At 39.2% G+C, this 72,089-nt stretch overlaps 2 protein-coding genes across 2 annotated transcripts; both read right to left on the bottom strand.

Annotated features, from left to right (window-relative positions):
- Positions 1–41,363: 41,363 nt before the first annotated feature.
- Positions 41,364–48,512, bottom strand: bsdc1 (BSD domain containing 1). Its single transcript, XM_037695423.1, has 11 exons — positions 48,475–48,512; positions 47,919–47,973; positions 45,725–45,841; positions 45,459–45,626; positions 44,263–44,317; positions 43,982–44,097; positions 43,843–43,911; positions 43,324–43,408; positions 42,748–43,233; positions 42,482–42,585; positions 41,364–42,388 (listed from the first exon to the last, which is right to left on the bottom strand). The coding sequence occupies exons 1-11, from the start codon at positions 48,483–48,485 to the stop codon at positions 42,359–42,361; spliced, it is 1,296 nt and encodes a 431-aa protein (XP_037551351.1). The 5' UTR covers positions 48,486–48,512; the 3' UTR covers positions 41,364–42,358.
- Positions 48,513–53,638: 5,126 nt separating this feature from the next.
- olig4 (oligodendrocyte transcription factor 4) lies at positions 53,639–54,409 on the bottom strand. Its single transcript, XM_037694881.1, has one exon. It carries the CDS (start codon positions 54,407–54,409, stop codon positions 53,639–53,641), a length of 771 nt encoding a protein of 256 aa, XP_037550809.1.
- Positions 54,410–72,089: the final 17,680 nt, after the last annotated feature.

Below are 72,089 nucleotides of genomic sequence, written 5' to 3'. Positions count from 1 at the left end.
TTACATAATGTGAACATTTCATAAGAACCACATATAAATGTGTGGAAACAGGCTCTGTATGTTCATATTTTTAGCATGAAAGTGGGTATGTGTAATCTCACCTTAAATATGCTTCAGTGGTATGCAAATAAATTTATTTTCCTAAATCTTTTTTTTTTGTTTGCACTAACTGGTATTATGCAGCCTAACATTTGTGGAACACATCTCTATAAGCATGCTGTTTATTTATGCATGTGCTCTGATCTTGGTGGCAGGCAGTGACACCTCTGCCTCCGAGCTGCTTCCATGCTATAAACATTGCAGAGACTGCTCAGTGTCACGTAGAAAAGGGAAGGATACATGCAAACCAGTTTCCCATCAGCATGCTGCGTAAAACACAGCTTCCCTCAAACTAGTTTTAAAATAGTCTCAAAATAGCTGAATGCAAACAGAAAAAGAAACTTGCAGTAAGTCATTATCTTGTCATATTTATTTTTACTTATTTTCTGATAGAAAACAATTTACTTAATATAGATTAGATGTTCCACAGTTAAGTTAATCCAAATAATTTTAGTCCTTAATTAAAACTCTAACAAAATGTTAACCTTTGCTCAAGTTTAACATCAGACCAAGTGTAAATAAATTGCAGGAAATGGATGAAACATTATTAGCCAATGTTGACATACCAGTGTCTAATCCTCCATTTCCCATGGATATTACATTTTAATGGCCATAGCAGCAAAAATAAACATCACAAAACTTTGTGAGAAAACATCTTGTTTAGAGGATGACAAGACAAAAGTAATTTTTGTAAGAAAAAGGTGTTTGCTTCTGTTTTATTTTAAATTAGACAAGATTTAGTTCTGCTCTAATATGAATGGGTGTTAAGTTGCTACAAGCGTGGAAACGTGTCTGTGTGGACAGTAAAACATTTGAAATAGTTGTTTTTTGATTTCATAACATATGTGCATTATTAAAATATCAATAGAGGTGCAAATGTCACCACATCATACACAAGAGACAGTCCAAACAGGAGGATCAGAGTCATAATTATTGATAATGAAGATGGCTTAGCCACATTATAATAACATCAATGTGTGCAATAATTAAGAAGGAGAATAAAATTTCAGTCTTAAATGTATCAGAAGCTGAAAACCAATTGATGAGATCTTACTGCACTCAGTGGCTTAAACATTCAAAACTGTGTATGCAGACACGACTTGGAGAAAAGTTTTTGTTGCGGTTTTAGGTTTGGACGCAGAACGCAGAAAAGACACGAGGAACTCAAAAATAAACATATTTTTTACAAAACAGAAAGTTGTCATGGCAGCAAAACTTACAAAAACTCCAGGAGGGCACAAGGAACATGGAAAGGCATGAGGAAGACTGGGTGGCATTGGAAAAAAAAGCATTGCTTGACTGGTTTGAGAGGAAACACTGACAGGATATACGGGCTAGGGCTAATTAGAAGAGAGGGTGCAACTGTGCTAAATGTAACAGGGTGCAGGTGTGACAGAAACAAACTGAAGAGAGGCAGCAGATGATAGCACAAAGGGACACAAAAAGACTGATAAAATGAAGCTAAAGTGGAAATTAACCTAATCATAAAACACAAAAGACTGCTAACAAACTAACACGGATCCAAAAACTATTGGTTTTAAGACATGAGCCTGTACATTTGTTATATTGAAGTTAAAAATTAGGGTTGGGATGGTTGGAACATGCATTTGATCAATAATGGGTCCTCGTAAGAAAATAGTAGCTACTCTGTAACAGCCTGACCACACACTGTGAGCACAGCAAACTGAATCCTGCACTCACGAGAACATTTAGACTCTTTTGTGCATGAAGATGTCAAGGTTTGGTGTAAAAATTCAGATTATAACAGCTGTTTAAGCTCAAAACTATCGTTGTTTAAAGCTGACCGAGTAACTCGTACACACTTCAAGTCCCTCAGGTCAAAGTTCAGGGAGTTTATTAAGGCAACATATGAACATGTCACGTACAAAACTGAATGAAGCTGCAGCACAAAGAAAAGCAAACATTCCGCTCATCAGTTTCCATAAATGTTCTGTACACTCAAAGGGTTGCTTTATCTATTTACAAAAAAATGTACAAATGACATGTTTATTAATCAAATGTATTTTGACATGGTCACGTCCTGGAAGCACTGTATTAATTTTAGCAGTCAATAAAAATGGATAAAACAACTTCAAGTTAAGTATCTATCAATAGTTTGAAAAAGGAAGTGAATGGCTTTCTGCAGCTTTCAGCAACACACTGCAGGGGACCAGGTCAACTGCGGACAACCAAAATGTTCAACGTAAGTGGAAATCCAATCAAATGATGACGGAACAAAGAAAGTTTACTCTGGAGCAAGTTCTCTACCACTTCCCTTTTGTCGTGCAAAGCTGTTTCTTTCTTCAGAAATGTAGGAAAGTATTAAGAGCAGTAAAACCTAAATGTGGCCTTCTCATTTCCTGTAAAATTGGCAGCAGCGTTGGAACAGGAGTTCAGAATTTGAGCTCAATAGTTCAAAAGTATTACAGTTCTGAAAGATTACTTTGTGAACAAACTGAACAACAGAAAAAAATAAAAACCTGGTTTTGATTCCGAGCCTTTTAAAAGTAATAGACATTTCAATTTTTCACCATGTGAAGTTATTTGTTCGGCTTTAGGTTTATCCCAAACACACTTGGTGTACATTAATCCCCCTGTGCTATGGACGCCTGTTAAAGAGAAGCCAACCCTGTGAGATGTGGAGATTGAAAAACGAGAGCATTTTTGAAGCCAGATGTAATCACACTGCCTCACTGCATGACCATACAACACAGAGACCATCTGAGCACTGTGATCTCGCGGAGCTCTACGTTGGGATATTTTGGATGGCAGTGAAGCAGTGTAACAAAACAAGATAGAGATTTTATTTAAGGGAGCTTCGTGATCCCCAGCTTCACTATTCTGCTCTGCTGTGGAATGTTAGATGGCAGAGGCTGGAGCGGAGGCCACCATGGGGCTGTCTCTGTGGTCTGCCGCAGTGGGAATGTCAGACAAATATTTTGAAACACAAGCGGACTGAACCGACACATCTTACAGGGTGGCAGCTCCGTTTTCAGCTTCTGATCCAAATAGACAAACAAGACTGATAGGATTTCAACATGACCGGCACTCTGCGTTATGAAAAGGCATGTTTCACTATAGCTCTGGCTCTGTGGGGTTAATTTGATTTGATTGAAATCCATATTTGGGAGACCACTCATATGAGGGCATATCGGGACTTTTTTTCCCCAAAACTTTAGTTTCAATTAGTCATACTGCTTTATCGTTTTTCTTTTCATCCCTTCATCCCACACAAAAACCATCCCAGACAAGACTCTGTCTTTAGGACCCTTTGTAGACTAATTGAATTAAATTGGTTGCTTTTGTCTCTAAGCTCTGAGTGGCTATTTTCTAGCTGTGGGATATATGGTATGTGGCTGTCTGTTCGCTGATCCACTCCCTGTGCTGTCAGTCAAACTGGCAGGAGTCGGGGGGCTTCAGATAGAGCCTTGCAGCATCATCCATTACGCCTGCTGTCGTCTGCTGGGATTAGAACGCAATCAATAGTTAAACACACAGTGGAGGAGCTAAAACACTTCTCAGATCACCTAATTATTGTCTCAACACAACCTAATAAAACACTTACGTGGCAAGCATCTCACATATGAATTAGGCAACGATACATCTAATTTTCTTATGAATTAAAGGAATTTTTATTGTTCTTTATCCCTGCTTATAGATGCTGACCAGGCTTTTTTTTTATGTGTATCATAGAATAGGTTTTAATAAATAGTGTTGTGTCCTTACAACTGAGGGAGAGCTTTTGAAAATGCAATTTAAAGAAGGCCAGCTTCTTTACAAGAAAAGCAAGAAAACCATCAATCAGAGCTGTGGCAGGTAAACAGTGTAGTTCACATGTGTCAACATAACCAGCACTAGTTGTTAATGATGAGGCGCAACGTGCACTTTTTTCCCCCTTTCACGTTTAGTGTTGTCTGTTTTAGTTCAAAACTTCTGCAATCATTCTCCAAAATAAAATATGTGGCTGTCACAGCTTCACTGAAATATTTTTCCACTTTGCAGCAGAGAAGAGACAGCTGCAGAACATGTACCGCAGTGGAGTCCAAACTGTCTGGGGGCAAAAGAGAGAGTGCATATTTCGTCCAGGGGGCGGTTAGTGGCCTCAGATTGGACTGAGATTAATGACATCTCAAGAGAAGGAAAAAAAGATTCCACGGATCGGCATTAATTTTAGGGGGAGTTATTGAAACAGTCTGAACCGAAAGAAAAACAAAACCGCACGTAAATCCAGACATGTTCTTAATTTTTTTAAATGATAGATGTGTGTGTTTCAAAACACTTGACAGAAAACTGTAAAGAGTACAAATGAGTGTGTGTATCTATACACATATATACTGTGATTTCATGTAGGTTCTGTCCGTAGTCACGACTGCAGCTGCTGTTTTAGCTGCTAACCCTGATGTGCTCTATGAAGACAGAAATCAACTTTAAAAGGAGCAGTTCTGTGTTTGATGTAAGTCTTTGTAGTAAGAAATGAAACACGTCAGCTCAAGTAATTCAAAAGCATCAGAACTTTAATGGAAACAGCTGCTTTAGTGTCTATTAATTTCCAAGTTGTAATAACAATCTTCAGAGACCTTTTATATATGTGCAACAAGCAGGCTGTTAGTTAAGTGCAGCACAAAGACTGAAACCACCACTCAGCTACTTTATCATAGAGCTAATTCCACCGTCCGCCATTTCTATATAAAATATAACAGAGCAGTAAAGTGATCCAGTAATTCTTTGCTCTGTGTGGGATCATGACTGTGTCAAACTAAGATTTATTATCGTGTCTTTTGGAAAACAAATTGTCCCGTTTTCTTGAAACGTCTAACAATTCCTAGAACTCCCCTAAAAGTGTGAAATGTAATAAAAACAGCATACACATGGGTTCTAAAACTCATACGCACATAAACTGTCAGTTATATAAAGGTCACAGCCAGTTTACTTGCAATAGCTTGATGGTCCCCAAAGGAATAAGAAATTATTGGTTGAATTGATTTAATCAAAACTTTGCCTGCAGTTTCACATTAGATGGGATCACAAAGCCTGCATGGAAACACGTGATGGTATCTTTTTATTGCCTTTTTATTTATAGCATCTTATTAATTTCCATTCATTCATCACATCTCATTTCACCACTTACCATAAGCATTGGTCTGCCTTCACGTTGGGGCTCAAGCTTAATTAAAAACTGCTGTAAGGGAGATCTGAGACTAAGAAATACAGCAATGAAAAGGGACAGACAGAAAAAAAAGAAGAGCCACACATACAAAGAGAGATGCCAGCACAATATTTTTGAAGTGAGAATCCACCATAAAAACCAGACAAGCGTCAAATCACACATACCCCAGTTCTGTCTGTTCTCAATTGTCCTATTTTTTTCCTTTAAATCCTGAGCGCAGCTGCTTCCTGGACTATATTCTTTGTTTGTAGGCACGATGGAGTACGAGTGTGAATGCAGATATGGAAGAACAAGGTCAAAAGTCAACCAGAGACTCAAGGGTCAGGGAGGAAGCCCTCTTTCATGACATGTTGGGGGTGCTGGAATCTGGGCAAACTGGGACAGACAGCAACATAAACAGAGATTAGACAGACAAGAAGAGACCCCCAACATATCAGCAGCGGGTGAAAAAGAAGCAACAACAAAGAGTATGATAGGTTCGACCCCTGGAATGTCTGTATTTACTTTGATTTGGGCTGCTACTGGTCTTTTATCTGTATCTGGAGTTTGACTCGATGTCAACCTCAATAATCCTCATGAACCTTGGAGATATTTTGTTGATAACCTTCTTTTTGAGATATGCGACTGAAACTAATACATTATTTTAACTAATTAAACTTTGTCACAACGCTGATAAAGGCTCATCGTAGAAGTATTCACTCTCCACGATTAACTATTATTCATGGGTTTGTGTTGCGTCTTGTCTTGTTTCCATCAACGTTTTTCTAGTAACGTAAAAAGGAAAATAATGTAAAAATTAATTAACTGATTTTAAAGGTAAAATGAATCTTTCAAGGTCAAGATCAAGGTTTCTTTATTGTCATCCTCATCATATGTGGTACATGTGGTGGAACGAAATTGTGTACACAGGGTTCCGGTTACATCCAACAAAAGTATAAATTGTAAAGAAAAACAGAATAAGATCTAAGATATTAACTAAGAAATTCACTAAACTAAGAATACGTTAAGCACTAATAGTACAACAACAATACATTGAACAACAGCAGCATGAAATAAATCAGCAGCATGAGATCAGCATGGCTAGGCAGCAGCTCATATCAACAATTGAAGTGGCATTACAATGATTTTTTTTTTCACAGTGATTATCCTGATTAGAGATTCATTAGTCTAACAGCCTCAGGGTAGAAGCTGTTCCTCAGTCTAGTGGTTCTACACTTAATGCTCCTCAACCTCCTTCCTGAGGGGAGCAGGGCAAAAAACTGTGTGCTGGATGAGTGGGGTCCTTCATGATGCAGGTGGCCCTCTTCCTGCATCTGGAGGTGTAGATGTCCGTTATGGTGGGGAGGCTGACTCCAATAGACTTCTGTGCAGCCTTCACCACTCTCTGCAAAGCTTTTCTTTCTGCAGCTGTGCACCTCCATGCCACACGTTGATGCTGGAGCACAGGATGCTCTCCACTGCACACCTGGAGAAGGAGGTGAGGACTGAGCTACCAGTCCAGCTCGCCTCAGCCGTCTGAGCAAGTAGAGTCTCTGATGATCTTTCTTGATCAGACTGGTAGTGTTGTTTTCTCAGCTGAGGTTGTCATTCATGTGTACACCTAAGTACTTGTAGCTGGAGACCACTTCCACTGCAGATCCTCTTATGTTCGGAGGGGGGGGGGGGGGTGTCTTTGTTTCCCAGCCTTTTGCTAAACCAAACTCAGTAGTAAAATTTTATGAATGTGATGTCATTGTTAACAATTTGCACAATGGTTATCACCACGGGCGCAAAACAACTTCTTAAAAAAAAATAAAAAAAATTTCAACCTTTATTTATACAGGTTAGTCTCATTTATTTCTCGAGAACTCATTTACAAAAGAGAGCTGTTTGAAAGTGATCACAGATTTTGTTTTACAAATTTTCATAAAGTGTACTAGTAATAACCAAACAGATGAATTGTTCATGGTAACTCGAAATAAGGACCAGGAATGTGGATTTGCAGTGAACACGTTGTGTGTTGCATTTAGGGTTTTAGCAAACTAAAAATGTATTGGATTTTTTTGTTACTCTCCTAAATAGTTTGTGCAACTTTATTGTTTTTCTGACATTTGATAGGGGGATATTGCCTATACAATTTTTTTTGTTTACTTTGTAGGCAAAGGTAATTTGTCTCATCAACTTTAAGATAACACTAACAAGTGAATTTTGTAAATTAAACCCACATATACAGTAGTGTAACTTTTAAATGGTTTTGTTTGTCTAATAAATGTTATCACTAAATATAATATTCTTATGCACAACTTATGTACAAAACAGCAATGAGAAAATAATTAGTTTGAACAAATTTGTCTATTTACAACCAAAATATCTACACAAGTCCTTGTTAGCTTAAATTTTGGGGGTAAAAACATAAATTAAAGTACAGCAAGGTCTTAAATACTTTGTACCTTCAGGCTTTGCGAATTTTTCCAAAGAAGAAAGAGATACATATAAACATTAGAAAGCCAAATTTCTGGTTAGATCTTTAGGTTCATAGTTTACTTGTTCTTTGATAGGTCACAAAGATCTATGCCTAGACTAACAGCCTATAGTTTATGGTGATATTTATTTGTTATATTCCACATAATGGGAGCCATATTGAACACTTTGGCTCAACACTGTCATTGTCCATTCTTAAACAAACATTCCAGAGCTTTTTTTTACAGTGAAATTAAGCATACATTTATTGTTTGATAATAATAGGTGTGTCAGTGATAAAGCCTTTAAAACCAACAAACATCTGGAAAGTTTTTATGTCTTACATGATGTGATCCATATCTATGGGAGTGGTCTCTCAAGCCTTCTGTTTTGTATTATTCTCAAACCTCTTTTGAGCGCACACCTCATCCACACTGAAGACCTAATCATGACTGACAGTTATTCTTGCACGAAAAGAAAAGCAACATTTCAGATCCATGTTTTCACATGAAATTATTATTCCAGTATATGAGCTTCAGCTCAGATTAACAGCCGCTGACATTCAATCACACTCCCTTTATTGGAACAGAATCTGCGAGCCGGCTAACACCACCCAGTCTTGTCCAGGCATATGCACGCTCACACACATACTCCGTAGTAGCTTCAGCAGACAACTTTGGCCTGTGTTAGTCACCATCTGCTTTGAATTGTGATAAGTTGAGACTGGGCTGTGGTCAGGAGAAGGAGGAGGCGGCAGCCTGGGTCTCATCTGGTTCTAATAGGTGATAAGAGGAAACTGAGCCATCCGGAGAAGTGCCTGCAGGGCAGCAAGCCAGAAATCTCCAATGAAGGGTGGAAGGGGAGAAATAGGTGCACACTTTTATAAAACTGACCCAAATGGGACTTGATAAAAAGAAGGAAATTAATTTGTACTTTTGTAATCGTAGCAACTGTAGGTAATCAAGTGCAGTAATGACTGAAAGGAAGAGACTTCTGTTGGCATTACTGTTTTTTTTTTTCTCTCATCTCATTAACAACAAGCTGACTGCAGGAAAACGTTAACGTTCAAACACTTTAATAGATTCACTGTTTAATTTGCCAACAGAGTAAATTTTCTCATCTTCTACTCAACAGCAAGGTTTACAGCTCTACTAATTTTTAGTTTTAATGGGTTGGAAGTGAACAAAAAAGCATCTGAAAACAAGGACTGTGCATACTGTGAGCCTTATCAGCGAGGTATACTATTCATCAGCCAAAAAGTTCATCTCCATTAGTCAGCATTACTATGCTGCCTCAGCTGAGTCTATAGAGTAATGGGCCATAGATACAGCCCATTCACAGTCATTACCAGAGGCAGCTCACCCCAGAGTGTGAAGTAATACCTCAGTCTGTGGCTGGCAGGGTGTCACGAGGACAGAGAAGCTCCCCTCTGAGTCTGCCAGGCTACCTGTCAAATCACGTTAGAGACATCATCCGTCTGACATTTATTCACACGCTGTGAAAGGACAGACTAAGTTATTTGATGGCTACATACATTTATAGCAGTGAGGATAAAATGATTTTGTCTGTTCGTGTTTGCACGTTTACCCCATGTATGGATATGCAGTGGACCTGGATGGATGGACAGTGCAGGAGGTCAGGGCGTTATTTCTACAGGGTCCCCTCTATCAGCTGGTGACGGGACAAGGGCAGAGATGTGCTGCTGGTGCTGCTGAGCCAGAGGAGGAAAACATTCCTAACAGGTCAAAGGGCAACTGCCGTGCTTCCTGCCATTCAGGATGACTGGATTGGAGTTTGAAGGGGAAAAGGAAAAGGGAGCAAGAAAGGAAGGGATACTGCTATGATAAGTGACAGTTTCAGACCTTTTCAACTTTATTCTCTTAGAAAATTCTGGTCTGTGATAGGGATTCAGGATATTGTAAGTATCCTCTTGATCTCCTCTTGATTTCTGACAGCCAGCACTGTGGGGGCCCACCTCCGTCGCCTTATTGGTCCCGTCAGTTCTCCTTTTTCTGGCTGTTGTTTCTCACAGGGCCTCCCAGTACCATTTAGTCTCTGCTGCGGATGGAGGTGATTTACTGGTGGCCCCTGTGTTTGTTTTCCCTTCCCCTGCTGTTGGTTCTGCTAAGCGCCCTGCTTAGCTACTTAGCTACAAAGCATCGTCCTTGTGTGTAGATGTGTGTATTTGTATGTGTATATATTTGTTACCCATAGTTCAGCCTGCTGGTTTATGTTACTTATGTGCACTAGATTTAAGCGTTGGCGTATCCAAAGTGGTCAAAGTGGCAGGAATGTGAGTTTTATAGACACCATCCTGTTCCAACAGAGGATCCATGAAGCGTGACAAATTTGATTTAGTTGACAAAGCTGGCACACACTCCACAGAGGACTTTAGGCATCTGCCACTGAGTGTCAGTCATCTATAAGGACAATAAATGCAATGTTTTAACACATCTGGTTCTACAAATGTTCCCTGCGCAGGTAAGAGCCAGCAGACCACGCTCCCTCTTCATACTCCTCGCATGCTCGACTAAGAAGAGCTCTGTTACGGAGTAAAGAACAAAGGCACCGCTGTCATTTCCCAGTGTTCAGCTAACTGGCTGAATAGCTTGCGGGGATGGGCTGTGAGGTCACGCTTCTCTCTCTGGGTGCCCATTATCCGCTCAGTTAAACCTGATGCTACGTTGCGCGGTCCAAAAAAGATTGTAGATACACTTGTCATTTAGACAGCCTAATTAGAAGTAGCTGCCCAGTGCTTGATCCCCCCCTCCTTTCTCGCTGCTTGACACCATCTGAGAGGCAGAGCAAAGATGCACCTGTTCCCTGCAGACCCATCTTCAAGAAATAACAGTTTCTAGTATGATCTTCTGTCTCTCTCTTTGCTTCAAATTTATTCACTTTGTCTGGCGTGCTTTTAATGATTCTTAATTGCAAGTTGCATTAAAGTGATTCACTTTGCGAATAAAAATGTTTCACATTATATGACTTGCCTAATTTGACTAATCCTAAGAAAAAGCAAATATAAACTGAATCATTTGTATAGTAAATTGTAGTTTAACTGTTTTACTAAAAAGTTGGAGGTGTTGAACAGAGAAACAAACAAAAAAAAAAAAACAGTGAATCCATAAACGCACTTGCTCAGACAAAAATCATACCCTAAAGTAAAGTTATTAATCACTGATTTCATTCATTCAACCTTTATTTATAAAAGGTTAATCCCAATGATTTTAAGGCGAAAGCAGAAAGCAGGTTAAAGTTTGTAGAGTCAACTCCATCCAGTGCAGATCTTTGCGTTCCCTGATGTTCATCAGTTTAAAAACGTGTAGCTATTTTTTGGCGGCTGTGCATTTGTGAATGAGGTAAAAGACAGCTTTATAGGAACTACTAATGAGCATGGTGTGTTCACTTAAAATACAAATAACCTAATTAAAACTATCTTTTTTTTTTAGATATTTCTTAAAGTGCTTTAAATTCATTATTTTTATTGAATGTTCGAGCAGATGTCACCTCGCTCTGAACATGAACTTTTACAGATGAACTTGATTTGAAGGCAGTAGATTCTCAAAGCAATGTTTTGTGAAAAACTATATTGCGCAGCCCTTTAATCCCCTGGCTGCAGATGGTGCATTATATGAAGCATAAACATTTAAACTAACTTCTGCCACGGAGCCGTGCTTTAAAGACTGATTACTGATCCATGAGTCATTTCTAAAGGAGAATTTTGAATTGATGATAAACATGAAATACTTTCGTCTGTTCAGTGGAGCGTATGCAACGCAAAGCCAGTGATGCATGTGGGGGTAAACTCAGTGCTGGTTTGGGTTGACTGCATGAGACAAAAGGACGTATATGTAAAGCCTGCTGACTATGGCATGGAATCAGCCTTGTGTAAACTTTGCAACATGTGTTTACATTTGCTGTGAGTCAAAGACACATTCCAGTTTTGAGAAGAATGCAAATATCAAAACACTGATGAGGTTTTGAAATGATGCATAAATGTTTGCTCCTCAACATTCACATATTATCTTGTCCTTGTTTATCTCTCATCCTCCATTCGTTAAGTTTCAACATCACTCTGCAACTTCAATCTTGGGGACGTTCAAGGTATCACCTTTACATTTGTACGCATCATTGCACATTTCTTTGCACAATATCAAGCGCAACAAGGAGAAACAAAAAGCATAGAAGTCTATGATTTGGGTACGCTGAGGTTAAAGAATCCCCTCTGACACAAGAGGTTATTGTAAACAGAATGAGGTAAGCATGAGAGAAGCCAAGGAGGAGGAAGGGAGCTTAATCACAATGTCATCCTGCCCTCTTCTGCATCATAAAACCTTCGAATGTTGCTTTATATTAAAGTTTATAGGCTGAAAGATAAGACTAAGAGAGACAGAGAATGCTGCATCTTCTCTTTTTTTTTTTTTTTTGCTTTACTTTTCCATCTGTCCACCCACAGTTGAGGCTGTGCTTGATGAGACGTGACATTTTATTAAAGTTAGCCCATCAGGACTTCAACTGAGAGGAGGAAGAAAGAAAAACTGAAGGAAGGTTAGGGAAAAGAAAGAAATGATGACTAGGGGAAAACCAGGAGCAGAACCTGGGCTGAATTCAAATCTTTGCAGAGAAAGATAAAAAAAAAAGAAAGATTGCTTCAAGTAAAAATGATTGGAGGAAAAGGAAACAAAAAAAAAAAACGGTCATTTTCTTTACTGGATTCTGATTTCCGGGTTGTGGGAAGCTTTCTCTTTTCATCAGTCAATGTGCAAAAGCGGGGGACGCCCTGGACACATCACAAGTCCATCACAGGGACACAACCATTCACACTCCCACTCACACCTAGAGACAATTCAGAGTTACCAATTAACCTAACATGCATGTTTTTGGTCTGTGGGAGGAAGCCAGATTAACTGGAGAAAACTCACACGTGCACAGGGAGACCACGCAAACGCCACACATTAAGGCACCGGGTCAGGAGACAACTCTTGACCTTCTTGTTGAGAGGTGACAGGTCTAACTCCTGTGCTGCTGTGCCACCCTGCAATTCTCTAATTCTTGACTATAAAAAGCTCCCAGTTGGGGTTGGAGGTGTGTTTAAGCCTGCTTGAGTTATTGATGAGACTGTCAGGACTGCTCTTCATCAGGTTGTGGAAAGCAGAAGTGTGTGTGCATGTGTTGGAACAGGGATGGTCAAATGAATAAAAAGATGGAAAGAGTGAATATTGCAGGAAATGAATGGGTTCAGCTGGAGGGCTGCCGAGCCCAAAAAAGTGTCTCTAAAACTGAAATGACAAAAAAATATATATATATATAAAAAAGATGGTTAGTAGAAAGTCAGAGAGGTTGTTTTCCTTAATGAGATTCAGCTAATCTTGATGGCTGAATTTCTTAATATTTTAAAGACTTTAAATGTTCAGGCTGTGCTGGTTTTTATGTGAGATTTTATGTTTGCACAACCATCAAAATCACTTTTTCTTCATTTGCAACAGTTTGGAGTTCCTTTCAAGCTGCTCTCCACAAAAACATTTCTTCAGCCAGTTAGCTCATCCAAAATGACTTGGGTGAGAAGCAGCCGTTCACTAGTAGTCCAGTAATCTGCCTCTCAGATTCAAGTATGACCATAATTATTCCTCTTCGCTGCAATCCTTTTGCAGCATACAAATGGAAAAATATATGACCTATTTTTTGTTTTGTTTTACACCCATCCCAAACCTCATCTTTAGCTTGATATTTAGGTCACGGGGGAACTTGGTTTTCCAGGCAAAGGCCGAGAGATTACTGTCCACTTGCTCCCTTGCCCCCGATATGTAATTGAAAAAATACAAATGGATTAGCTGGAGAGAGTTCAATGTGTGTTGGCCTGCTGGGCTTGCTGTGGCCAGTGGATTGGGACTCTTTAATACCATGGGTGGGGTGGGGGTCGGATTTAGGATGCTGATCAGCTGGAAAATGACAAGGATGGCATTAAAACCATGATGTGTTCATAGAGAAACATGCAAACAGAGAGGCAGATATAATTACTGCACATGTTAGAATGTTGGCAGAAGGAGTTTAATGAATTAGCCTCTCTCTCCTACATTTAAGTGATGGGATACATGTAATATTTACAATTTAAACTGCTTCTCTTATCATATGTACAATAATAATAAGTCTGTGCTTCAGTTACTTTTTGAGATCTAACATGGAAAATAAAATAGTTTAAGAAAGGGTTCTGATTAGACGACATGGAAAACAGTTAAAGTCTCATTTAAAACTGTCTACCATCTGTCACAGATTACAGGCCAAACGTCCTGAGGCATCTTCATTCACTTCCAATCAAGCTTTCAAAGGTAAGTATTGTTTTCTGTAATTGGCAAATTGTTTTAGTTTTAAAACTAATATAACCGTAACCCTATTCTAAACTATAACAAACTTTGCAGTGAAAATCAAGTATGGTGCCATCAGAGGCCAAATGAGAGGAATGGTTTTGGTTCAATGGATAGACTGACTTAAATGATAAAGAGCATCACATAAAGTTTGTAGTACCAAAATTTCCAGACATTAGAGAGCACCTGAATATAAGCCACACCCACTAACTTAAAAAAAGACAAAAAAAAAACAACCCAAAAACAGAGTGAAGTATAAGTGATTTCAAACAGGTGTGTGACAAAGTTTAGAAAAGCAAGTCAGACTTTTTACCCAGGCATGATAGAAAGTCGAGCTTTAGTATTTTGATTATTGAAGCTAATAAAAATGAAAATTGAGTAAAAAAAAATAAAATGTCAAAAGCAAAATAGGAAAAAAAGAAAAGAAAAAGAAAACAATTCACCAATTTTCAGCTTCTACCTGTAATCCAAAAATGGAGGTGGTGTTTTTGTTTGTTAATTTGATCCTTTTTAAGTCTTGCCCTTGTAATTTAACAAATTTAGTAGGAAATGAATTGATAAACATTCAGTCTGCACAGCTTAGCCAGGTTTGAGAGTAAAACTACAAAGAATAATTTGCTTTTCTCCTCACTATGAATAGTTTGAGCTTGCAGCTTGACTCATCTATTGAGTCACACTTTGCAAGATAAATAAATGTATATTTGTTACCGTAAAAGATCTCACATGCTCAGCTCCTCCAAGCAGTCTGTTTTCAGTATGGCATTTAATTAGTAACATTTTTTGAGGAATCTTATTTACCTTAACATAATTAACCTACAATACTTGTAGGTTTATCTATGTCACCGATGACACTATTTGCTATTGAAGAAAATGTGCTCAAAAGCTCATTTATATGTGGATTTGTATGTGCAATATTATTAATTTGACATGTTTGGATTGATAGTTTTCTTTAAGTTTTATATCAAATGCCCCTGGAAGGACATACCACAAATTTGTATTTAAGAAATTTTTGCTGAGAAACTGTCTGTTTCCTTTTTGAATTTCTCTCTTCTTGATGTTTCTCTTGCAGCCTCTGTGTCGTCCTCGCTGGCTCTGTGGACACACAAGGTCAGCCTCTGCTAATGTGTTGCTCGGTTCGCTACAGTTGGCTTGGAGATGGTTGTAAAAGCACTGACAAGATGACCTTCTCCTTGATGAATGATGGTCAAGGGGGCCATTACTTTGAGCTACTGGCTAAGCTGTGTGCAGACACTATGGTGTGGTTTTGCATGGTTGCAGGTGTGCTTTTTAGATCTTGGAAAATTTTACGGTAAAATCTTTGAGATTCACATTGCAATTATATGACAAGAGGGGAAAAAATCATACTAAGATGGGGAAAAAAGGCATGGAAGATGGATGAAAACAGCTGAAGATGGGAGATGGAGTGAAGGAATACAAATGAGAGGGATGGGGGGCAGGAGTGGTGAGGAGAGTGATGAGAGGAAGAGATGGAGTGAGGAGAAATGAACAGGAGAGCAAGCTTAGAGGACAAAGAGGAGGAAAAAAAAGAGGTTAAGAAAGAAAGAGTCAGTGGAGCAGCCAAATCAAAGACTTGCACAGTGCATCGGTGACCTAGTTTCCCTGCCGTTCCCTGGATTCCTCTCCCTCATAAATGTTTGAGCACGCCTCCAACAATAGCAATATTTACACCAAACGCTTTTTAAATTACAATTCGGCTACAGCAGGGAGAGGTGGGACGGAGAGGGAGGAAAAAAAAATCCAATTCATTTAACGTGGAGCGAGAACGGCAGATAAATTGATTTGAGAATTCTCACCTTAGTAGCGAGGCAAGATTTGAGTCTCTTAAGACCAGACAGTGCCTATTAGTGCACATAAGCTGTCTCACACACAAACACGCACACACATTTAGAGAAACAGGGAGCCTGTCTGACACAGAACGAGACAAAAATAAAATCATCTCCACTCATGCATACTCCCCACCAGGCACAGGCTTCTGCATGAACATGGGATAAACAAAACACATAAATAAGTAAATAAATAAATAGCACAACATGCACCACAAAGCGCTCACAACATTCCTATCTTGCACACACAGGTGCGTCTGCCATTCTTCCTTACTCACTCTAATGCCACCACATCCCAAAACCCACCGCCACCACATCTCAGTACATCAGCTGTCACCATGGCCACTGATAAACGTCCGCCAGTGTTGCCATAGTAACCACTCTGGGAAAATTAAGCCTGCCGCTACATGTATGACGGCCATGAGGGACACAGAGTGGAGCCACAGACACCAGCAGACAACAAAATGGTGGCAAGATTAAACAGGATTCTGGGCTAAGCCACATTCATTAGACCAGACAACAAAGGATGCTGGGAGAGCACAAACGCACACACACACACATGACTCGTCTCTTTCTGCGTCATGTCCACTTGCTTTTTAACACTCGTCCACGCATGTAGTTCGTGTGCGTATGTGTGCATAAAAAAAAAAAAAAAGAAAGACGTGCAAACACAGCAGAAGCAGCAGTTAATTCCATTCCGGTAACCAGCGAGAACTGGTTCAGCGTCAGTAATCTCCAAAAAGCCTGGTTTTTGGAAACTGCATGAACAACCAGCGCAAAATGGACCAAGCTAGACAGCCGGCTCACCACAGTCCTGTTTTATAATACGCCTAAAATAAGCGAAACGACAAAGGGGTTTTGCGAAAGAGTAAAAGGTTTCTAGAAAGGTCAATGAAATCCTGCCAAAATTAAACTGTTGTATGATTAAATTAAATTATATAATTTTACCAAAACACACTTGGGCGAAACTGACGTCCCCGTTTTGTACTTTATGAACCTTAAGCTTCATTCACTTACTGTTGTATCATTTAAATAGTTTTGTTCACTAACCATGTCCATTTTAATCCTCCTTTCTCTGTGTCTGCTTTCTCTGCACCACAGACCCCCACATGTCCCCCCACCCCCATCCCTTCCCTTCCCTGAGCCTGGGCAGAGGCCTCATCCCCTTATCACCACAGTCTGGCTCGCTCCATAGACCGGATCATTCTGTCTACCCCCAGCACTACAGTTGCCACGGAAACGTGACTGTGTATGAGTGTGTGTGGTACTGCTGGGGGATTGGTTGCTGGGGGCTAGATGCTTTCCAATCAAACCCGTTACTGGGTTATGTGTCTCACCCCCCCATTTGGGAAAAGCAGGGAAAGTGGAAGACAGAGGGTGCCGCCTGTTGGGGCAGACGATGTTTTCACGTTAAAGTGATGTTTGGAAAGTCTGCTGCACCGTGGGACGACAAACGGAGCGTCACTTTACCAGTTCACCCATAAGATTGACACATCTCTGGTGAAAGTGGGCCTTAATGCTTCTAATATTAGAAATGTGTTTGTCAGTATTTGAATAGTGATGGGCCCCTTATAACGCAATTATTTAAAAAAAATAATTCTATTGGCTGTGTTTTTATTTAAGGTTTCTGTATTTTATGTTTTTTGTGCTGCATTTAGTTTAAGATTGTTGATTTATCGTTGTGATTTTTAAAGAAAGCAATATAGTTCATATTAGGTATTTTAAATGTAGCAAAAAAGCATATCTTTGAAGAATATGCTATTTCTATATTTCATTAATATTGATTTAATAGATTTTTGCAGTGATTTCTTTGAACTTTATGTTTAATGTAATGTATATGTATGACATATTTCTTGTGAAACCACCAGCCCACTGCACATAAAATGGTTTTACTGTGCTGAGTTAAAGGCGCAGACATAAATATCATTGCATCATAATAAATAATATTTTCTTTATTTTCATCCCACCAATCTCCACAGCATGTTCTGTGTTTGATGTGATAATAAGCACAACCTGCTGGTGTTAATGGTGTGCCAAGGTTCAGCAACCTAACAGCTTCTTGTTTTTGCCTCAGGATGGATGATGAGTAGTGCTGCATTGTGTTGAGACAGGGCCAAAAGATCAGTTTTCAAATGTGTCCCAGCTGTCAAACACACGTGGAGCCACGACAAAAAGACAGGAGTCCTCGGCAGGACGAGTCTGAAGTGGAACCAGAACAAACTGCCTTTGAGGTGTTCAGGGTTAACTATTCTGCTCACATTGTGGGTTGTTGAATGAGTGGGGTCCTGCCAGCAAAACCAATCAATCTAAACAAACCCAATTAAGGTTTTATACTGAATTAACTGTAATGTCATTTTTCTCTGTGGCATGACAGTTTAACTCAGTTTACGTTTTCTTTCACTTCCTTATTGACTTGCACATGACCATAACCAATCAGCTGCTGGTTGCAAAAACAAAACAGAGTCAAGTTGTGTTCTTATTTCCTTAGCCTGACAATTAAATTTTGAAATGTTTACAGAAAAGTGGAAAAGAGGCTAAATGGTTTGTAACATCTACATTTGTACTAAGAACACCTATTCTAACCAGCATCACAAATAATTCAGCTTTCAGTTAACTTTAAGGCAACATTTGGCCTGAACTAAACATCCACACAGTGGCAACAGTACGGTGTGTCATAAGTCTTTAGTTTTTTTTTTGTGCCCATACTTAGACGAGATTAGATTTGGTCAGAAGTAATTTGTAAAAGTTGTATATATCTATTTAAATTGGGCAATACTTTTCAAAACAGACGAGATTTTCTTGCAAATCCTCCATCCATCCAAGCAAGTCCAGCATGTCAAGCATGTTTTACTAGTTGACTGAAAGGTGTTCACTACGTCAGATTCTTTTCAAGATTTTAAACTTATACCAATGAAAACTTTTTTCCAGTATTCTGCCTGTTTTATTTAATTATAGCACATCTAAAAGAGAGCTCATTTGAATAACCAATGAGCGTGATCTTTCTTACTAATTGTCAATTACCAGGATTATTAGGCTAAACAATAACAAGTTGGATGGGTTCATGAGAACACTGAGTATCAGGGTGCATTCACACCAGCCCTGTTTAGTCCGCTTTAATCGAACTCTAGTCCGTTTGCCTAGAAAGTTTGGTTCGTTTGGGGAGGTGTGAATGCGCAATCGAACTCTGATACGGACCAAAAAGAGCGAACTCTGGTCCGCCTATAAACCTGGGTCTCGGTTCGGTTGAAGTGAAGCTTGGTTCTAATGCCTTGTGAATGCAAGCAGACCAGAGAGCGCTCCAAAAGCAGGAAGTGGATTACAGCGCAGGGCAAACAAACATGCATTTCTCTTACCTCATACGGAGCCGTCAGCCATCTTGTGTGAAAAACAACATTCTCCGTGGTCTTCTGCCTCATCTTCCGCTCATGCTGAGTCCATTGTTGAAAAAGAACAAAACAGAAATCCTAAAACCACTAAAATTTGACGCCACTCTGTTTTTGTTTTTATTTCAAGATGAAGAAGTGTCTTCTTCCGAGGATTTTGTGTCGTTTCCTTCAGTAGTTCTTGGTGCAGCTCCACCACAGGTGAGGGGGGGAACAGCTTGGCTCGATTGACTCAGTGCAGTGTGAATGCAAACCGCACCAGTTGAAAATTTAAACTAATTTAATGAATATTGGTCCCCAATCAAACCGAGTCTACTGAACTATTAGGTGTGAAAACACCCTCCAACTTAAAAGATGAGTTTTACTCGTCTTTTCTTCAGCTACTTACTGATGCCCTTGAAATCCAGGCAGGTCTGAGACCATAATGGGTCTTTTTGAATCAGTGAAATATGAAAACTCAAAGCCTTAAAAAATTATTACAGTATGTTAAAACGAGGGCAACTGGATTTTTTTGTTTTCTTGAAGGCTTTATAAGTTTTCTTGAGGGCATTTCCAAGTTTGCTTTAACTTGCTGTTTGGTGTGTTTTAGAGGCTTCAAGTAAATTTCTGCTTATGTATCATAGGGAAACTATAATGTTGACTGCTTGAAAGAGTATTTGAAACCAAGAACTGAGTGAGTGTGGTCAAACGTTGCCCCAGTGGACCAATAAGAACCACTATCTAAATTCACTGCTGTTAGTCTCTGCTTTCTGTGCAACTCTGTCTTCTTTATCAGATTCTGTCTTACTAAACAAGGAGGTCTGCAGCCATCAGTCTTTGCCACTCTTGGTTTCTGTTTCTGTCTTTGTCTTTTCTTCTCGTTTCATCCTCTTCTGCTTTCCATTTCTAAAGCCATGTCTCTCTCAGACCAGCTGCCTTATCTTGTCTTAATCTACTCCTGAATTAAAGCAAAGCCTGCATCCCAGAGGAGTGATTTAAGGGTGGAGAATGGGATAAAGAGACAGAAATTGAGAGAATGAGTAACAGATTGAGGGAGGAGATGTCATTTGCAGTAAACGATATCTTAATGAGATAATTTATGTCTTACAGATGATGGAAAGACTTGATCTTAAAGCCAGAGTGATAAAAAGTTTAACAATCACAAAAAAAAGCACATAAGGAAACAAATAGTGTGATAAATGGATGACACGTTACATCATATTTCAGCTTTGCTTTTATGTGCAAACCTGCAAACCTCTTGAGAAAAGCATCTATCACCAAGCTGAGAAATGCACAAGACTTGACATACGACTAACCACTCTCCATATTCCACCTTCCACGGTTCCTGTGCTCCTGGTGAGATGACGCAGGAGATAATTGCATTGCTTCTCGACGCGTAGTCTGTTCGCTCGGTCATAATCAGCCACCTGGCACCATCTCGCACTCCCCTGACATTCAGGAAGATCCTGTTGCTAGGAGCAACCACAGGAGGCTGGTGGGATGGTTGTGTTGTGGCTATGCACTGACGTATCACACTTTCCCAGAATGAAACGGGTCTATATTTGTTTTACTCACTCTGGCAGGACAACTCCTTTGTGCAATAACAAGTTATGCTAAAATCAAGAACCAATTCATCAGTCATCATTGTAACTACAGGTAATAGCCCTTTTGCACTCCTTACTGCTGCCCAGTACTGTCAAAATGCTTTGACAGCTAAGTTTTCTGCAGTGCCACTTTAAGGACTACAGAATAATAGCCACAGTGATGCAGTAATGACTCCACCATGTCACTATTATTTCCTTCAGCTATGGATAGTACCAAATCTCTGTAGGAATCAGAGTAATGACAAGTACAAAAGTACTAGTGGAAAAGGCAGCACTGCCATGTGTCAATCATGGGTGTCACAATGTGACATTAGTGGAGGCTTGGGTGATTCTCAGAGACATGCAAAGTGTCACTCCTGCTTTTCAAGCTACTGTTTGTGAGTTATTCAGTGCTACAGAGCTGCTAAACTGATCTGAGCCAGAGTCTTTATGTTCTGTCTAACTTCTGGCTCGAAGCCGTGTCTTCCAGTGCATGGCAAACAGTGAGCCTGCAGTGCCATATGGCTCTAAATTCTGGGAGTCAAGGAACAGCAAATTAATTCTATGTACTGGAGGATTAAATTGCCCATCCTCTATCACGCTAAAGTCAACAAAAACTGTTGAGATAGTTTACGACTCCAACTGTTGTTTCTGCAACTTAATATGCTGCCCAAACATACATTTGCACATCTGCAGACAAATTAACAAAAAAAAAAACAACATTAACCACACAGCATACTTCTAATAATTCAGTGTGTATAAGAAATCGTAATATGCTTTTGTTCCTTCAATGTAATTTACCTTGTACTGTATTTTCCACTGTATAAGTCATGTTTTTTTTGCATAATTTGCAAGCCCTGCGACTTATAGGCCAAAGTATTTATGGATTTTCCCCATATTTATAAACCAATTTTTGGCTGAGATAGGACCGTTGTCATTCATTCTGACTGAAAAAATTGAACACTACCATTTTTCAGCTGCTACATGGTACCAGAGTAGTAAGACTATATCATGTAATAGGTAAAAGTGGCTATAATGACAAATTCAAAAAATTTTAAGACAAAAACAACTGTACTTTATTTATTATACTTTACTTTACACTTTATTGTTTTTGTCTTAAACTTTTTTGAATTTACCAAGTCCTGGATGACTGAAAATCTTCACCAGCTATTATTGACACAATCGGCTTGCCATAGCTACCACCTTCGTTCTGCTCGCTGCTTGGAGCAACCGTCAAATCAGCTTCATTTCGCTGCACTGCCCCGGCAAAATGCAGCTAATTTGACCATTAAGGTGCATTTATTAAGTAAAAGTTCAACTGAGACACACCTTTGCAATAAGTTTGAGCAAACAAATAATTGTTTTAGGTGCTTTTCTTGTTAAGTTTCGAAGAAACGCACAGCGTTCCTCCATTTTTTTCCCTTTCCTGTCTGCGTACTCCCGGAGCACCGAAGCAGCGAATACTTTTGAAATGCAGCTGATTTGACTGTCAAAGTGCTTTTATTAAGCAAAAGTTAGACTGAGACACACCTTTACTATAATTCTGAGCAAACAAATAATAGTTTTTAAAGTGTTAATCTTGTTAAAATCTTGTTAAAGTCCTCCCGTGAACGCCCCAGCGGCCGCCATTTGGCAGCCAATCGATTTTTGGTACGACCCTGGCCCACATTTCCGGGTTGTCAGCGGTGACGCATAATAGATGCGACGTATACGGCAAAGCGACATTTTTATGGATTTTTCTACTTTATTAGACATATTTGGACTGATGTGACTTATAGGGCGGAGCAACGTTTACAGCGGAAAATACGGTAAAGTTTTTTTTTTTTTTTTTTTATGTAAACCCAAAATGTGAGATAGCACAGTTACAGTTGTCACCAAAAGCTTGTATGCATAAAACCAAAAGAGCCCACATGCTTGAATGAGAAGACGAGAAAAAAAACCTGTTGGAGCAATCTGGAGGTGATGTGACCTATGTCTTCAGAGTAGCTTTGTCTTCAGGCTGTGTACACATGAGGGTGAAACTGAAGGTGTCTGTAAACAAAAATTAAGGCTGTACGGACAAGAGAGACCGATAAGCTCCCTGACTCCCTGAATACAGACTCATCAATCACTCCTCTAAAAGCCCCAGAGGAACATATTGAAATGACTGGCTCCTCTCTGTATGCTTTTTTTGGCTGTTCTTCTTTAAACATAAAAACTGGTGATTTGCAGTCAGCGGATTAGTGTTTTCGGTAATATTCACAAGCGACACATAAACTCATTGTATGTTTTAGACATATTCCTGCTCCAACACACCAGATTACAAGGACTGAATTACCTGAATTACCTCTTCGGTAGGTCATAGAGGTCAACAGAAGCCTGGTAAAGATGTGTCAGTTAAAATCAGGTGTGTTGAAACTGGGAAACATCTAAAATATGCAGGCCAGAGTGGCCCTAAGATCAGGTTTAAGAAACGCATCATGCATTCCTGAGTTTAGTTTAGACGTACTCTGGGTTATGTTTTGGACCCAAGTTTAAGACTTCCTGACTTTTGCGACACATATACCATCCAATTTGTCAAGTCAAACTTTATTCCAACTCAGTGGGCTGAGGTGATGCAATGGTATACTGTAGACGCAGCATGATTTTGCAGAGATGTTTTTCTGTTACAAAGACTAAAACCCAAACAGGATAGATGGAAACTAAATGTAAATAAATCTCAAGTGAAAAGCTTTCTCAGTGTTCAAGCCAAGGAGAAGTTTTATATGTCAACAAGGCTTTCAAGGAAACAGACGAAATAGGTTTAGAAACTCTGTAAAGACCTTAGACAAAAAAATAAATAAATAAATAAATAAATATCTAGATTTGAAATCATTGGAGGATCTCTGGAAGCTAATAATGGAAGCTTAGGGGCGGCTGTGGCTGAGTGGTTAGAGCAGTCGTCCTCCAGTGCAAAAGTTGGTGGTTCAATTCCACCAGCAGTCACATACTGAATTCTCCCTGGGCAGGACACTGAACCTCTCATTGCCTCCGATATGTGTCCCATCAGTGTATGAGTGTGATAAAGCACTGATTATTCTCTATAGAGATGTAGTAGAGTGCTGTATGAATGGGTAAATGAGTACAGTTTGTAGCGTCCATTTACCATTTAATAATACTAGCACACTGACACTCTAAATACAGGCTGGATGAGCTATTTGTTGCTGCTAAAATGAATAGATGGTGGGCTGAGATGCTGGTGTAGATTCTCAGTCAATCCAGGTTAGGCAGGTCATGATGGTAGGATCGTTCTCAAGAAGGTCTGTGGTTGTGATAGCCACCAAAAGTATTTAAACAGTAAATTAAAGGTCTGAATAATTCTGTACATCTGAAAACACTGCAATATTCAATTTGTTTAGTACGGTGTGTGGATGGTTAGGGTGGAAAATCATAAAAAATAAATAAATACAACTTTTGCATAACTTGAACAATTGGTCCTTTTCCATATGTACTCCAGATGGGTGTGACAGCTGATCTTGACAGCAGATCTTCTCTCAGTGTTTAGAGACTTGAGAGCTGAGGGGGCTGTGGAGAAGGCCGAACATTTGAAGGTGGTGTTGATATTCTTGCGAGAGTTTTCCTGTGCAAACAGATGAGGACTTATTACTCACAGTTTAAAAAGCCATCCACAACGGACCGTCCCACCCACTCATCTCAGCCGCTAGCCAAGGAAGGTCTGGGGTGTGAAGTGCCTTTTAGGAATATATGAACGATACGAAACATTTTGTCTCAGGTCTGTGACACTTTATTTCTCTTTCTGTCTCATTTTAAACAGTCTTGAGTAAAGTTGTCTTAAACAAATGCACTTTGTTCAATAACAGTGGATGGGCGGCACTGTTTTGTGTGGCGAATTGTAAATGCTTCAAGGCCTCGGCTTTGAGGATTTCACAAACACTGTCCAGTGATGCTTGCCAAAATTGATAAACAGGTTAAAGGTCAAAAAAGCTCAGCAGCTGCAGTATATGAGCCAGTTCGGGCCAGTAATGAGAAAATGTAGATTCCCAGGAAAGGAGGCCATGCTCAGAAATAGTTAAAACAAGTGCTGGCTGCAGGCAACGAAGTACAGATCCAACAAGAAACATGTGGACAGCTGGCTAATGTAATTGCAGCTGATGTTAAATGGAAGCCTGGACTCTTCCCTTCAACCAGCTTGAGGATTTCATTCATGCTTGAGGGAATCCAGATAGCATGAAATAAGCCCAGCAATGCTCCACACACCACAGTGAAGAAACAATTTGATATAAGACAAAGAGCAGAACGATAGATGAGCATCCACTTTTCATCACTCATATCTGTGGAAAGATGTGGGAGGAGGAGCGTAGATTAAACAAAAATTAATACTGCAATAGATAAAATAAAAGTTATAATCCTATTTTTTTATCATTACATTGATCATGCAGGCAGGAATGCATACCAGGTGGCAAGTAATGTAAATGAAAACAGGACAGGAATTAGGTGAGGGGGTTGTAATCGAGAACACATGTGAGTTTGAGATGCAGTCAGAGGGGAAATTTGCCTTTACCATCATTCCATCATTTTTGTGTGAGTGTAAAAAAAAAAAAAGCAGCTTTTTTCCTCCCACCGTCCCATATTCAATCCTGTGGCCCCGAGTGGCTCCTACCCCACAACAGTTTTTGTTTCGCCATCACAGCCTCTGATGTAAACACTTCCATATGTGACTAGAGCGTGTTAAAGAGTGGACTTTGTGCTCCACCACAAATCTCTACAGCACCAACGTCCAAGAAAACATCTGTGATGATTCACAGTCCAAGTTTTCAATATGCATGCAGTTCCGTACACATGGGGATGGATAGTTTGTGAGTGAGGGGAAAGAAAAAGGAGAGGGGTGCAGTGAAAGGGGGGGGAGGAAGTACTGGAATGAAAAGTGTCTTGTCGACAAAAGTGAAATATCTGAGGCTTGGCGAGGATTCAGAGTTTTGGGTGTGGAGGTTTATTGTGATGTTCTGGTTTGGAACCAAAGACCTCTCTTTCCTCTTGAGCATCAAGAGATTGGAGGCCCTGGTATTTGAAGAGCTGTGAAGCTGAGGCTTTCACTGTGGTGGGACTCAGAGTGTTCTGTTGTAACATAAAACACAATATGTGCTACAACAGTGCATGGGCAGAGTTGAGCAATGATTACTGTTGCATATTTTTCCTGTTTTACTTCTGGGTTGGGGTGAGCACACAGGCAACGCTTTTACTTTAGTGATCTGTTTGAATTGTCATCTTTGATCTTGAGATCTGGGTGAAAGAACAAGATCCAGGATTCAATCAAGTTTCCTTTTGAAGGTACCTTTTAGAGATTAGCTGAGGAGAAAAGAGTCTGGGCATCTGATCAGGACTCCTCCAAGAAATCTTAGCAGCACACAGTAATGCTTTAAACAGATGCAACTGCTTCTTTGTATTATATATTTATTTACTTGTTTATTTATTTAGTAGTGTTTAGCAAAAAACTATTTGGTCAGATTATTTAGGAGTCCCTTCTGACCTTCTGCATGTGCAAAAAGTGATGCGTATTTTGTTTTGTTGCGAGTAATGTTATTTATTAGAACCAGACGACAGCAATTTGAGGAGGAGTCATCAGTCATTAGAGGATCTGCTCCTCATTGCACGTTCAGCTGACTTCACTGTTTGATTGTTGTGCTCACATAATGTGAATGTGACTGCATACCTAAAGTATAAGTTTATGGTTAATTAAGCTTACCAATGAAAGTCTCACAACGTTCCAAAAACTGTATTTTCAAATTCGGAGTTTATGGCCTGTTCTCAGATTTTTTCATATGTTTTATCATTATTATTATTTCACACCACCATTGTTTATCTCATCTTTTGTCTTTCCCAATTTTCTCTTTCTTGGAAATCTCCCAGCTTTAGGAGAAAATGGGAAGAATTAGCCTAATCAAGGAAATGTAGCATCAAATAATGAATACAGCTATAACCCAGGAGTGTTTAGTTTTCCCTAACCAACCATGTCAGTGGATAAATGTATGACAGGAGAAGCACACAACAAACATTATAATCTATCAGTAATGAAAATGTATTTACATTTGAGAACTTTTGCTGGTAAAAGGAGTTGCACAAAGTGGAAAAAACAATAAAAATATTATTATTAATTATTATTATTATTAAATATATCATTAATGACATGAAGACAATATAAAATTAAGCTTATAAATATAAATAAGGCAGCAAATATTGGATAAACAATTTAAAGTTCTTGTCCAGGCTACAGTGAATCACATAACTGAAGCGTACAACTCCAAGACTTCTTGACCATATGTCCATAAATTTCTTACATCTGTTTTTTTATGTTATCAATATGTCTAGATAAATCCTAAATGTTTCCAGATCATCAAAAAAACATTGCATCAAGAAAAGAAAAAAATCACAGTATTATCCTGTTTGCTTTTTTTAATGGAAACCCCAGAACACATCTTTGAAATGTATCTCCAAGCCTTAAAGTTTGGAATAATAATTAAAAAGACTGTTTTCAAGTGTTTGTTATAATACAATTTTTGAGTGTAATTAGGTTTAGGTCGATAATAATGTAAATTTTAGTTATTACTTTGTTGTTGATTAAAAAATTATAATGTGTGGGCAAAAGTTAAAGAAAATTTGTACATTTAAACAAATATTTCAGAGTATTAAAAAGGCAAAATAGGAAGGTTGGTTAATTAGTTTGTCCATGTTGTGGTCTTTTCAGTGATTGTAAATGACTCCTAGTACTCTTTTTTATCTCAAAAGCCATTCGTTCACAAGAAGCTTTATAGAAACTTACACATGAATGATCCTAAATATTTTTCTGTGTCCTTGCCATAAATTTTCCTGTTTATAGTTTGGAAGCAAACATCTAAACCATCATTTTATATTTTGGACATGGATGCAACTACAGTACTGTTTTGGTTGCAAAAAGCAAAGCTTTTGAAAGAAAAAAAAAGTGTTCAGAATTTAACGCACCTGTTTGACAAATACAAATATGGAAGTTTTTATTTTTTCAAGACTTCACAGTCTCCCAGCCAAAACATTATGTCAGACAGACATCACTGGACTTTGATTGTTTGTCAAATAAACCAGAGATTTGCAAGAAGAAGTACGGTAATAAAATTGGTTCAAATTTTCCTCCATCCATCTTTATGTTTTACCTGCTTCTTCTTTTTCGGCTCACCGGGGGGGGGGGGGGGGGGGGTGTCCACTGGGCCCATGTCTAGCAGTCACTGTGCGATCATCATCACAGGGACACATAGAGACAAACGAGACAAACAACCATTCACTTTCTCACTCACACCAAGTGGCCATTTTTTAGTTACCAATCTACCTAATTTTTAGTTACCAATCTACCTAACATGTATGTTTTTGGTCTGTGGGAGGAAACTGGAATACCTGGAGAAAACTCACGCATGCACGAGGAAAACATGCAAACTCCACCCAGAATGGCCCTCCGGCCAGGATTCGATCCAGCAACCTTCTCACTGAGAGGTAGCAGCTTTACGGTGCCGCCTGATTTCCCATGACAAAAATGGTCCAAGGTACAAATTCATCCTATTTTCTTCTACATTTCCTAAACTTCTAAATTGTTTTGACATTTTAGAAACTATAACTGTGTCTTGTTGCTTATAGTGGCAGCAAAAATTCAATTTAATGATATTCCAAATTATTTTTCACCCATCCATCTTCAACATAAAACGCACTTAGAAGTGACCCCAGTAAATCTGTTTCACATCCTGGTCAGCCATGACTGCCAAGTAAAATCAAATCAGCCCTACAGTAGTACTGCAAGCAGGGGGAGTTGAAGAGAGTGATAGAAAATGTAAAAGAGGTCAAATTTCATGCTGTCATCCATCATTTTAACGCTTGGATTTTTGTGCATTTTTGCAGTGTGCATGTGTGGGTGGGTGACAAAGAGGTGGGACGTGTCAGGTGAGTGCGCGGAGGGAGTGTGCACATTTAAGATAAACTAGTCTGATGAAAGCGCAGCCCTCAGCCTTGTAGTGGCCCCATCATCCATCTGGTGATGTCACCTGAGTGTGTGTATGTGTGTGCATGTCTGAGTGGGGTTATTCAGTCTATCGAGTGACCCTTTTGTAAGGCCTTTAGGGAGTAAAGAGGGAGGTTATGGGTTGTCAGTTGGAAGGATGATACCTCTCAAATCTCCGGGGCTCCAGACAAACTTGTGTTGGTGCGTGCACGCTCGTACATGCACTACATAAGTATAAAAGTCCTGCAGCGCAAAACACTTATCCAGAAAAGGCCCCACCTATGTTCAGCACTCCAAGACATCTCAAAACATGGCAGGAGACGAGGGCGAGGAGAAAAGCAAAAGTAATGAAGGAGACATTTAGGGGCTCAGAGTGCCAGAGGTATCATTACGTTTCCATTTCCTTTGATGAAACCCCTTTTTACTGGATTAGTTTCACGTTCTCAGTTGGACCCTGAGGTAAAACAGAGCCTCCAATCAGAATTTGTGATCGGCAGAAAACCGGGCGATGAAGGCAGAAAAAAAAGTCCCACTTTTTTCTGCACACTAATAAAGGCGTGGCCACGCATTGGCAACTGACAGATGTGTGCGCGTGAAACGTGAGAGAGTACATCTGCAGTGAGGGACGGCCAACTCGCCGCTCTGAATGAGAGTGAAGGACAATGATTGGATGTGCCAATTTTTGAGAGAATAAATCTGGGAGGCAAAACCACTTGGTAATGAGTTTCTGTTGCAGTGTGTTTACGAGTGCATGTATTAATGAGAGTATGTGTGAGTGTTTGTGTTCACACCTCTGGGCTCTGTCATCTTTGCTACTAATTATCTGAAGCATAAATCAACAGAGTGCGCGTTGCCAAGGCAGCCTGCGGTAGGCCGAGCACTGGTGATGGTGGTGGGTGAGTGCCTGAGCTATTTCATTAACCTTTGAAGGACTTGGTATTTATTTCAATAGCAGTGCTATGACTATAAATTTATCATACTGAAAAGGGAAATGATCAGGTTATAAAAAGTCTGAGGACCAACATCCACAACATGCACAAACATTTTAACACAATTTATATTTTTGTTTTTGTCCTTCGTTCTCTTCTTCACTTCACTTTGAAGTATTTATTAGCAGACTGGATACTTTTAAAAACACTACTTGAATGCAGCAGTACTTCATAACTACGTGCCCAATACTGACTGTTAAGTGTTGCAAAAACAAAGATCAACAAGAAGGTATGGACTCACGCATAAATCTAAGGTGATGGATTGCAAGAATTTGCTCGCTTTGAATACAACATGTGCCATAACATTAACATTGAACTTTAAGAAAGAAATATGTGCTTACAAGTTACAGTTTTTGATTGTACTAGATTCATTAGAGAAAGTATAGAGGTGAGCGGTCGAGAAAATTGTTGCGCTTGGACATTTTCAGTGAGTCTAAAAATCACAAATACATTAGCTTTAGTATGTTATCTCTGCTCAAACTGCACAAAGTCATGATCAGTTTCAACAGATTAATTTCAGTTTATTTATATAACACCAAGTCACAACGGAAGTCATCTCAGGACACTGTTCTAAAACATTCACATACATGAAAAAAAGGCCAATTACTAAAATTCATACCTCTAAAGACGCCAGCAGATTGTGTTGAATCTTAACTTTGTCGCAGTCTCCCATTTTGAGCAAGCACATTGGCAACAGTGGAAAGGAAAACCCCCCTTTTAACAGGAAGAATCCTCCAGCAGAACCAGGCTCAGGACGAGCAGCCATCTGCTTCGGCCAGCTGGGGTTTGAGTGGACAGGAAGGAGAAACAGAAAAACAGAATGCCAGATCCAGGTGTACTTTCTTTTTGAAGAAAGACAAAAAAAAAATGCACGTTAAGGATATAGATAATTACAAATACAAACAGGTGGAGTAGAGCAAGAAAATACAACAGCAGAGTGAGGAAATGTGGCCAGTTTGTCCTCCAGCAGTCTAAACCTATAGCAACATAACTGAGGGATAGCTCAGGAACCCCGAGCCAAACCTAACTATAGGATTTATCAAAAAGGAAAGTCTTAAGCCCAGTCTTAAAACTGGACAATGTGTCAGCCTCGCAGACAGAAACTGGAAGTTGGTTCCACAAGGGAGGAGCCTGATAACTGAAAGATCTGCCTCCCATTTTACTTTTGGAATCTCTAGGAACCACAAGTAAACCTGCAGTCTGAGAGCAAAGTGCACTTTTAGGAAAGTACGGAACAATAAGATCTGTAATATAAAATGGAGCTAGGTTGTTGAGGGCTTTGTATGTTAGAAGTAAGATTTTGAATTCAATTCTGAATTTGACAGAGTCAGTGGATTGAAGCTAAAACCAAAGAAAACATAAGTTGAACTAATAAGATCTGACCCCTAACTGTGATGTCTGCCAACCAGTTTAGTTTCTTCTAAATTAATAACACACAAAATTAGAAGCATTTTATAAAACTTAAAGAAGAATGTAGTGAGTCTGTTCCATTTAAATTAATGTATATATATTTTTTACATTCTAGTTGTTTCAGGTCAGTTTTATGTCATTTCCTGTAAATAACATACACATATTTTTTTTTTCATTTATTTAGCCTTTATTTATCCAGGTTAGTCTCATTGAGCCACGAGAACTCATTTTCAAGAGAGACCTGTTTAGGGAGCACATGGTGGGGGTTAAGGGCCTTGCTCATGGGCCCAGAGTGGGGTGAATAAGGGTGGGGGCAAGTGTGGGTGTTTCACCTACCCCACCCACAATTTTGATGTTGTCGGGGCCGGGGCGTGAACCGGCGATCTTCGGATCACAAGCCCACCTCTCTAACCTCTGCGCCACCACTCCCCCACATATATTTGTTTATTGTGGATGCTTTGTGTTTTGGGGAGTTTGTCATTATCTTTTTGTACAAAGTTTTTCACTTTTTAAAGGTTGTATAGAAAAAGACTACAAACAGGTGGTTATTTTTTCACCCAGAGGACCTACTTTCACTACAATTCTTCTGAGTCCCAGGTTTTACTCACGTTGGTCTTGCACATCATAACTCATTTGTAGAACACCTGGCTAACGGCTTTTGCATGTCTCAAATAAAGAATGAGTAGCTGCTTTACACTTTATCATTTCCAGCACATCAGCTGAATTATCCGTGAAAGTTGGACTTATTAAATATAAAAGCAAAAGACCATTAAAATATGACAAGAACTTTTGCTGAAATGTGCAGTGAAACAAACTGTTTATGAACAATAAACCATAAAAAATAGATAACAATACAGTAGATTCCATAAAGTAATAACTTCAGTTCCATCCACTTATAAATGGATACATATTCTTTCTCAATGCTGATGTCAGTGTAAATTATTTACAATACTTTGTGTGTTTAAAATCTTTACGGTGGATTCCTTTCCAGACAGATCATCTGCAGCTGTGGATGGAGGAGGAAAGTAAAAGGAAGGAGAATAAAAGAAACGTCTTCCCAGAACATTATGGAAATGCATAAAAGTGCATAAATAAAGCAGCTAAGCTCAACACATTTTCTTTCGTTCCTGTTGGGGAAGACTTGCATTTGCACAAAAAGCCATGTTTTGCAGACATGCCAACAAGAGCAACAGAGAAGGGTCTCTTTGTAAACTGTGATAAGGATGTTTAAGCTGTAATTGGATGTTTTCTCTTTTTTTAAGCACATTCTGCAGATGCCTCAGCAGTAAGTGGAAGCTTTGTAAGCCCTGGTAATTTAATTGTGCCACATGATTTCTTGGTGAGTAATCTACAAATGGGCACTCAGTGAAAACAGCTTGGCATCCAGGCCTGATGAGCCCTGGTTGGTGGAGTGGGGGGATGGAGAGTGTGGCAAGATTGTTGTGGTGAGTACTGGTGGGGGGGAGTGACAATATAATGAAGATTAGTGGAAAAGTAAGTGTCCAAAAGATACATTTATATGTTAAAGGACGCAGCCTGACTTAGAACTTTACAAAAACAATTCTTGTAAAATAGCAGATTCACAGAATCCTGGAGGGGTGGGTGGTGCTAATTTGTTCCCGCTGTCAGACGTAAATGTGCAGCTCCAAATCAAGCCGAGGAAAGAAAAGCACAGTTTCTATAGTAACCACTTTCAGCGTAAGAGGTTGTCTTTGCTCACTCTCAGTTTTCTTTGATTTGCTCTTTTTTTTCCATGCTGCATCACATTTTTGTGGTAAATAAAGAGAAGATGGCGTTGTGCTATACAGTTTGCATGACGACGGAACAGTTACTGATAAAAAAAAATATATAATTTATCCAAGCATGTGTGAAGCAAAATTTTCAGATGTACAAACAAAGAGCGGCACAGTTAAATCTAGACAAAACTATTCCTGCCCTAAATTTCATATTTAATCTGCGGTGCTGGAGGATTTCTTGGCCCAGCGTGCTGTGTAATCTTGTCAAGGGGCAGATGGCACTCCCACGGCGTCAATCAGATCTCCTGGATTGGGACCGTGGAGGAGGAGGAGAGGGTTTTCCGAGGCTGCCAGCCACCGTGCCAGAAACAGCAGGTTTGGCGGGCCAGCAGCAGCATCAGCAGCCTGGATGCAGACAGTCCCATCCTTTTTTATTTTTTTTGTCTAAACCAAAGCAAAGACCTAGAAATGACTTTCACAGCACAGTGGTTCACAAAGCAGCAGACTAGGATTAGGATTAGCTTGTCTTCTTCCTTCTTACTTTATACAAAAATACACATGCTTTCAAATTGGTCTCTTTTCCACGTTTCAACTTCTGATTTGCATTTTACCCACAAAGTGACGCAGTACTTTTGAGTCAGAGAGCTGTTCAGGAACAGATATTTGCATAAATAAAATGTCAGCGTAGCGCAAACATTCATGACAGGTTTTGTGTGTATGTGAGTTAGAAAACAAAAAACAACAGCAGATTTTTCCAGAAGGTGCTTTGTGTTAAATATTTCTTGGCCATTGGCCTATCTCAATATACCATAATTTCCAGACTATAAGCCGCTACTTTTTTCACACACTTTGAACATGGCGGCTTATACATTGCTGTAGCTAATTTATGGATGTAGTTTTTTTGACGGGATCATAAGCTTCATGCCACCAAAACATTTAGTCTCATAACACCCATGCATGGCGCGGGCCAGGCTCGACTATGGGGATCAGGCAGGACCCATCAGGATCAGCGAAGCACCCAGACAGGCGAATATCCAGCAGCTGGTCGGCAGGAGATGATGCAGAAGATAGTCCGAAGTTGGTTAAGTTCCAGTGGAGACGACCAAAACCGCCGCAGCTGCGCACACGCCTGCAGCGCGTACCAGGCCCGGCCACCTGTAGCAGGCTGGAGTTCACTGAGGAGGGTGGTAAACAAAGTTCTCCCTCTCATTCTCCCGTTCTCTCCTCCCCGTTGTGTCCCCCCACAAGAAGGGGGGAAACATGATGAAGAGGACAGCACAAACTCATGTGCACAGTGTGTAGCGTATATATGTCTGTGGTGCGCAGGAAGAAGATGAAGATAGTTGTCAATTACTTCCTGCTACTGTATTTTTTTAACTAACCGTGTTACGTGTTCAAAAAAAAAAAAACATTTACTGTACATATTTGTGTATGTTACTGGTACATATTTCAATTCAATTCAGTTTATTTATATAGTGTCAAGTCACAACAGAAGTCATTTCAGGGCACTGAACAGAAATTTTGTTAAAAGTAAAAAAAAAAAAGTGTAAATATCTCATGTTACAATGTGGACCCCTGTGGATTATAGACATGTGCGGCCTACAATTGTAAAAAAAAAGCTTTTTTAATTTAGTGGGCGTGGCTTATATTCAGTTGCGCTCAATAGTCCAGAAATTACGGTAAATGATGATTGTTTCATTTTTTTGTGATGATATTATTTTTGACTTCAAGCAGTGCATGACTAATCTGTTCGGCTAATCTATATTGAACTTCTGAACTTTTACCCCAACAGAGGACCCTGTTAAACTTTCCTTAATCTGGAGAAATGATCAGCACAAATTTCTTTTTTAGATGCTTCAAGGCCATGTGCAGGCGTTTGTTTTTAGAATAATAGCGTTATGGTGAAGTTTTGACTGTCTAATTTGCTTGGATGGAACACAGGCTCGGGCCTGATTCTCTTTTTCGCCACCAAAATAATCTCATCTTCAATTACCAGACACGAGATGAGATCAGGGAGAGTGTAGTTGTTTGATTAGAGGGGGGAGGGAGGTAGGGACACAGTGGAGGATGAAAAGGGCCTCGAGTGTCCCGGAGCAGTGATGAAAACTGAGAATAAATGGATGAATAAATGAATGAATGGGACAGTTATGAAAAGAGGAGACAGGCAGGAACAGGACATTCAGAGGGGCTGCTTAGGCTGTTAAATGAATCAGAGGATGAAATGAATAAAGCTGAGCTTGAAGAATGTCTGCTTTTGTTTTGTGGGCTCATCAGGGGCATAGATGGGGGGGGGTTGAAAAATCCTACAAACTTTCTAAAAATGTATCCCCTCGATGTAATGACTCGCACATGCTACATAGTGTCAATAAAGTCGGCCAACAAGTTAAAACAATACATTTGGCTCAATTAAGGAAATATTGGGGCTGTGTTTTAAAGGGATATCATGGCTTAGTTACCTCTTGTCAAATGCATCATTAAAAAAAGATGCCAAAAACAATTAACACATTTTATGTCATATTGTTACCCTAAAACATATGATGAGCAGGGATGGAGTTAGAAGCACTATGGTTGATTGTTGTAAATTAAGCTGAGGGATTAGGTTTCCAGCCACAGTCATTTTCTCCACAGCTGTCATTCATCATGATCATCCACCTGCACCTGATTTGAAAGACTGCTCTGCTGAGCATTTAAACTCCTGCCAGACGTTCTTCCTGCACTGGAACATTATGATGCCTCATGATAATGGACAGCTGGTAAACCTGTTTCTTGAAACTTTGACTAACCTTGTGATTTTCTCTTGGGACTTCCAAGTCCTGCTCCCTTGAGTCTTCCAAAATTTCCTTGTGACTTCGCCCTGTCATCATCTTGTTCCTGCAACTACCAAACATCAACCTGGATCAGAAACTACAGAGCACCATCAACCTGTTCCTCTTTCCACCGACACTCACCTCTTCTGGATCACCTTCCCTCCTTTGGAAACCAAGGACCCCGTTCTCTCCCTCCTCTCTGGCTCCATCTACAAAACAACAAGACTGAACCAAACAAGAGCCATTATTCAAGAATTCAGATTACAAACACTCACCTTGTCCTTCTTTTCTCTTTCAGCTCTGTACATCAATCAGAATTTGTAAATACATCACTTACCTTTTGTATGCCTGACTCCGTCTCTTCCTCAGTCTGCTAAGTCACCAATAGTTAAAAGCAATCTCATGTCGTATAGTGCTCAAAGTGTGTTGAGGATGACTCAATTCCTACCACATCTAATCTTAGCACAACATTGATTAGGTTATAGCCATTTTGTGTTGGCTGAGGTTGATTAGTTAATCTTGAATTGGATTCAACAAAGTCCATGCTCAATAATCCAGGTATAAAATCCAACATTTTTCAGTCGGGTCATCTGGACAGTTTCTTTTTTTGTGCTGAAACATTTCGCCTTCGATCCAGAAGGCTTCATCAATCAAGGAAATGCACAACAAAACTGATTCTTCCCCCAACAGCTTACACCAAAGTGGAACAAACCAGTTCTGCTTGTGATAAGATGGTCTCTTTGGTACGCCCCCTCCTCCATTGCCGGCCCTCTTCCTTGTTGACAGTCTTGTCAAACTAGTTGATAACAACAAAGTCCATGCTCAATAATCCAGGTATAAAATCCAAAATCTTATCACAAGCAGAACTGGTTTGTTCCACTTTGAAGTAAGCTGTTGGGGGAAGAATCAGTTTTGTTGTGTGTTTCCTTGATTTGATGAAGCCTTCCGGATCGAAGGCGAAACGTTTCAGCACAAAAAAAAAAAACTGTCCAGATGACCTGACTGAAAAATGTTGGCTTGAATTGGATTAACTCTAAAGTTAAATGAATCGTAAATGGCCCAATGATTACCTTTTTAGGAAGTTCATTATAATTCATCCAGTGGTTCATGAAATACTTTAATGGGTGGATCAATGAGCACACACACAGACATAAGCAAAAAATAAAAAACAAAAATTGCTCCTTTGGCCAGGAGTGGCACTAAAACAACCCGAAGGACAAAAAAATAGGCCATAAAGTAAAAAGATGTTCTTGACAATGCCAAACAATTATTTAGTGAGACTTTGATCGCTTGGACACAAAGTTACAACACATTGCCAAGAGCAGGATTGCCTGGAAGCAACACCTATTCTCCAATGATTTAAAAAAAATTTCAAACTCTAGTCTCAAAAAACTGCCTTTGACTTCACATTAAGCATTTGTGTATCAAAAAAAAAATCTAAATGAAATCTGTTGTCTTACATATCTCATTAAGAAAACTGCACAAAACTCATTACAAAAACACACATGTCTATGTCTAAATCCCCCAACTCTGTTTTATAATGAACTTTTAGACTGGCTGCCACAGCCCACACTAACCCCTGTGACACAAGTGAAATATGAGCGCACCATATGTGTTAGACACTTTACAGAAAGACTGCTGCAAACCTTCCCTAATGATGGAAGAGAAATGTGCAGAAGAGAAAGACAGAGAGGGATGAAAAGAATAGCCAGGGTTTGGTCGATTCAGCATTTGCTTTGGCTGCCCTGGAACAGAGGGGCGGCGCTCTGCCGGTCCCTTGACATCCATCCAGAGGAGCCCCTCTGTCTTCGCCATGACTCTGAATGGAGTGGGAGTTATCCCCCACCCCCTAACCATACCCTCCCGGACTAAACTTCACATTCTTCCCAGAAAGCACTTCATACAAACAAAGTAGTTCCCACTGCTCCACGTTGGGAAAGGCGATGGTTTGTCATGGAAAAATCCTGAGGCATCTCAATAGTCCTTTAGAAGGTTTTTTTTTTTATTCCCCCCACAAAGCTCAGTGATGCATTAATTCTTTGCTCACTTGCAGCATTTTCTTTTTCTATCGCAGGAAAAAAACTTGTTGGACTATAAAATCTGAAACCACCTCCTATATGACAGAAAGAACGTGTGAAGTGTTAAAATAAAGCCCCCAAACTATTGAATCGGGCTTGAATTTGGAGACCAGTCACTATAGAAAACCCTGGTAACACATTCCATAGCTACCACCTCCCTCAAAGGGAATCTTTTGTGACTACTGAAAGGCAGAGAGGTTACTGGGTTTCTCCCTTTAGGGTGCCGAGAAGAATACTCGCTCTCAAGACAATGACCTCATCCAAATTCTTTCGGCGTGTATTGCATTTTTGCACGTTTCTTCAAATTAGTTTGCGTCTTTGACCAAACTCAGAGTGAAAAGGAGAAGCAGGAAGAGTTCAGTCAAGGATGGGTTACGAAGAGAAGCGGGAAGATCTGCAGAGATCCTCAGGAGAGAAGTATTTCTCTCAACAGGCTGATTTGACCCCCCCCACCCCCCACCCCAGCATCTGTTCTCTGTGAAATGATCTGTACATGACATTGGTGGGAGTCGGCGGTAATGCAAAGCCCACACATATGCAACAGCAGACACAGGGAGCGGTGGGTTACAACAGGAAATTCCTTTACAGCCTTTCTGCTGACTAAGGCCTCCGAGTGGGAACAGAATAAGAAAGAATGTAAAATATACGGTGTCTGTGTTATTTGGGGTCCACTTAGGGATGCATGTGTGCAAACCATTACCATTCAGGCAAGGATGAAAGAACAGAATATTATTGAATAAGCAGAAGTCGATGAAAGGAATACAGCCACAAAAACTTCTCTCAAGGCTCAAATTACAAATGCCCTGAACTATCGAGACTAATGATTTTTGTTGAATATAACCACAAATTTAGACATGGGGAAAAGGTGAAATTCTTTTTTTGACTGTTAAACGAAAAGCCTAGTCGTTTTGGCTGTGATGTGCTGTTAAGTATTATGTACCTTATGTGCTGGAGAGTACAAAGTTTGGAGAAAAGTGCAAAAGTCTTCATCCATCTTAGGTCATTGGGTTTCTAAATATATATATTTTTTTAATATATACTAATAAGATAAAAACAACACACTGGTGTGGAAAAAACGCCACATTTTCAAAACCCCTGCACTTTTACATGACCCGGTTTGTTTAGTTTGTCACCGTTTTCTCAAGATTTGTGCAGTAGCATGAATTTTCAGTCAAGAAAATTAGTAACATAGCCAGTATTGTGCAAAAGTGCAGCCGTTTGATATTAGCCAATGCACTGTTGTGCTTTTTTACACCAGTGTGTCATTTTAGTTATTTTATAAGCCTGGAAAACTAAAAATGGGCCCTAGAAGCCAATTTGCCTAAGACTTTTCTCCATAGCTCTTCGGCGAAGGGACTAACTATGGATTTGACAAAACGTCATCTCAAAACTAACCAGACTACACCTTTAAAATATGGCCTTTTCAAAAACAAATTAGTACATGAGTGCGATATGCTTCATGACACTGACAAAAGGTTGATGAGTATGAATCTCCTTGTTTTATCAGCACACTCCCTTCTTGAAAAACCACACCCACCGTATTCTGTTGCGTGGGGAGGGGGAAAAAAAGAGAAAACCCAACCCAGACAGTAGCCATCTTTACGAGCAGCATCCATGTTGCAGAGGCAGCACGCTGCACAGGTGTCCCCTCCACTGTGACCTACATTCACCCATCTGAAACCACCAAAAACACGCCCCATACACGTTTCATTCTCTTCCTACGAGGCAACCAGTGAGCGTAGGCACTTAAAAATATTTGTTTATTGTAAAACAAAGTCCACGTGAATTAAAGCCACAGTAGGGCTGATGAGAAACACGGCTGCGCGAGAGAAACATTGAGATCTGTGAGATGGATGCTGCGGCGGAAAGGAGTGGCACTTTTGGTCTGTGCCATAAGTAAAGCAACACCGCCATCTGGTGGTGACAATAGGTATTACGACGGAATTATTATTCACCACATGCAATTATCGCATCTCGTCAAAAGGCAGCATAGTGGCAAACCATTTAAAAGAGCTAAATACCACTACTGTAACGGGGCTGTTTCTCAAAGCAGGCATATATATATATATATATAAAACATTTGTGTTTCCCGTTCCTTCCTCTCTGCTCTGATAAAACACCATTAAATGCTGGTCCTACACCTGCTCACCTATTTATGGGTTCCCAGTCTTTACCAATCCTTCACAATCATCAAAAAATACTTCAAATACTTTTTTTTTTTTTAAACAATACATTACAACAAAAACAGAAATCCTAAAGGAATTAAAACAAGTTATAATAATGTATAATGTGAAAAGGATAAATAGCTTCTACGGGCAGTATTTGTTTTAAAATAGTCATTAATTATTTAGTCTACTACTGCTTTGTGCCCGTCAGCGAAATATTTCATAAACCACTGGATGAATTTAAGATGCTCGTCACCAAATGACTTTAGAAAATAAGAATACTGCTACTTCTGTCACGTCTACAGATACTGTATTAGAAGTCTAAACTGAATATTGCTGTAGCTGAGAGTCATTCACAACACAGAGCACAGCACAAACATTTGCTAACCTTTGACATTGATGCCGTTTGTCTTGAAATAAAATATCTCCAAAAATAAAATGAATCTTGCAGAATGTACGATAATTATTGGAGATACAACTGATTAACTTTTGGAATAACCCCAATTCAAAACATCCATCACCGATAACCAACTTTAGCAACACCAAACAGATAAACTTTAGTGAATTATATACTGAGCCCACTGGGCTGACAGTTACTCACAACATAAGATATCTTAGTCTAAACTTTTGCATTAGTGATATGAAAATCTTCAGAAAAATACTTGGCCTTTGATTCTCAATTTGCGAATAACACAAACTTATGAAATGACCTAAAAATAGAGCTGAAAATGTATTTAATTCTTGCTTTTTGACACAATTTTCTTTTGAAAAAAAACAACAAAAAAAAACCCACTTACAGCTCTATTTCTGAGATCGCCAGAGCAAAATGTCAGATCATTTTAAAGTCTCAGACAAACCCCTGTACTAAAACGCCTACTTTATTTGCACAGACTCCTCAAAGTATTACAAATACATAATTATTGAAAATATAAATTAAGAATTTTGTAGCGTAGCATAAGTGTTGTTCCGGATCAATCTACAATGCAAGACACATATCCTACGTTTTGTGGTTTTTTAATGCTCGTGATCATTTGAGAAATATAGTGAAGTGCTCGACCAACAAATAAATAAATAAAAGAACCTGACAGCTCTGGAAACAGACGCGTGTAGAACAGCTTTGATTGACTCGACGTGTGAAACCGAGGGAAATACACCGCCGAAAAATGACACGCATGCAACAGATCATCTGAACACAAGGACCTGAAGAACAGCTAAAAAAAAAACATACAACTCAACAGTACCCATTTGCACAATGTTTTGCACAAACATGCAATCAAAAGCACAAAAGTACAATAATTAAGCATTTATTTTAGTATAAATATTACACCTCTAGGTTTCTCTGATACGGTACAGATGGAGGAAAGCAAAAAGAGAATGTAGCCTGCTCAAATTGCTTCTTGATCTACTTGGCACAGTCTGCTGCGACATCCATCCAACCGAGAAACTTAAAACTGCACTAATCTGTCAAAATAACAAACGCTACTTCCTCAAATTGAAGCTCAAAAGTCAAATAAATGATGAAGTTTAACATGATCACTTAGTCAAGGACAAGTGATAAAAGTTCCCTCTACCTAAATATTACAACACATTTAAACAAGTCGGCAACGAGCTCATATATTGACATTTTTACGATTAAACAGGGAACTAAAGCCTTTGGATAACATCGTAACACTGCTGTGTGTTTTTACAAGGTCATATTTAGAGTTAAGAGGACTCTAATATATTCTTATTTTGAGGATTCACTTGCATAATAAAAGGTGAAAAATGTGTGAAGAAGAAGAAAAGACAGGGACACGGGTTGATCATCATTCAAAAATCACTTCCATCTTAGAAAGGAGACAAGCAGCATTACAGTTTATGGCTATTTTGCAGCCCACAAATAAAACATCAACCTCAAACAGACTTGCAACATTTAATGGATTTAATGAAAGAAAAACAAACAAACAAACAAAAAAAAAACTCCTCTCCTGTAGCTGATGAGAATTTTTAACATTCCGACTTGCATGTCCTTCAGCTTTAAGGTCAGAATGATTACAAGGTGTCATATATAGCATCATAAACGCTCCAAGCGAGATGTGACTCAGATCTGAGTTATTAGCTCCTCTGGAGGTTTATCTGCACTAATCTGAAAGCTGACACAGCAGTAAATTCTTATTGCCTTGGTCTTCTTGTTGATTTTACAACAGGTTTATATGGTCCAAATCAGCCAGATAATCTGCTACTGACAATCATGACATGAGTGGACAACGAGTTAAAACACGAGAAGCATGGTTCATCTGCCGTGAACTAGCTTTTAATAGCGACACAGTCTGTGTGTGAGGCTCTCACTCCCAGTTATCCCAGTCCTCATCCAGCTGGTAAAAAAAAAAAGGAGGAATAAAAGGAAAGCGTAAGCAAAACACGGTCAGCTTCACACATGACCATTCATCTTTTTAATAAATACCAACCTCTGCAGGATCATCTATTTTAGAGAGCGCCAGTTGAACTTCTTCTTCCGTCATGTCCAGGTCGAAGTCTTTCTCCCAGTCTTCGCTCACATCGGTGCTGGACCCTGGAGAGAGAAAACGAGATCAACTGGAACTTTATTTCTTTGCTTTCTAATCCCGTTTAAAAAGTGCGTGTAGAGTGACGTAATCCAAGCCTTGCTTTCTTGTAAATTTTGATGATTATGGCTTACAAATAATAATAAATAAATAAATAAATTAAACAGTACCTTTTTTGCCATTGTTAGAGGGTGTAGACTTCCCACTGTCAGAGTTGAGCTCAAACGCTCTTAGGTCTTGTGGCCCCTCTTCTTTTGCGTTCCCCGGTTGTTTAGAGGCAGGGGTCTGCAAGGATGCCCCATTTGGAGTGGCCCCCGGATGTTTTACAGGTTCAACTTTATCTTGGTGAGGGAAGTCCTTCTTTCTGGGACTCTGCTCGTCTTGTTTCTTGTGAACAACACCCTCCAAGGTTGCTTCTGTTAGTTTCTTGGCAAGCTCCATGGCAGCGGGCGGAGGCTGCACTTCTACCTGCGTTGGCAGGCTGACGCTGTCGCTGCTAACAGAAAGGGTGGTGTCACGCTCTTCGTTTGGAGAAAGGAGCGGGCTCAGCAAAGTCGCCTCTGAAGGCGCTATCGAGGAGCCAGGCAGGGGGGTTGAACTGCTCTCAGAAGGGGGTGTAGTGTTGAGTTGAGAAGATGTGGCGCCAAGGAAGTCATCTAAAAGTAATGTAGAAATGCCAAAATGACTAAATGACAGGTTTTATTGTAAATTGGACAAAGTTCGAACTAGTTAGCTAACTAGCATACCCTCCTCTTCCTCCTCCCAGCCCAGGGTCTCTATGTGTGCACTCTGCTCCGCCCTCTGCTTCAGGGCCACTCTTCTCGCCTCCTCCTATACACATCACAGAAAAACTGGCATTTAATGATCCTAAAAATGTAAAAATCTCATTGTGGTTGTGATTTTTATAAACATTTATCCTGATCTGTGCAAATATTCCAGGCCTGCTGTAACCACAGATTTTATAACAACTATAGTAAAACAAGTTTGGAAACGAACACTATTAGAAAATAATAGTACAAGAAGAGTTAACAGGGTAAAGGGTTAACTATCAAACAGTGACACATTACATTAATATTTCTGCTTTAGGAACGAAAACATTGTTGAATATGTTGTAACGTTAATCTCAAGCAGTGTGAACTTGAACTGTGACCACGCCATGTGCATTAAAACTCCAGGGTAAGTCAAAAGCTGACCACCAGGGGGCACTCTAGACAAACTATTGAAATGAACTGAGAAAAGCTCAGGAGCTTCTCCAGCAACTGTACCTGATCCAGCTGGAAGACTTTGTAGAAATACCTCTGCCAGAATTCTGAATGGGAAACTGCAGCTGGCACCTGCGGAAAAGAGAAAATCTTCTAATCTGAAGAAAAAAGGAAGAAAACTGCTAGAAACAACAAGTGATACCATTTTGGTGTAAAGCGCTCGTATGGAGGGGCTGTTGACCAGGAGCTCTGAGATTTCTCCTTTCACATCTTCCAGACTGAAAGTGGAAATCCAGGTGTCAAACTGCTCAGGAGGACCTATGAAGAACAAAAATATTTTAAATAAATGTAATATTTGATAGTTTCACTAGAAAATGAATCATTTAATAAAACAAATACAATAACAAAAACCAACAACGCACACATGAACAAATCAAATTTTGCATGTTTAGGATGTTTCAGGAAAGAAAACCATTATCTTACCATCAGGCTCGTTGCAGTATGTAGCGGGGTCAGCTTGCAAACTGTAGAGACGCGCCTGCAGGACAAAGACTGAGTGATTGTTTTATTTTCACACAAACAAAAAACAAACTGCGGGCTAAATTTCAATTTTACACCTAACTTGGACCAAATTCAAACCTGATATTCCCTTCAAAACCTGCACAAGAGCATCGCTTGGCTAAATGAGTTTGCATAAAACCAGTTAGCAGATGATTGCACTGAAACTGTAGTGATGTCAAAAGACTGCAGTGAGATCAACGGTTGATTTCAGAGAAATTTGGTTTTATTGAACCATAATCATAACTGAGAACTCTATTAAACCTTACATCCAAACCAACGAAGAGAAATACTGGTTAAAAAAGAAAAAAAATGTTCCCTGAGGGCTTTTATTTATTTATTTATTATAGTAAGGGCACAGTAAGTCTTGAACTAAATAGATTTTACAGCCATCGAGCTGAAAATAAAAACTAGTGTTTGTTCATGTGTAGCAAGAACAAGCTGGCAGCAAATAAAATTAGATCAATTACAGCCATCTTGTGACAGGAGATAAGGGATCTCGAGCTTCAAAAATAAATGTGGTATACACGCACATAATACACGTAATGAGCTAATCAAGTTAAAGCTGGACTATAACAGACAAGATTGAATTCTGGTGCGATCGCCTCACATGATTTACGTTTTATTGTTACAGTATAATAGTAAGATTTCTGCCACCCTCCAACAAAGGCTTCTAACCAGCAGGCGTTGTTACGAGACCGTTGTGTATTACATCAAGTTGGCACCACAGAGCATGCTGAAAAATTTGAATGTTTGGGGAACAAATGTGACAAATTGCAGGGATTTTGTTGTAACTTATCACGAGAAAAGAATCTGGGTGAGTGGCATATTTATTTTTTGTGCGTTTTTCTTTCATTTTAACATTTTTTTAAAAGTTGGTACTAAATTGATATTTTCTAATGGCTTGTAGTTCCTATAAGCAACATAAATCAATGTAGTAACATCATACAGCATGTGGCCATGTTGCTTTCTTTGAAAATGACGGCAAACGTACACATTTTACTGTTTGCAACTTTTTTTTGTACCTTTGCGTTCTAGTCGTTTAATATCTTATCATTTGGTGGTTTGGTCAAAGGTTTTTCTCAAAATGTTATACTTTCACTGGCCTATTTTGTACCCACCTTCGAGCTGTCGTAAACCTCCGTGGTTCCTGCTGGTGTTGCCACCAACGTGATTACATCACAATCAATTGTTTTATCAGGTGGTGGAGCAAGAGTGTCGGTTATGACCCCAAGGAAACTAGACAGACTCTTTTTCACTTTTTCTGTCGTCTCAGAAGAGCCTTCCACCTGGAAAGGAGGACAAATACGTGCGGAAATTAAATGGGTCGATTTGCATTTACAAAGTTATGTGGGAGATATTCATACAAAAAACTGTTGAGACTTACAGCAAGTTTGTTCTTGACAGCATTGGCTGTAGCCACAATTGAACAGGCTGTGTCATGCTGCACTACAGTGGAGAACTCAGTAAGGTCTCGCTTTAGAAAGTCAAAGGCCTCAGACGACTGCAGGGTAGAGAGTTAAAATATATATATATGAATAAATACACGCGAGACATTTTCTTTATTACTTTAAGAAAATATATATTGGAATCAAATCAGAAAATCAGTCTAGAAAAAGACAACCACAAGTCCAACGCAAACGCATTCTTAAAAGATTCAAAAGAAAGTTGCACATCTGTCTTGTCAAAGCAGCTCAAAGACAACCATGTGGATCAGAAAACAGATTTCAAAGTGTTTTATCATCACTTTGTAACAACGTGTCGTCTAATTATTCATATCAAAAATATGCCTGAACTGTTGCAGGCGCAAGAACAAGAAATCTTGCACAGGAGGTCTGGGTTAGTTTTGTCTTCAATTAGCTATTTTAAGGAATCTGTCAGATTCCATTTTTATCAATATAGATGTGCTGTAAAAATTACACCACTGTGGTTTTGCTTTTGGAGAAGATTAACTGTGTCATAGAAAAAAGCACTGAGAAGCATTAATGAGAAAAGTGTTTAAATGACCAACTGCCATTGATTTAACCAACTCAATCAGCTATTAAAATATTGTTATTTGTATTAAAAAAGCTTATGTGATTTTTTTGGGTTGTTTTTATTTAGTAATATTCAGTTTGAAGTTGAGAGGGTAAAGCAATCTCTGTGTTCTATACAAAAATGATGTACAGTACATGTATGTGATTCATCTGAATTCAAAAGGTTGTGTTGAAATAGCACAAATAGGTATTAAATATATATATATATAAAAAAAATTAAATATTCACAGCTGAACATTTTCCAGATCTGAAATGAAGGAATGCATATTTACTATCAATTAAAATTAGGTTAGCAAAACAAAATGCAAAATACTGTTTATTCTTATCAGGAATAAAACACATGTTCAATATATAATAAAGCAATACCTTTATTAATATATATTTGTTCTGTTGTAAATAGTAAGTCATTTCTATTTTTTATATTTGCTTTGTCTCTTTGTTTCTACTATTTTCAAAATAAATAAAACTTAAATAATGCCGTAACAACTTTTTATAATATAATTAGTGGTTGACCAGTTCAGATTTCTGTGTTTTTATTCTTGCTAATCACATAAAAAAACAAAGCAACCAATTTGTTTAGAGTGAGAATTTTCCAAGAGGTGGAATGAATTCCAATTCCAAACTTAAGCAGCAAGCAATACTGCAGACCAGGACGATGCCAGCAACTCTTCCCAATATCTCATCCACGCATGGAGTTTGTAGATTCTTACAAATACTCTGGAATTTTGGTCGATGCACATCTCTCTTTAAACCACATATCGAAAACTTGATAAAGAAACTGAAATTAAAACTGGGTTTCTTTTTCAGAAATAGATCTTGCTTAACTTTGAATGCCAGATAACACTGTGTAACCACTACCTTCTTACTGGCCAATGACTATGGTGACATTACATTGTCCATCCATTCTTTGGTGAAATCAAGTCTCTCTTGTAAATGAGTCCTCGAGGCTCATTGGGAATAACCAGTCTAAAGAAAAATAAAGGTTGAATGAATGCCCCTGCAAGCTCCTTGCAGATATTGGATGCTGCTAACATGGCGAGCTAAGATTCATAACTGGTTGTAACTATCGTACCTATCACTGTAGGCCATCACTACCTGCAGCGTTCCCTCATTGCGGACTGAACTTAGCAAAAAGGCCTTTCCCTACTCTGCTCCTGCAACACCTGGCAACAGGGACAGAGGATGTTCACCTTGATTTCTTTAAGGGGTTTCAAACATTTGATAATGTCAATTGAAAAATCAAGGCGAATAGGTTCTTGTTTTTAGTATTGCACCTTGTTTTACCGCACCCTGATTTATTGCTTTGTATACTACTCTTATTTTAACTGCATTTTTACTGTAGTTTAATGTTGTCATTGTTTACTGTTTTGTTGTCTGTAGTTTATATGTTCTGTCTGGAACAGGTCCCTCTTGAAAATGAGTCCCTGTGGCTCAATGAGGCTAGCCTGTATAAATAAAGGTTGAATGAAAAACAAACAACAACAACAACAACAAAAAAGACAGTGGTTTAAACAGCACCATTCTAAGTAAACATATCTTTATTACCTTGTCTTTGACGGCCTGGAAACTCTGCTGAATCCAGCCTCCCCACCAAGCTTCTCTGTGTTCAACACAAAATAAAACTTAGACGATATTAGTACAAACTGAACACCAAAACGGTGTATTTAGATCTACGGGCTGTAGATGCTGACAATGACATATTTCTGTTATCATACAGCCGAGAAAGATAACGTGTTAGCTAGCGTCAGCTGGCAGAAAAACAGGATCGGTTATATCGGGAAAAAAGTCATTAATGCGACAGAAAAAAAAGGTGAAACTGCAAACCACACATGTATATAGCCTCACAGGTGTTATTTCGTGATTTAAAGAGCTTAACAATAGAGCTAACCAAGCTAAAATAATGTAATCAATGCTATGTTTTTGTAAACAACCACACTTCCTGAACTCATTCCGAAAAGCTCTAGAGCGCATTAATTACAACGAAAACATCCCACAAACTTTCAGAAGCCACACAAGATAATAAAGATCACATCACATGTTGCAAAACGGTGCTATCTGTTGGGTTTAAACGAATAAAAACAAAAAATAATTTCCCTCTCACCCTTCAGCCATCTTCACACGATGACATCATCAGTATTTAGTTAGCGCTTCTTCTTCTTTCAGTAACGGCAGCTGTTGGGGAGGAGCGCTTTGATGCAACACCGCCACCTACTGGACTGGAGGGGGAACAGGAAGCACATCAGAGAATTAAAATAAATTATAAATTAAACTAAATTAATACTTCCCATTAAATTATTTTATCTTGAATTATTGCAAATAAATAAATAAACATTTTGAAGCGGCTACCTTGTACAAGACCCTCTCTAAATCAAAAGGCAACTTTATTTCCTGAAGATTCCACTCCAGATTTGTATTTCTCAATGTCATATCGAAAGCAAAAACAAAGTCCATCCATCCTTCCATCCATTCATTCATCCATTATATTTACCTGTGTTTTTTTTCTGGGTTGCAAGGTTCACCTGTGCACATATCAAGCAGTCACTGTGAGAGATGGAGTAGATCTACAGTCCATCAAAGGGCCACATGACAAAGAAGAAAAACAACCATTCACACTCTCACTCACATATAGGGACAATTTAGAATTATCAATTAGCCTAAAATGCTTTCTTTTGGTCTGTGGGAGGAAACCAGAGAAAACCTATGCATGCATGGAGAAAACACACAAACCACCCAGAAAGGCCTCTGGGATTTGACCTTCTTGCTGAGAGCAAACAGCTCTACCAACTGAGATATGTACTGCTCTAAAAGTCTTTTTTTTCTATCTTATTTCTCATAGCAGTATTTGTACTTCCTTTCAGTGCTGTCAGCTTTTGAGAATTGCTTTTTGCATTTTTAGACCTCTTTGAACATATAATCTAGATATAACTCTTCCTCTTGGTTTATTCCTATTTTTCGCATAATATTTTCTTTTTTTAATGATCATTTAATTTTTGTTTGTTTGTTATATTTGTTTGCTTTTAATGGGCGCTGAGAGGACATTAAGTAGGACAGAGGCCACTGAAGACAGGGTTAGATGAAGGAGGATGACCCCTGAAAAGAGAACAGTTGAAAAAAGAGTTTAGCTATTTCTTTATGTCACACTTTTAGTTATCATCATCTTTATTTTTTTATTTTTTTTGAAGCACAAATATATCCTTTCCTGACGCAGTAAAATAGTTCCATCGTTTACATTTAGAATTGGTAACGTTAAATGCGTTTGAGATTTTTTAAGAGAGTTTTGACATTTCATTTAGCTTAAAAATTCTAAAAAAAAAAATAATAATTTCAAATGCATTTTAACAATAGTTTTGGGAAAAAAAAGTTTTGCAAATCAAAATAATGAAACACAACATAAGACAATGAGAGCCCTGCTGCGTGGGATGGATCACAATAAAACTGGTACAAAGTACTGATTGAGAAAAACATAATTTAAAAATACTACTTTTACAAATAATCATGATTTTTTTTAAATAAAAAATAACCTATTGCAAATTGCTCCTCCAAGGAATGGCGCATTTAAACATGCAAATTATATTACATCATTTTAAATGGACATACACTTACATATCTATTAAACAACAAGCAAGAAAATTAAACAATAGTTTTAGTTTTTTATTGATAATTTTAGGGAAAGTGTAATTAATGAAAACAGCACACATTGTTTAAAAGCAACTAACCAAAGCACATACATAAACACACAAAAAACTAATTGCACACATTACACAAGATAAACAGATCAATAATGTTCATATTTGACTTTAAAGTAATTTAGAAAATTTTGGTAAAATTACATTATTTTATATTTCAGTGAATCATGTTAATTACTTCTTTATTTTAAAGAATTTAAAAGTAATTTCACACAAACCATTAGGTATTACTGTATGGTTCAAATGACTGTCATATGTCTGCAAATGCTTATTTAGTGCAAACATTAATAACATATAAGTATTGCTGTCAAATATCTTAAACACAAAATGTGAAAAATCTTGAATCAAAGTCCAAAAGCTTATGAGCATCAATCAGTGTGAATATATTCATGTGAAGTCTTCATTATGCAGCTTTTGAAATGGTTGTTGGAAACCATCAAAGAGAAAAGACAATCTCAACAACAAGCTTTCCATGAGGAATGTGAACATCTCAAATAAATGCAAAGAGGTTTCTTTAATTCAACTAATTTAACCAATAGCCTGCGTATATAGAACAAAATAAATGTGCCACAACCAAAGCTTTTCTTCCTGAGTCATTCTGTCAACTAATCAGCGTTTAGTAATCCCGGCCTGACTACAGTCATTAGCCTCCTCCCCCTCTCTTTACATCTGTGGATGTGCAAGCGAGCAAATGTGCTCAGCATATTGGAAATGAGTGTTGACCCCAAGCAGCTGTTCTTTCCCCTCATCAGTATTCTGGGTGGATGAAGAAGGTGGGAGGGCTTTATCAAGCACAAAATGAATAAGAACAGGCAACAAGCCTCTGGAAGTGGGTCCTCTCTTAATTGAAGTTCGCCTTTCTCCAGACGCTGCACAATGTGTGCGTATGTCCTCCAATATGTCTCCCTTGTCCGGCTCCTCAATCCCCTTAATTGGGTCTTTCAGTCCCCTAATTAACTCTGTCAGTGCAGGTTGAACTGAGCCAAGTTAGGAGAAAAAAATCCTCCATTGATCAGTTAACTTATCCATCTGTCTACATGAGCATGAGATTAAACGAACAAAAGAAGAATGTGTAATTCTATCACTGCGTTTTTATGTCTGTCTCTGTGTGAGTGCTAAAGTCTTTTTATTGGAATTGTTTAAATTATGTGAGTCTTGCATATCATATAATGAGAAAAATGTGTTTTGTTTGTACAAAGTAAATAAAAATGTAACTCAGAAATGAGACAAAATATAAATATTACACTTAAAGTATTGCCATAGTTACAGTTACAGTTTACTTTTCCATTTTGATTGCAGTGAAGAACCAAAATCGGTTCCTTTTTGTTTTTATGTATCCTTAGATGAGTATGTTTTTTTTTTTTTTAAGTTTCGATCTAACTTATTTTTTTTTTTAGATTTTATTTAGTACATAAATGATTTTAATTTGGGGGGGAAAATGTGAAAATATATTTATTAGACTGAGCAACATGGTTTCAAGAACTCAAATCTTGGACACTTTAAAAAACAACAACAATAATATTTAAGATTTTTTCCAACCTCTCTTTCAGGCAGCTCTAATGTACTCCATATATTTTCTATAATATGCTGAATGACATAAAATGTGCATTTTTTCCCTCTGACTGTTGAATCCATAACATTACTGGAGTGTTTTAACACTGAAACTCAAACCAGTGCTGCCACATGGTTAACGTATGCTAAAGACCACAGTGATGACAGCAGAGGCTGACCATAATACACAGAGGACATGCCCATATTGTATGATTTAAGAAGCATATCCATTACGCACCACAGTCATCACACCCACATGCACGCACACATGTGCAGACTCTCCAGACCACTGATGCCACATTGTGGGTTAACACCATCTGGTGCCAATCAGGAAACACCAGCTTTTGCACAAGTCGGTGTCTCTAATTATCTACCTCGAGCAAAAGGAGGCCGATCCCCACTAATCTCCACAATGTGTTCTGCTTCCCATTCCCACCTGTGTCCCAGTAAAGGAGGGGTTGATATAAGGGAGGACTGGGGTCTCTGTGTCGAGGGAGCAGGGACCAGGTGACGCTGCAGAGCTGGTCCCCACGACAGAAGCTCCATCGCTTGGTTTGGCTAGCAGCTGCCTCCCCCCACTGAGACATCCCACAGCTGACAATCCCCCCCGTGCTGACAGGAGCTCTTTACAGTGTCAATAGCCTCATATATTAGAGCTAACCGCTTTTGTGGTGAGCGAGGGTGTCAGGCCTTTTGGCCCGGCAGAGCTTGTTACCATGATGAAATGTAGATTGAATGGAGGGGGTCTGTGTCCCAGGCACGAGAGCTTTGACTGCCCCTGCCTTTGTGTCCCACGCATGGCCATTGTTCAAACCCCTTCAGCACTCTGAGAAGGAGGTGGTGGGTGAGAATGAGTTACATCTCTTCTTTCTGCCCTGATCTCCAACTCATCTGTCAGCCGTGGGAGGATAAGCATGTATTTTACACGCTTGATTTGTTGCTAAGTGAAAGCCAGCCATTGCTGAGCTGATTGACTAAATCATGTTCATGACACTCAGTGTGTTCTGTTTCGGGTTTATGGTTTGTTCGAGCAATCATCTCTGTGAATCAACTATAATTTATTTTTTCACTAATACAAGTGAATGCAAAGTTAGAATATTTGGACATATTAACAACAAAGCTCCTGATTCAAGTGCGTATTTTTTTACGTGAGCACGCTATGTCCTCTGCTCTTATTTTGTCCTTTGTGTGCCTATATCCATAATCATATGAGACAGTGACAAATGGCTGGCCTACAGCTGAGGACATCGTTGTGTCCCTCGCCTGTGTCTGACAAAAGTGACGCGCCGTCCTGGCGCCTGTGTCGTCCTTTCATCTCCTACACCCTGTTGAGGTGAAGATTGATGGTCCCCTGGCTCAAGAACGCCACATTCAGCTTCTGTGCTGCTGTATTGTCTCGCCCTCCTGTCCCTCTTTAACTTTTTAGGGGTTAGTCTGTCCAAAGCTGGTTTGCAACAAATTACACTCTGTCTAAAATATTACTTTTGGCCTGTCAACGCTCTGTCAAAAGCCCTTCTGCTTATAAAAGATGTTGCTTTGTTGCACTTTAAAGCATTTGCACTGATACATCTTTTAATTTTGCTGAAACATTTTTGCTAAATATAAAAAAATACATCACATAGTAATTTAATTTAATTAAAAAATCAACATCACTCATTTAGGATAAACAGCAGTCAGGAGGAAAAATGAAATGATGAAAAAGAAAACACGAGTTACTTTTAAAACATATTTTAATTTAGGAAAATAGAAATCCTGCACAAGATCAAACATATGTTCCCACAATGAGGCATCGATAAAGGCATCAGATAAATTACAGACTTTGCTGCTCCAATAAAATCCCAGGTGCATGTCAAACATCACTGTTTCACAAAAGCAGAAGAAACAAATCAATGACAAATAGCAGCAGTTTATTTGTACAAAATGTACAAGTCTGGTACCAGGCAGCGTGTGGTCAGTCCTTTCACCTGCAAAGTGTTTGGTTCTGTGCTCTGATCCAAACAGAAACAGTCCATTAAATGAGTGCGTCACTCATTTGTTCATAGACAAGCTGTGTAGTGTGGAGGTTGTAGTGGGCAGAGGCTGGCACAGCGTGCATGGACAGGGCATGCCAGGGAAGTGCCTGTAGGAGCTGCTCAGGTGCAGCGGGTCCTTCAGAAGGCTCTGGACTGGAGCGTGGAAGCCCAGGAAGGTTGCTGTTGGAGGGGAGTGTGGAGCTGGAGCTGAAGAGGGAGAAGAGGAGTGATGCTGTAGAGATGCGCTGCCCACCAGAGAGTGAAGAGACTGGGCCAGAGGATGTAATGGGAGGTGGGCAGCTGTGGGTGCAGGGGTGATGGCGTGGTGAGCAGCGGAGCGGCTCTGTGCAGCAGCGCTGCCACTGTAAACATCCCCAACCAGCTTCTTCATCTCCTCCAAGGAGCTGGAGAGCATGAGGATGTAATTACGAGCCAGCAGCAAGGTGGAGATTTTTGAAAGTTTGCGAACAGAAGGTCCATGAGCGTATGGCATAACCTCCCTCAGGCCATCCATCGCTTGGTTCAGGTCATGCATCCTCTTCCTCTCCCGGCTGTTGACTTTGAGCCTCAGGTCCTGCACCTCTTCCTTGCTGAGCTCAGATCTGCTTTTGGCCTTTCCTCCATCACTGCAGTGCTCCATTCTGCACTGGCTGGCCTCGCTGCTCTGTCGGTTCTCCAGACAGTATTTCTGGAACATCTTGTTGGAGAAGAAACTCCCAGCAGAGTCATCCACCACCAGGTCAGGGGATGAAGAGCGGCTGCAGGTGGAACCGGCGTCCGAATCCATTTTAACAGAGAATTCTCAAAAAAAATTATACTCAAACCCAGAAAACGTAAATGCTTTAAAATCTTTTTTTTTCCCAGTTACAGAGAGTCTGTGCTGGTTAGTTTGAAGACCAGTCTGTTCACAGGAGTGAGAGTGTTTCAAAACTGTCACCTCATGGGCCTGCTGGTGTGTTTTTATACTCCGGACACAACAAAGGAACAATAAACTGCATAATGAGACACTTAGGGCCACAACCAATTGCAGAAGGGACACACTTTCACCCCCCTCTAACACCCCCTTGTTGCAGCCCCCACTTCACCTTCCCACACCCACTTTAACTTCCCTTAAGCTGATGAATTCCCAACACAATAACGTTCACATGTTGTGATGAGCTGTAATTATTAACTATGGAAACACCCGTCATTTTTTGGTTTTTAATAAAAATTGATCAAATCCACATTTGTTCTTTGCTTTCTTTAACCTTTAAGTGAAAGTGAAAGTGTTAACGCCCGAGTTCAACAGGCCACAGTTTTTATTGCCTTCATCCACAGATAGATGATGCCTTCAAGGCCTTATTTACATACGGTATCCATGACACACTTTGGAGAAAGGTATGAGGCACCATATGAGGCGCTTGAACATATAAAGAGCAGCGTTAATGGCAGACTGGGTACAATTCAGCCAGGAGCTTAAAACAAAGAAGGTCAAATAAATTTGACTCGACTCCCCAAACAGTCTGTGAAATTGCATCACTGGAAGGGGGGCTCTTCATTTGAGGAGGTAGTTAAAAAGCCACTAAACAAGCAGACACCCTCCTAATTCATTTGTAAGGCTTTTAGCACTTCTTAATTTTATAATTGTATTTGTTTAAGTTTAGCTAGAATCTTGCTCATTTAAGATGGAAAATCTTTTTTTTTTTAGGCTTCAGAGCTTCAAGAGCTTGTTTTTTGGCTCACATTTCTTTGGATCGCAGTGGGGTTGGATTTCACCACTGAGTTTGATAATTTCCTGCTTCCTGTCTGCCAACAAAGTAGCAAAAGTTTATGATGTTTATTTAAAAAAAAAAAGTGTCCTAGAATTATATTCTACAGAATAGAAAAATAAAATTGACTCTGCAAAGCAACAAGAAAGTGAGAAATTTCATTCAGATTTATTAAATTGACAAAAATAAATAAATAAAGACATTGTAGTTAAAATATGTGGCAGCTTGAGAAACTGTTTACTTTCCGTCCATGTGGAACACAGTAGGACTCCCTGGTTTGCTTTTATGCAACTCTCTTCTGCTGTCTTTATGCATCCTCTTCAACATCCATCTTACCCAATAAAATGTTATTTTTTCCAAACTGTTGAGCATTTTATTGTTTAAAGATTCATCTTTTTTAAAATCTTGTCGTGTTATCTATAAAACACACTGTAAAAATATCATCCTTCCATCAGTATTGGAGAAAAATCTAACTAAGGAAGTCAAACTTGTGTAAAACTTCTCAGATTTATCTTTAACACATCCACATGTAAACTAAATGTTTAACTTATCCAGTAATTTTGATATGCTTAATTTTCCCCCCACTGATTTACTTTTTCTCTGATATCACTATTTTTAAACGTTGGATTTCTCTCCAAGTGATGTTAGCTTCAAAGCAAGAGGTTCACACCTTGCCACCACCACCACCACTGCTCCATCAGGGGGCCTCACAGGGTGCTTTGACTCAGCCAGTATTCAGTGATATTATAATTGGGGGAACCTTGAGAGCTAACATAAGCCCGTTATTTGGAGCATATGGATTTTCCCATCGTTAGGCTTTGAGCCAATGTGGCTGCAGGATTCTTCTTCATTAATTGGGTTGAATACTAATTAACAATGTTGGACACAACTGTCCAGTCTTTCAAAGATTTGTTTTCAAGTCACAATTTCTCTCCAAAAGTTCTAACAAGTCTTTATTGTATATAAACTGAAGAAAACTGATTCCAAATTTGATTGCTGAGTTCAGAATCAGAATCAGAGTGCTTTATTATTATCCTTGCACCGTGAAGCACAACAACATTTCTTTCCATACAGCCGTCCTAAAGATGGACAGAAGTGTATGGGAGCTACAGCTTCAAAGATGTGCCGCCCCTGTTATTCTTAGAAGAGGAGAAACACCATGAGGATAGTGGGTATTAAAAAAAGATCTATTCACACCTTGTCCTTGTCAGGGCACGATTTAAGACATAAAAAAAATCTACCAGCAAGATTTATAGACACATTACATATGCATTTGACGACAAGACAGTGAGATTTGTCCATTGAAACACTTCCAGATAGCACCATAGTCCTCATAAGATGCTAATGTGTCAGCCGATACAGCTCTGATAAGAGTTCACAGAAGTTCTTGAGGGTGTGTGTGCAGGGGTGGATATAGCAGAGTCTTCTTAGTTTACACATCCCCAGGAGTAATTTGATAAGTTGGCTTGTTCAAGGCCGAACGGGGAGGCCAGATTCAGATAAGCCACAGTTGCTTTTTGTACAGGCAGACTGTTTTTCTCATCAGCCTTGACTTCTGCTGGTACTCTCATGATCCAAAATGGCCAGATTTGTGGGCTTTCCACTGGTCCGTGCTTGTTAGGCTTGTCCAAGATCACTTCCAACATGCTGGCAAGGTCCAGAGCCGCAAGTGGCCTACGATTCTCATAAATCGCTTCCATCTTACCGTTGAGCTCACAAATCAGCTGAGTCTAAGAGCTCGAAGCACAAATTAATCCTTCACATAAAGTAAGTAGCTTTGCCATGGCCGAAACTGCTGCCGCCATCGTTCTTAATAGCTGATAACATAGGTATCTGCCAGTGCCAAAAAGCAGAAACCCTGCTATCATGAATCCAATGTTGTACAAATATTCAGTATACTCCAGAGACAACAGAGAAAGGCACATCATCATCCACTCTCTCCACAGATCCATGATATACCCAGCTGCGTGCACCTCAGCGGGGCATGAGGGTTCTCCAGCACCCTGTTGCTTGGTTTAAATGTTTTTTAATCAATTGCGTTGAAAGCCCAGCTGACCAAACCCATAACATTAATTTACGATTTGGAAGATGTGTAAATAGAAGCTCCCATACACAGGACAGAGAGCAAAAAGCAGAAGGATGGCAGGAGAGGGAAGAAAAAGCATCCGTCTTGCTCGAGGGCGAGTGGAAAAAAAAGTTGAAAACGGTTGAGCTCGTTGAATTAGGTTGTCAATGGTAAAAGTTATATAAGAATATGTAACACACTGGGGATCAATAAAAGTACAATCAGTATGTATGGGGATTGAAGGGACTCTAGCTGAATAATGGAGTGGAATCAGTCTTTCTCTCACTCTATTCTGCATGAGCCACATAAGTCCCATTCTTCCAATCGTTCTTATTCTTATTCATGTGTTTGTGTAGGCAACGGGCCACACAGAGAGACATAAGGGTCTCTGAGCTTTGTACTTCCCAACAGAAAGCGTAGCCACCTTCCATGTTTCCACATAATCCTTCAGTTTTTAACCCTGCGTTAGAGTGTTTGACTTTCTTCTCAAGATGCCACCTTTCAGGACCCATCATCCAATTCAGAGCTCAGAGACATCCATTTCTTCAGGCTTTCTGCTGCCTCCTGGGGTGCTCTTTGGTGAAAGTGCTCAGGTGACCAGAAAAAGAGGGCATTATTACAGGCATATGCTTGTAGTGACAGAGGATCAGGCAAGATTAGGGCCTATCACGGCTCAATAAAGTGTTAAGCTGAAGAGCAAACCTGTGCTGTGTACCATAAGGCCTCCTTCACTCTCCGCTGGTCATTGTTTAACTGGACCAGCGCTTCGATCTTCTTGGTTTTAATCTAAGCTATAGAGCAGAGTAAAGAATGAAATGGCAGCTTTGGTTTTCACCCTTTTCCTCAATATTTATTACATATCAAAGCTCCATTTTCAGAGCAGAAATATATAAAATGAATCGGTTTGCTTTATTTTGTAGATTTTTGTTTTCTCCTCTGTAATATATTGAGAATAAGATATAAAACTGTTTCGCCAACTGTCTGGAAGGGTTGACAAGAACAGAGAGAGCTGCTCTTTGTTATCATAAAGTGCTCAGTGATTTATTCATTTACACTGCCTGAAACAATTGCATTATTTCAGCCGCAACAAAAAGACTCAAAGGCAGTATGAAAATCCTCTGGGATGTTTATGAGTCACTAAAGACTCCAATAACTTTCCCCTTCACTTTTAAGGGGCCGTGGAGGATTTCATGCTGTGGAAGGCTGCAGGGCGAAGGGAGTCAGGAGGAGGTGTTCAAGCGCAGGAGGATGAAAGGAGTCCGGGTCGTCTTTTCTGGAGCTGAATGGGGCTCAGTCAGCAGGCTGTCCCATACACTGGTCTGCTCCATGCTGCTAGAACTTCATAAATTACCCCACAATTACCCCGAGGGAGGACAGACAGCTCGAAGGGGGTGAGAGTGAAAGAAGATAAAGGAGGACCGGTCGCAGAGCAGACCGTCATAAGGAGGTGTAGGAACCAGGTCAACATGTTGGCCTTCAGGTTGGTATAGGACCCAAATGATGACAGCTTTGTCATCATCATCACTTATTAAAATAACTAGCATAACTTTTAATTCTAAACTTAATTAAATATGATCATTTTTCAGTACTGAAGATCAATTTCTGATGAGACGAGAAGTGTTTTCAGCAATCCAGAAAATGGGTCCACTTGTCCTATAAATAAACAATAACATGAATGAGAATCTGTAAATTCACATCTATGAACCAGAACTTCATGTTGCACTTTAAGAAAAAAAAAAAAGGCTTTCCTATAAAAAGCTTTGAATTTACAGCTACGGTATTAAAAATCAGCTTAGAAATCCAAAAGTTTTATCTTAAAGTATATATTTCATTAGCTTGTCATCCAATCATTTTTTATTAATATCCTTATAACTAAATTAATTCAGTTCAATGCAGTTTATTTATATAGTGCCAAGCCACAGAAGCCTTTTCAGGGCACTGAACAGAAACATTTAAATTTAAAAATAATAATTTAACATTATTTATCTGAGGAGCAGACTGATTTGACTTTAACTCCATCACAGAACTTTCATCTTGAGCAAGCACGAAGGCGACAGTGGAAAGGAAAAACTCCATCATGAGGAAGAAACCTTCAACAGAACCAGGCTCAGGACAAGCGGCCATCTGTTTCGACCAGCTGGGTTTGAGAGGAACAGATACACAATGGCAGGTCAAGAATCATGTTAAGATAGAAATAATATCAAATGAAAACCATTCAGTTTTAACAATTCACTTAAGGAAATGAGGTCAGTTTTTTCTCTAGTAGTCTAAGCTTAAAACAGCATAACAAGCCATCCCTAATTATAGGATTTACCAAAAAGGAAAATCTTAAGCCCAGTCTTAAAACTGGATAATGTGTCAGCCTCACGGACAGAAACTGGAAGTTGGTTCCACAACAGAGGAACCTGATAACTGAAAGATCTTCCTCCCATTCTGGTTTTGGAAACTCTAAGAACCACAAGTAAACCTGCAGTCTAAGACTGAAGTGCTCTGTTAGGAAAATATGGAACAACAAGATCTCAAATATAAAATGGAGCTAGATTGTTAAGAGCTTTGTAGATTAGAAGTAAGATTTTAAATTCAATTCTGGACTTGACAGGGAGCAAATGGAGAGAAGCTAAAACTGGAGAGATATTGTCTCTCTTACTAACTCCAGTTAAGACTCTGGCAGCAGCATTTTGAATTAACTGAAAACTTTTTAAAGAAGCATTTGGACACCTAGATAACAAACTATTGCAATAGTCCAGTCTAGATGTGATAAATGCGTGAACCAGTTTTTCTGCATCATTTTTAGATAAGATGTTTCTAATTTTAATGATATTACACAGGTGGAAGAAGGTGGTTCTAGTAACTTTTTTAATGTGGGGGATAAAAGACATGTCCTAACCAAAAATAACACCAATGTTTTTAACATTAGAGCTGGAGGCCAGATTAATGCCATTCAAGGAGGGCAAAATACTGAAAAAATCATTCCTAAGATGCTCAGGTCCAAAAAATAAAACCTCAGAAAATTTAGGGTCATCTAGGTTTTTATGTCTTTAAGACATGCTTGTAGTCTAAGTAGCTGACTGGATTAATTGGGTTTCATGAACAAATATAACTGTGCATCATCAGCATAACAACAAAAATGTATCCCATGCTGTTTAATAACATTACCTAATGGGAGCATATACAAAGTAAAGAGTATTGGTCCAAGCAGTGAAACTTGAGGAACTCCGTGACTAAAAATCAGTTTAATAATTTCAGTTGTGTTCAAAGTTCAATGCCTTTTTCAGTAACAGCAGTTAGAGCAGTGAAAAGTGCTCTTCTCACTAATTTTCATTTTATCCATGTGACAAAAATAAAATAATTATGTTGTATTGTTCACTCAATAGTTGCCTTTTGTCTTGACACGTTTGTTCTGAAAGTTTCAAACTGCCAGCAGTTGTAAAAATGATGTAAACATTGGAATAATTAAATTAATTTTAGACACGACTGTTACATTTGTCTGTTGTCTTAAAGATATACATCAAATATTGAATAAAAATTACTTTCATAATGAATTTTGTCATCTACATTTACTAAATTTAGCTATAAAAGAATGAACTGGTGTAAATGGAAATTAATTCTTCATTCACCATCTAAATATCTGACAACCAAACTGGTAAGCCTATTGCATCAGTTTGGATTTTATGTCCAAAGTAGAGAAACTCATCCCTAAATTATAGTTTGATTTGTTAAATTACCAAACTTGCACGAAACATCCTGCATTAATTAAATGTTTGTGAGAAGAAGTTGTGAAATCAAACAGAAACAGCAACAAAACCCAAATGGCTGCAGCCTACACAGATGTGCACACTTACTAAGTGTATCTGTTTGGCATTGTGTTGGTCACACGTTCGAGCATCTGGCAGCTCATGAGCGCACGGGGGTGGCTTTGTGTCGACGATCTGCAGCGTTCCGCCGGCCTGTCCACCCCCTCCATGTATCGGTGTTAACCAGTTTGATGGGGAACTCCTCTCCCAATAATCTCCCTCCCCAAAGTCCAGGCACGAAACTTGCCTTTCATCAGCACCATTGTCTCAGTCTGTTACCTCCGCTTGTTCTCCTTCACCACGGCAACAACCCCCTCGTCGCCCCGTTCACGTCCCATCTGTGAGTAGGCCTGCCATGTGTCCATTCATAACAGTGCCGGCGGCAGCTCCACTGTATGTGGAAAGTACATGATGCAGTCCTTTTGTGGAGGGCTCAACTACTTACCGCTGACCTCTGGGTCACTGGGCACAATAATCTGAGCGTTGGTGGCCACTGGCTATCCTTATTGGCCAGTGATTGACGAGCTGATCAATGGTTTGTGTGTGTGTGCCCACATGTGTTTTGTTGGTATATAACCTCAGCAGGCCATTGACTTAAGTCATGCTGTTTTGTTAGTATTTGCCTTTTATATGCATCAGACTGGTTAGTGACACACAATTGGCTTTTTTGGCCTTTTAGCTTGATGTTGTGAACTGAACTGCATTTATTGCTCAGCTGGCACATACTGTGTCTCGCCTCAAAAATCTGCTAAAGTACTTCATAAGTATGGAGCACAGTTAGAGCAAATTGAGGAAATAATGTAGTCGTAGATGTAATCAACATTTGTTCGCTGAGTTCACGTTTGTGCTCAGTTTGTAACCCATGAATTAGTAAATCACGTTTTTAAATTTGTAAACATCTCATAGATGTATTTAACTAAAACAGATACAGACCAAGAAATTTTAGCAGGTTGACATTTACAAATTCTCACTTCTTGTAACAGAAAACAACACGTTACAAGTAAAATTTGACCAAACAGAACTTTTTCTGAAGTGGACAAGTGTCATTGTGCAGCCAGTGGCAAGACAAATAATTCAAATTGTTTCCAAAGGGCAAAATCTGAATACTGTATTAATAATATATACATTTTTGTGCTTGCCCTTGGTGAAGGCAGACACTTCTCCCTTCTGCTCTGTCCGTGCTTTGCTCTTTGTCCTGTGAACCTTTTTCAGAACTTTTCTTTACATATCTTCCGAATTGTAAACTATGGATCTGGTCAGCTGGTCTCTCAACGCAATTGATCAAATTTTCTCAACAAGAAGACAAGGTGAAGGAGAGCCCTCTTGCCCCGACAGAACACTAGCAGCTGGATACACAATGGATTCCTGAGGAAGTGCAAGATTGTGTGTGTTTCTCTACATTGCCTGTCAAGGACGCAGAAGATGTGTACAAAATTGGATTATGATAACAGGATTTCTGCTTTTTGGGAGTTGGTGGTTTACCTGGCTTATCGCCAAATTTGGAAAACGTCAGCATCTGTTCTGGCCGTTGTGAAGCTCCCTGGCATGGAAGCAACACTCAGACTCAGATGATGTGTGAGCGAATCTCGCTGGCAGGAAGGAATAGATCTGGGAGAAGTAGGAAGCTCGACTCAGTGCACGTAATCACAATTTAGCTGTTTGGAGTCGCCATGAGATATACTAGCGGCTGATAAACACCACTTCTTATCAGGACTATGGCTGGGGGATGGGGGGTGGGGGTAAGCTATGGACAATGCTCATGGACTACTTCCACTCAAATTCATGCCTTCACTGGCCTCCCTCGTTGTCTCCCCCCCCCCCCCCCCACACACACACCACCTACTCCACAAGCATATGTCTCGTGTCTGTATGTAGCTCTTTTGGTAATGTGCTGGCGCTTTTTGCAGCCTCACGCTGCGTCCTGAAGGGACACAATGCGTGATTTATTTATTTATTTTTTTCCTCCTCTTCCCTTGTGTTTTTCTAATCTAGCGTCCGTAGAGCATCTCTCAGAGGCTGCCGCCTCAGTCACCCCGTCTACACAAGTCTGTGTTTGTTTGTTTGTGATTCTTCAGATGGGCTGTACCGAAATGCAAATTTGTTGTGCTCTGTGCAATGACAATAAAGCTGATCCTGATTGGTATCATAACTGACTGTAGTAACACAAAATCTCCTCCACTGCTGCTGATACAATAAAAACTGGATTATTTATATGCACTTTTAATTTTTTTTAAGGGAATTTGCCCAAACAAATATGTTTATTAATTAATAACCATATTATTATTGACTGAAGTGTCACCAAAATCAGCTTAGGCATTTACTGTTTTAATAGAAATACTAAAACACTTGATTGATCTTGTGAGAAAATATGCATTTATTTCACACACAAAGTAAAAAAAAAAAAAAACTTGAGGTCATCTATCACTTTATTTGTTGGTCGACAAATCATCTTAAATAAAAGTTATGATCTTCTAGTTTTGTAAATTTGGCTGAAAAAAAACCCCCAAAATGTCTTCCAGTCACAGAAAGGAAGTTTAGGAGTTAAATTGTATTCGTCATCTGGAAACTTGAAAACATTCAACTGGTTCATGGGAACTTTTGGAATGAACCGTTAGCAGAGATTAATAAAAAACACGTTCTTCTGTTGCATCTGTACAGAGACTCTTGAAATCTTTTACAAACTTGGATGTGCAGTATTTCTGAAATGTGTTAACTCATACAATCATTTTTATCTCAGTTTGAGCATTTCTTTACCAATGTTTTATTCACTGTTAATTAATAAAACTTAAAGATCACTAGAAAGTTCAGCAAATTCAGGAGAGTTTCATCCCTCAAAACATGTTTTGACTCATTAAGAAAGCTGACTAATAATTGTTAACTTCTCAACATGAGTTGTTAGTCCTCTGGAAAAACTCTTAATGTAACCAATATATGACTAGTCATCCTTATTGCTTCTTATTGTAGTAACCATTACACATGCTTGTTTTGAGAATAAATTATGATGTAAATGCAGATTATGAAGATTGGGATGCTTGATTTTATAATATTTGACATTTTGTCTACAAAAAAATCTTAAATTAAGCTTCTTTTTAATGCAGCTCAAACTGTTTTAATGCCAGACCTTTCAGTCACTTTATTATTTTTATCTGACAGAATGTGTTTTGAGAGTACTCTCCATGTAATTGCACATATTTCAATTACTTTGTAGATATATTTCTGCTAAGTGATGGTTTGTTAGATCCTTGTTGTTATTTTGATGTATTTGGCAAATAAAGTTTAATTATTTGCCACAATGGTTTTTACACAATACAAATGCAGATACTGTACCTTCATGTTATACATCTAATTAGAATTCAATATGATTAGGAAATAAGACCAAAATGATTGCTTGCCTATTTCTTGTGGTGGCATTACAACAACAACAACAAAAAAAGTAATTTGTAATTGGAAACCTAAAACATCAAACTGAACTAAGATTTATTTGCACATACATGGTCCGTTCTTTCTGAAATTAAGGCACCTTAAGGCATATGTGTCAAACTCAAGGCCCAGGGGCCAAATGTGGCCCTCGACGACATCTTATGTGGCCCCAAAATGTTATTTTAAATGTAAAATTCTTTAATCACTTTAATTTTTATCAGTAATCTTTGATTATCATATCAAAATGCAACAGAAAACATCATATCAGACCAATCAAACTCTTTTGAGGAACCTGCAACCAAAAAAATATGTTGGGTTTCTAACTTGAGTTAATGTAGATTCTGAAACAGGCCCTTACTTTGAAAAGGTTTTAATTTTGGCCCCCTTTTGTAAGTGGGTTTGACACCCCTGCCTTAAAGCTTAACGACTGCCTAATTAATGCAAAAGTGAAAGTAAATTTAAGTTTTGTCCTCACAGCTTTAATAAAAACAGTCTGTTTCTCAGCAGATGCTCTTATACAGCTGCATGACCGCATGAGCGTTCAAGTTTATAGCACCACTGTTATCACAATACTATCATTCTCCTGGGTACATAATTTTATACTGTATGTATACTTGTTTACAATTATACTATGCACAGCAACAAAGCACTTCAAGAGAAAAAGCAGCTGTTTCTCAGAAGTGGAAGAGAAGAGGTGAAAATGGAATATAGCTCAAAAACACTGTGAAAAAAGTAAGCACATTTCTGTTTTAGGGTCTATAATCTGTCCTGAAACACAGTTTTAATTTACAGCTGCATTAATTAAACATTTAATTTATGTTTTTGCTCCTGTCTTCATTATCTCTGTAAATCTCTTATTCACGATGTGTTATTTCCTGGAAAGTATTGAGGGATCATTAAGCTTTGAGAAAGTAGAGCAAGCAGCACAAACAGTAAGGAAAAAAAAAGTGCAGCTCTATAAACTGTGTGGCAGTATATTAAAGAGGACAGTGGCCTTTAACAGATTAACCCAAAGTCCACAAAGGCACAGGGAGCTGCGTGGCCATGCAGGGGCGTGAGTGGGCTGCTCTCTGGTTAAATATTGTCCATCTTGGATCTCCCATCATTGTCTAGTTAGGAGCTCCACCCAGGCTTCACTTAGCAGTGCAGACCCACATCTTGGCAGCCGGAGTCAGCCCGTACAAAGGCTGTCGATGCCCGAAAGGCAGATATGGAGATGTATGGATACAGGGTGGGGGGCTCGCCACGTGGGGCTTGTGGTCGTAAAGCCCAAAACAGGACAGATTGGACAGCAAAGCTCTCCAACAACCCCCCCAGTCCTTTTCTTTTTGTGAGCTTCTGTGATGTGACAGTGATAAACGGGACGCACAGTCATCCAGAACAACAAACAGACTCTGCCTCATTTCCTCAATGTGGGCAGGAGCAGGCATAAAGTGGACGCCATCACATTAGAGACTGGTTTCAGACTGGTCCATGAAGAGGGCCACTCAAATAGAAGCCCCCACAATGAGGAGATAACAGCTCTCCTGTTTTGTTTTCTCCAAAAAGCGCCATAAAAATTCTCTTTAATTGGTGCTCCATAAAATTAGCATCTCCAAACTGATTAGATTTCTTTTTTTTTCCTCACTGGCTGTTGTGCCTCTCATTGACCCCATTCACTTTTAGTCCTTTCACAAATTTATTGGGCAGCAAAGGAAAAAGGAACTCATGTAAGAGTTTGCCCTTTGCCCTCCCATTCTCCTCCTCTATCTGGAGTTAAAGAAGTCGCTCTAGAAACATCTGCAGTTTGCTCTGTTTCTTAAAAGTTAATGTGATAAAACTTAATTTTTAAGGAATTCTTTCACAGATTTGGTGAAAGCTTTATAATCTGAGATAGAAACTTTTGCACATCTCTTAAAATATGCATAGCGAAAATGAAAATGCCTCTGAATGGATTTACCAGTCCTCCTGAATGGGGTGTCATTGTGTCTTTGAAAAACTTGATTGCAGAAAAGTTCCTCTTTCAGCAAACTCCTGTTTATAGACATGTCAGTGCAGCACAGGCTGAAATATAATCCCATTAACGCTGAATGGCAAGTCTGTTACTCCATAGCATATTGTGTCTGGCTCTGCATGGATAATCACCGTCTCAGTGGAAATGGTGCAGAGATAAATGGATTTGAGATGCCTTGACATCTTTATGGATGGAGTAATACAGCTGCTGGAGCCATCAGGTTTTCCAGAAAACTGCAAACTGTTCATTTTCTCCTGGTTTAAATGCTGATTAAAAAAAAAAGTTTTTTATAAAGTCTTGATGTCATTTTCTGGATATACATGAGTTATTTGAATTACATGAACAATTGGAGATCAGCTAAGTTTTTGCCTTGCTGAGGCATCTCTCTTGAATCGGAATTACTCCAAAAGCAAACCATTTGTATGTCAGCTTAATGATATTTGGACGTTTCATTAAAATCTGTGCATGAGACTTTTGGCTAATGATACAAACACACAAGCAAAAACATTAGCACTTTAGCTTTGCCTTTAGCAGTGGGCAATAAAAACAGTTTTTTTCACCAATTAGTAGAAAAAAATCTCTTCTTCCAAGTCAGAACTTGAACCAGAATTGTGTTTTGTATAGGCAATAGTGAGATGGAGACATGACAGTCTGGGTGTTGCACTGATAGAGACATATAGAGAAAGTGAAGGCGATGATAGTGTCCACACATCATAATGCAAAGAGCACGACGGGGTTAAACCAGGTTTTACTTGGCCCCCTGACCTCAGGTCTCTTTGATGCTACAACCTTGGGGACAAAGGGTCCCCTAAGGGGGCTTACTGTGGTGCGGCCCTGGAACTGGATCACTGCCAAATGATCAGCAGGATTCTGGGACATGCTTTTGTCCCCCAAGTAAACATACGTGGCTTTGAGTGGGACCAGAACAAAAGGTCGCATGCAGGGAGCATGAGGGGTGAGATCAGAACCAGATTCTAAAAATACACAAAAATTTCAGCTTTCCTCATCGTAACGTTATAAAACACTCATTTTGTTAAAACACAGTGGGAAACTGTGGCAAATACATCTTTATAAGGAGACCCAATCTAATAAGTGTCAGAATCTGCTCTGTTATGTCTGAAGTGATAAAAGTGGATCAGTCCATGTTCTCCTTTCAGTTTAGATCTTACAGAAGGTGAAAATCACACTCATGTTTCTAAATGAATCAAAGTTCCTCATATACCTTTATCAGCTGTGTGAAAGTTGCCACAAACACCAAAGGATTGCGTCAGTGAAGTTGATGTAAGAACACAGGACGTAAAGCTTTCACTGACAGATTTAGAGGCAACATTAGTACACAATTTACTTTGTCATCAACACTTAATTTAATGAGAAATGTACATGCGTACCCTTCATCATATCTTGTAATTAGCTATAGGTACACGAGTTGTAAAAATGACAATAAAAGTGGTAAAAGATGGCCAAAGACAGGTAAAGGGTCCATTTCTTGTGAAAAAGTTTACTTTTTAATATTTTAGTTGTTTATGCTGGAGCTTAAATTTACATATTTTTTACATCAATGTAATTTTCAAAGTATGACTCACATGTGTAAATGAGTGCTTTTCAATTCTAGTAAGCTGAAAACTTGCTGTTGTTTGTTACTCATTTTCATCTTAATGATATCTGAAAGCTTTGGCGGGCAATAAACTAGTTCTCAGAGCTAGTCGTTTCCTGCTCAGAGCCTGTGCAAAGGCTGTCCTGGCTCTTATCCACTGATTCTGAGAAGATGCAAGCCTTTATTTCATTTAAACTACACTCCTTGATTTAGTCATTATCCAGCTTCTGTTTAGTTCACTGCAGATTGTTCAGAAAGTTGTGTGTCGACTCCTGACAGACATTTCATTTAAGTTGTTTTGGATTTCTTAGCACTGGTTCCCTGATTAGATCATATTTAACTTTAAGATATTACTTCTGTATTTAAATGAATGACTATACGCACAGTTCTAAAATGTTACTGAGGTCACTTTAAAGTTGAAACAATCTGCCATTTCATATTATGACCTGACACCAAAACTTTTGTTTTTCTTTTACTGTTTTTACACCTGCTCGTTTACATGTAATTTGGTCATCTATGTATTCCATTGCGCTTTGAGTTGACTTGACAAAGACATGTGTGAACTGTTTGTGTAATTTATTTATTTATACAACATTTTCTAGAGACAACATGAAAAATTAAAATAAAATTTAAGTCTATTTCCCATCCAAATACTTTTTTTTATTAGAGCGTCCAGATTTCTGAATAAATCAGTTTATGTAATACCAAAACCAAATAATTTGTTATGTATTATTTCCTGTACACCTATAAATGACATATTTTTGAGGGTATTAAGCGCCCTCTAGTGGCAACACTCAACAATTCATGCCTATTGGGTCAGTGTGACTTTTAAAGGCAGGAAGAAGAAACATTCCCCACAGTACAGTAAGTCTTCAGTGTTAGGAAGTTAAATACTTAACTTTTCTGAAGGTTATTTCATTCACAAAGTCTATGATTAGCTTTTAATTCAATTAAAATACATGTATTGCTTAATGTATACAGGTTATTTGCTTTTCTGATGTTTAATGTAGCAAAATCAGTTCCTAGCATACCTAAATACTTTCACAAGCTCTCAATCCAGACCTTTTTGTGCACCGCCAATGACTGAGACGCTCATTTAGGATGGATGGCGTGCGTTTGAGTCACTCATTTCCACTCCATTCATGAATAATGCAGTGAAGACAGCTGATGAGGCACAGTAGTGAAGTTGAGAGGCAGGCACACAGTTACATAAGAGCAGACAGCACCACGTTAGAAGGAAGTGCATCACAATCATGTCCTCCCACTCTGTGATTAATTGTTTTGGTTATAAAAATATAGACGCTAGATTAAAAAAACAAAACAGCTGTTTAAATAGAAAGTTAAAGTTGTCATTTTATCATCCTGGCAGCGTTTTGATTGATTCCAGGCTGTCATTGCAACTCCTTACATCTTTTGTTGTATTATCCATTAGTGAACAAACACAAGGCAGATTCTTTCTTTACATAATATAAAATCCTGTTTTTACATTTACTCACTTGTTTTTAATCTATATGCTCCTATTTTATATATTTATTATCTTCTGAGCGTTTCAAGAGACTGTGGCCGACACGTGCCTCCTCCATCATTCATGAGAGTTAATGCAGAGAGCGAGGGCATGCAGCAAAAACCTGCTCCCCTGAGAGACCTGCGGGCACAGAGAAATTACAAATCTGCCGCACTTATAAGCTATGGTGCCAGCAGGGATGGGCTGTGGACCTCGCTGACATGAAGCTCCTTGGCTGCTTCTTGCTGCATGTTAGAGAAATGTTGATAAGTCCTGGAAGACTGAAGCTCCCTGCTTGTACTCAAACTGGCCTGCAGCATTTTCCAGGTCGTAACTACTTGTATTTCAGATTATTGGATGCCAGCAGAAGCTCTGCACAAACAACCTGACGTCCTTTGGGGTCATCGGTCCTACCTTGCAATGAAAATTTGATGCTTTTGGAAACTTTCTGTTGTTTTTTTTTTTTATTGTCAGAGCAATGAGCCACAATTTGTTGTGAAAGAACACAAAGAACTTTCGGCGAGCCAGTTATATCAACACCTTGTATTTTTTTGTTTTCTGCATTAATGTTACAACAGAACATCAATGCTTCTTGTTGAGAGTGGACGATTACAAAATTTCACTCATAAACTGTCCAATTATTGTCTTCTTCTGTCTAAATCAGCCCTGAAGCTTCTCTTCTTTGTCATAAAGAGATCACAGTGATATCCTTGGACAGAGGAAGCCTCTTTCTCTCCGTTCCCACCACCGCACAACCCTCCTCTTCCTCCATGAAAAGTAATTTAGTGCCACTCCTGGTTTATCTATAAAAACAGAAGGAGAGGCAGAGCTTGAGGGAGCTCAAGGTTGGATTAACTTTAAATTTTAAATACTTTAAGGTAACAATCCCAGGTCACAACTAAACATCTTCAACACCTTTATGACAGTGGCTCTGATTGTTTCAGAATAATTAAACAACAATCTGATCCACAAAATAACATGCAGTCCCCACCTTGACTGAAATATACAAACATTGTTCGGATTTAGGTTTGCAGCCAAGTTTTTGCAATAAATTCCTTCAATTTGGTGCAGGAGGTTCACAACAAAACAAGCACACACACAAAAAAAAGTTGCCACAAGTTAGAAATATACCAAAATACAAATGTGCTAAATATGCAGATGCATAAACAATACAGGGGTATAAAACTAAAATGTGCAAGAAGGAAATATGCAGATGCATGCAATTTGAAAGTAAAAGCAGATTCTGGAGCGTGGTCAGCTTGCAGCCAATGACCCTCTCTGCAGAACTGATGACCCACAGCAGTATTAAAACACGGACTTAATACACAAACAGTCTCAACAACCACTAATATTTGACTCTTCTATTGTGACCCTAAGTTTCAGAACCCATGCTTTAATAAGATCTTTAAAATTACACCAAACAAAAAAAGATTCAATCAAGGGCAGCTACAATAAAACAGACTTTTTCCTGTCTACTATCAGTCATCACACCCTGACGTCAGCGAACATTTCTCCAGGACTCCTCTGTTTGGCAGTAAACGTAGCCTCCTGATTAAAGATATTTATTTGCTGCACTGGAATATTCATCTACGTACAATCTCCTAGCACGATCAGGACTCTCCTCTCAGCTCAGCAATGTCACGGTGACTTTGCAGAACTTTCCCCAACTTCAGGGCCATCTATTTTATGTTCTGTTTCCAGGCAAAAAGCACACCGTGTGCCGTTTTGCTGACCTCGCAGGACACGGGCAGGGCTGCGGAGATCAGATTACGACAGAAAGGTGGAATGTGAGGCACTGTGCATGAGCGAGTTTATTAGATTTCACAAGAGTAATGGTGTTCTGCAGGTGTGCATGTCCAGTTAACATGCAGACCTGTGCAGTGCAATAAAACATCCTGTCATTTTGAACTGTTTGCCTTGTTACAGACAGGGGGAGCTGTGGATCTCCCTGTTTAGACTTTGTGTGCTCAAACAAAACACCACATCAGCACCTGCCAGATTGTGTTACATCCTCTGCAGTGTACTGACGATCCTGCAATCAAAGCCTTGATTGCAGCTTGGATAATTACTGCTCACTGTGTTAACGAGTAAAGAGACTGAGCGAAAGCGTGTAACACATGATGTGACAGAGTGGTGATATCAAGTATCTCTCTGTGGGTTTGTGGCTCTCCTGGAACACACAGCGGTGCAGGAAAGCCAAGGGACATCCCTAAAGACTATATTAGTTGCAGTTTGTGTGAATTGGCTTGGCGAGAGGGGAGATGGAGTTGTCAGGAGCCGAAGACGTGCTTCAAAATGGATGTGGAAAAGAGTTGGAAAAAGATAGATGGAAAAAAAGACAGGGTCTGA

The sequence above is a fragment of the Nematolebias whitei genome, chromosome 21 (assembly GCF_014905685.2).
Source record: "Nematolebias whitei isolate Nwh7 chromosome 21, NemWhi1, whole genome shotgun sequence".
Classification (NCBI taxonomy): domain Eukaryota; kingdom Metazoa; phylum Chordata; class Actinopteri; order Cyprinodontiformes; family Rivulidae; genus Nematolebias; species Nematolebias whitei.
This window is presented reverse-complemented; position numbering and strand designations above follow the sequence as displayed.

Coding starts and splice junctions, on each gene's coding strand:
- bsdc1 (XM_037695423.1), bottom strand. Junction 44,098..44,262: donor ATACTGCAACGAGCCTGATG/GTAAGATAATGG, acceptor TGTTCTTCATAG/GTCCTCCTGAGCAGTTTGAC. Junction 42,586..42,747: donor CTCTAACAATGGCAAAAAAG/GTACTGTTTAAT, acceptor TTCTCTCTCCAG/GGTCCAGCACCGATGTGAGC.
- olig4 (XM_037694881.1), bottom strand. CDS start 54,409: ATGGATTCGGACGCCGGTTCCACCTGCAGCCGCTCTTCATCCCCTGAC.